A 72,089-nucleotide genomic window follows, 5' to 3' on the forward strand; every position below is an offset into this window, starting at 1 on the left:
TAAGTTCCAAGAGGAGTTGGTGTTTTGTTCTTATCTGTTTAATTCCCAAATTTTTAAATAAAAACAAGAGCTAAAAATAAAAAAAGAAAGAAGATATTGGATGAGCAGTATGAAGAATTTGAAAGGATAAACAGGAAAATAACAGATCTTATGGAAATGAAGCCACAATAACCAAAATTAAAAATTCACTGGAATTATATAATAGCAGTATGAGGAGTCAGAAGAAAGGATTGGTGAACTTGAAGAAATTACCTCCTACAAAAGAACCAATGAAGAAAAGAATGGAAAGAATTGAACAAGGTCTCAGTGAAATAAATGACTGCAAGTGATGTGCAAACATATGTGTCATGGGTTTTCCAGATGAAGAAGAGGAGGGAAAAGGGGAAGAAAGCATATTTGAATAAATAATGGTAGAAAATTTCCCAACTCTATTGAAGGAGGTAGATACCTATGCCCAAGCAGCCCAATGCACGTCCAGCTGAATAAATTGAAAAAGACCAATACCAAGATACCTCCAAATCAGAATGTCAAATGCCAAAGACAAAGAGTTTTCTGAGAGCAGCAAGAGAAAAGCAATGAGTAATATAAAAGGGATACCCAGTAAGATTAAGTGCTGATTTCTCCTTAGAAACCATGGAGGCAATATAACAGTGGTAATGTATAAGATACTGCAAGAGAAAAACTTCAAGCCAAGAATCATATCAACCAAGATTGTCTTTTAAAAATGAAGGTGACTTTAGAATATTCACAGATAATCAGAAACTCAGAGAGTTTGTAACAAAGAGACTGGCTTTGTAGGAAATACTAAAGGGTGTGCTGCAGTCTGAAAAGAAAAGACGGAGAGAGGAGCTTGGAAGAGAGTCTAAAATAATGATTATATCAATAAAAGTAGCTAAAATTGTCAAAGCATGGTGAAAAAAAATATGACAGATAAAACCCAAATATTTAGGATTAACTTAACGAACAATGTAAAACACTTGTATTCAGAAAACTAAATTTGATGTTAAAAGAAATAAAAAAGATGTAAATAATTTGGAAGAACATTCCATGCTCATAGATAGGAAGGCTAAATATCAATAAGATGTCAATTCTAAAAGAAGTTAAAGTCAATTCTACTCAAATTGATATACAGATTCTATGCAATCCCAATAAATTTCACTGGTTTTTAAAATAAATGCTAAACATGATTATCAAATTTATTTGGTAGGATAAGGAGTCCCAAATAGCCAGAAATATCTTAAAAAGGAAAAGCAAAGTTGGAGGCCTCTCACTTCTTATCTTTAAATTTTATTACCTAGCTACAATGATAAAAACAGCATGGTACCAGAATAAAGATGGACAACTGACCAATGAAAGACACACCGATAGTTCAGCAACAGATCCTCACTTCTAATGGTCAAGTGATTTTTGACTAGCCTGTCAATCCCACCTAGCTTTGGCAGAGTAGACCAGTCCATTCAACAAATGGTGCTGAGAGAACTGGATATCCATAGTCAAAAGAAGGAAAGAAGTCCCCTATCTCACACCTTACAAAAATTAACTCAAAATGGATAAAAACCTAAATATAAATGCTTCTAGAAGATAATGTACGAAAATATCATCAGACCTGGTGGGAGATGGTGGATTATTTAAGGAGATAAGAGGAGGACTACCAAGAACTACTGATGCTTAATATATGTAGAAGTTTTAATTAACCATACAGTAAAAGTGTGGAAATTATAACATAGAGTTGATGGCAACACATTATAGTGAGTAATATCTGGTTTATAAATGGGAATGTAGTTTAAAAGTGTTGATTCTGGATATAAATGTCAATTGACAGAAAGTTGGAGAATAATCTAGGGGCTGAATAACACAGTAAACTCAGAGGTGGATTCAGAATTGTGGTTGATGGTATATATGCAAGAGTGTCCTTTGTAAGCTGGAGTAGAAGAGCATCAGTGTTGCAAGGTGGTGGGAATGTGGAGAAGTGTGGGAAAATGCAACTTGTGTGACCGATGGAATGTGGTTAACAATAGTAATATATCCTTGCCTCTATGCCAAAGATGTACTGTGTTGATAATGGGGGAGTATGGAAAAAATGGGGCAAATATACACTGTACCTGGTAATAAGCTGATGATATTATCTCATACTCTGGAACAAATGTTCCATCGTGGTGTGGTGAGTTGCTAGAGTGGTGGTGTATGGGAATTCTGCACATGTGCATAATTGTTTTATAATTTTATTACTTCTGTCATAAAAACATATTTAAAAAATAACAATTGGTTGGGTAAGGGGATAATACAAAAAATGTAAGATAAAAACTATAGGTAATAAGAAGATTTTGACAATATTCTTTCATAATTTGAAAGAATGCCTCAATTTAACAATGCAAGGTGTTTGTGGTGGGTTGATGTATGGGACCCGTATTTGATTTTATGCATGTTTGCTTTGTAAGTCCACAACTTTTACTATATACCTATTGTTTATGTATGTTCCTGCATAAGTGTTATAAAATAGAAATAATAACAATAATAATAATAGGGTGGTTTGTGGGGAAAATAACCAAATGTAAGATACTTTGGTTAGTAGTAATACTGTGAGGATGCTCTTTAATAATTAATTTAAAATGTTTCACAATAATGCAAGGTATTGTTTGTAGGGTGAGGTATGAGAGTCCTGTATGATGTTATGTATTTTTTTGTAAGTTCATAAACATTACTATACACTTATTCTTTATGTATGCTTATGTATGAGTGGTTATACTTCAATAAATTAAAAAATAATTCAGTGTGGACCATCAATCTAATGCAAGCATAAAACTATAAACTTTTCAGATACCACACCAAAAGTATGATGAATGAAAAAAAAAGATGATTAATTGGACTTTATCAAAATTAAAGCATGTTCTGCAAAAGATACTATGAATTTCTAGTGCCTTGGCCACAGGTCCCATTGTGTTCCCTAAGAGACACTATTGTGTAGTGAGAAGAGAAATATTTTGCCTTGGGCTGTTAGGAACAGGAACGACTTGGGCTCTAGATGAAGTTTTCTCAACATTATGAAGCAAGCTAGTAAGATAGGGAATCAATAGATGGGTCTGGAAGCTGGCAGATAGTCCACATGGACTTCAGTAAGCCCCAAGATGGCTCCTGGAACACCCTCACCCCCACAATTCTTCTACCCAGAACAAAAACTTCTTCTGGAAACAAGGAAAAGCCCTGAATATTCACCAAGGACTTTATTATTACGTCCTCACTGGAGGATTGATAGGTGGGCTGGTCAAGCAAAACAGCAAACAACTGGAACCCCTCCACTGCCAGTATCAAGGGGGAGGAGCAATTAATAGTTTATAAAGCCGATTTCAAGGCCTGAGCATGCTCACACCTGCTGACTTGCCTCTGGACCTGTTCCTGCCCTCCGAACACCACTCTTGCCATTTTTCCTCTGCCATGTGGCCACACAAGTAAACCTAGGGATTTATAAATGTAATGGGGAATTGTAGTCTGTAAATCAGCCCTCTTTATACCTTTTCACCCCCATCCTCTCTACCTGTAACCCCTGATCTGTTATTTTCTCCCATTTCTCTTCCTTCCCTACCTGAATAAATTACTGACCTATCTTACCTGACCTGCACTTGAAATTCATTTCTGCAGCATAAGTCAAGAACCTAAATAAAATCCAGTAACAATTATAGTTTCAACCATGTACCTGACATTCTCCCGTGTTCATCTGCTCCCTCGAATCCCTCCCCCGAATTCCATGGACCATCTGACCCATCCTCCCAAACCTAGTCTCCCTGAAGCCTGCAAAGCCCCATCCAAGAGTATCCCTAAGCCCCTGTCTTATCCCTTCACTGCACAACTACTTACCTCCACTTTATCAGATTTCAACAGTGTAGGCATCAGCTCACAACTTCTTCTACCCCCATTTCCTTTAAGCTTATCATCAAGTCTCTAGCTCTCTAAAAGAGTTTGATTTTATTAATTCATATCAGAGGGAACATGTAGGATTTGTCCTTCAATACCTGTTGCTTCATTCAACATTAAAATGAGTAATATTCCACTGTATGTATATACCACATATCGTTTATCCAATCATTTGTTGATGGGCAATAGGGTTGATTCCAACTTTTGGCAATAGTGGATGATGCTGCTATGAGTATTAGTGTGCATATATCAGTTTGTGTCCTTGTTTTCATTTCTTCTGGGTATATACCCAGCAGTGGAATTCTTGGCTCATATACCAAAACCATAGCTAGGACATTGAGGAATCACAAACAGTCCTCCAGAATGACTGGATCATTCTGCATCCCCACCAGCAGTGGATGAGTGTTCCCATGCCTCCACATCCGTTCCAACTCTTGTAGGCTTCTGTTTGTTTTTGTTTTTGTTTTTATAGTCACCAGCCTAATAAGTGTAAGATGGTATCTCATTGTAGATTTGATTTCCATTTCCCCAGTAGCTAGTGATGTTGGGCATTTTTTCATGTGCTTTTTAGTCATTTCTATTTCTTCTTCAGAGAAGTGTCTGTTCAAATTTCTTGCCCATTTTTAAAATGGGTTGTTTGTCTTTATATTTTTGATATACAGGATTTATTTTTATATGCTGGATATGAGTTTCTTATCAGATATATGGATACCAACTATTTTCTCCCACCGAATAGATAGTCTTTCACGTTCTTTTTATGTTTGTCGTTATTTATTTTTAAATGTTACATTCAAAAAATATGGGGTCCCCATATAACCCCACCCCCCGCACCCCACTCTTCCCCCCATAAAAACAACCTCCTCCATCATCATGAGACATTCATTGCATTGGTGAATATATCTCTGAGCACCGCTGCACCTCATGGTCAATGGTCCACACCATAGCCCACACTCTTCAACAGGTTCACACAGTGGGCCATGGAAGGACATACCGTGTCCATTTACTGTCCCTTCAGGACCACCCAGAACAACTCCAGCCCCCAAAAATGCCCACACGTCACATCTCTTCCTCCCACTCCCTACACCCAGCAGCCACCACGGCCACTTTATCCACACCAATGTCACATTTTCTTCAACTACTAATCACATAGTTCATGAATACAATACCAATAAGTCCAATCAAATCCATACTCTATTCCTCCATCCTGTGGACCTTGGAATGGTTGTGTCCACTCCACATCTATATCAAGAAGGAGCTTAGATTCCACATGCATGCTGGATGCAATTCTCCTGCTTTCAGTTGTAGGAACTCTTGGCTCCCTGGTGTGGTGGTTGACCTTCTTCAACTCCATGTTAGCTGAGTGGGGTAAGTCCAATAAACCAGAGTGTAGGAGTTGCAAGTCAGTTGAGGCTCAGGGCCTGGCTATCACATGGTCAGTACAGAGATTCCGGTCCCCTGGGTATACACTAAACCCCAGCACCAACTACAGATCCAGTAAAAGTAACATGAGAGGCTTGTGGAAAAAGATCACATCTGAGTCCAGCTCCATCACACAGAAACACAAACTCCAAAGTAGGGACAACTGACATGTCATTGCATTCCATCTGCCATGACCATAAAACCTGTGGGTCTCTGCAGCCCTCAGAAGAACCAATACCTAATGTTGTATCTACTTTATCTGTCTCTGGGACTCTGCTGAGGTGTGCATAAGGGCAACACCTCTGGAAATCTCCTGGCTCTTTTTGGAGATTCATAGCCATATAAATTCATTTGTCCTTTCCATTTCCCCCTTTTATTCAGGTCAAAACGCATTTTAAACTCCTGGTATTATATGTAGACTGAGATATTCTGCTGTTCTGAGTTGACCCTTTTATTCAAGGTCATTTTCTAGTTACATCATCAACTGCTACTTGGTATTAATCCCTCAGCACCAGGGAGGCCCATCCCCATGAGTCATGTCCCCCGCTGGGGGGAGGCAACACATTTAAATGCTGAGTTTGGATTCGAGACTGGCCACATTTGAGCAACATGGAGGCTCTCAGGAGGTAACTCTTAGGCACCCTGCAGCTCTAGGCCTTGTTCTTATTTCAGGTGCACAGGCTCACAAGCATAGTCATTAGTATCAAGGGCTCATTGTTGGACCTTCTTTCTTTTTCATTCTTGGCCCTTGCACTTGGGGGATTTTTCCTGTTCCTTTAGGGAATGTGATAGAGCTCCCCTGACTAGGAACTCACCACTTCCTCAGTTGTTGCTTTTAATTGTAAGCCCTATGAAAATATCCAAACATTTTTATGTACCCTGGATTTATGCCCTGGAGAAATCCCTGCCAACTATGTGTCCCCTGTCAGTAGTATCCAACACCTGAGTTCCTCCCCTGCCATTGTTGAATCTCTCTGTGATCCAAAACTTCTTGAAAATTAAAGCCTAATATATTGCCAGGTTCCAGTAAGAGCAAAATGGAATACACTGATGAGTTTAAAGGTTAGATGGCGAATATATATTAATTTAGAAAAATTAAGGTAAAAATAAACTGGGGTATCAAAAAATTTAAAAATGCAAAAGCTTTGTTTTTGATGTTTTCCCTTCCATCATTGCAATAAGTGTTTCTGTGTATGCAAATTGGCATGGCAACTACTTACGTCCTTTCCTCGGTGTCTATGTCCTATCATTTTCTTTTATTTTTTCTAATTATTAAGCTTATCTTCACTAGGGTTTTAGATCACAGTAATTCATATATACAATATACAGTATTCCCAAATATACAACATAAAACATTTTCCCTTCCACAGCAATAATTTTTTTTACATATTCATACTATATTTACTGAAACTGATGTACAGATATTGAGACAATAGCTTTCAAAGAAGGTAACATTTGGGTTTCCATTGTGGTTTATATTTTAGACTATACAATTTTCTAAATTTTTAGTTATCTTAAGTTTTACATTATGATTTATATTTTAGCCTATCAGCCCCTATATATTTTTGGTGTAATTTAACATGTCTTATATCCATCCTTGCATACTCTTGTGAAACACTTTTATTGCCCACACAGTTACATTGGTTTCATCTATTCAATACCTCTTTCTCCCTCCTCTTAGGGCCCACAGTGACAGTCAATCATCATTGCTTAAAGGGCCATGTTCAGAGATTCTTGAAACAGTGTTGAGGGCGTGACCTGGTCAACTGCCCTAATGCAATGCGAGCCACCATTTCCTTTTTTTTAATTTTTTAATTCATTTTTTTAAAATATTACGTTCAAAAAATATGAGGTCCCATTCAACTCCACCGCCCCCACCCCACCACTCCCCCCACAGCAACACTCTCTCCCATCATCATGACACATCCATTGCATTTGGTAAGTACATCTCTGGGCATCGCTGCACCCCATGGTCAATGGTCCAAATCAGAGCCCACACTCTCCCACGTTCCATCTAGTGGGCCCTGGGAGGATCTACAGTGTCCGGTAATTGTCCCTGAAGCACCAACCAGGACAACTCCAAGTCCCGAAAACGCCTCCACATCTCATCTCCACCTCCCATTCCCCACACCCAGCAGCCACCATGGTCACTTTTCCCACACAAATGCCACATTTTCTCTGTGGACCTTGGATTGGTTGTGTCCATTGCACATCTATGTCAAGTGGGGGCTTAGATTCCACATGGATACTGGATGCAATCCTCCTGCTTTCAGTTGAAGGCACTCTAGGCTCCATGGTGTGGTGGTTGACCTTCTTCAACTCCATGTTAGCTGAGTGGGGTAAGTCCAACAAATCAGAGTGTAGGAGTTGAAGTCTGTTGGGGCTCAGGGCCTGGCTATTATATTGTCAGTCCAGAGATTCAAATGCCCAAGATATATCTTAAACCCCAGCACCAACTACAATTCCAGTAAAGTAGCATGAAAGTCTTGTGAAAAGAGATCCCATCTGTGTCCAGCTCCATCACGCAAAAACACCAGCTCCAAAGAAGGGTCAACTGAAATGGCAGTGAACCCTATCTGCCATGACCTTAGAACCTGTGGGTCTCTTTAACCCTCAAAATAATCAATACCTGGCATTGTATCTACTCTATCTGTCTCTGAGACTCTGCTCAGGTGTGCATAAGGGCAATCCTTCTGACATCCTGCAGACTCTTTTTTAGAGACTCATAGCCATATAAACTCATTTCTCCTTTCCATTTACCCTTACTTTAGGTCAAACAGCATATTAAACTCCTGTTATTATATGTAGACAGGGATATTCTGCTGGTCCATATTGAACCTTTAATTCAAGGTCATTTTCTAGTTGCATCATCAGCTGGTACTTGGTAATGATCCCTTGGTGCCAGGGAGGCTCATCCCCAGGGGTCATGTCCCACGCTGGGGGGAATGCATTGCATTTACATGCTGAGTTTGGCTTCAAGACTGGCCACATTTGAGTAAAATGAAGACTGTCAGGAGGAAACTCCTAGGCACAGTGCTGCTCTAGGCCTTGTTCTTATTTCAGGAGTATAGGCTCAGAAGCATAGTCATTAGTATCAGGAGCTCACTGTTGGACCCTCATTCCTTCCTGGTCCTTACCGTTGCACCTGGGGGACTGTCGCTGCTCCCCTAGGGACCACAACAGAGCACCCCCAGCCAGGAACCCAGTACCCCCCCAGCTGTTGTTGTTAATTGTTGCCACTATGAGTATATCCAAACATTACCATGCACCCTGGACATATGACCTGTATAACTCCCTGTCAACCATATATCACCTGTCAATAACATCCTATACCAGTATTCCTCCGCTGCCATTGTTGAACCACTCTGTGATCCAAAATTTCCTGAAAAGTGAAGCCCAATATAATGTCAGGATCCCTTACTAGTAAAATGGAATATAACGATGGGTTTAAAGGTTAGATATACGTATTGATTTGGAAAAATTCTACATCCTATCCTTTTCTTTTCTTTTTTCCTAATTATTGAGCTTCTCTTCACAAGAGCCTCAGATCACAGTAACTCATAAATACAATATACAGTACTCCCACACATCCACCACAAAACCTTTTCTCTTTCACAGCGATATTCTTATAACTGATTCATATCATATTTACTTAAACTGATGTACAGACTCTGAGACAATACCTTTCAAACAAGGTGACATCTGTGCTTACATTGTGGTCCATACCCTAGGATATACAGTTTTCTAAATTTTTACTTATCTTATGTTTTACATTATGGTTTACATTATTAGTCTGTCGTCCCCATATGTTTTTGGTGTAATATTACATGTTTTATATCCATCCTTGTGTACTTTCATGAAACTCCTCTCCTACCCCCACATTTACCTTGGTTCCATCCATTCAACATACATTTTCCCCTCGCCTTGGGGCCCACAGCAACAGCCAATCTCCATTTCCTGAGGAGCCACGTCCAGAGATACTTGCAACAGTGTTCAGGGCCTGACTTGCTCAACTGCACTAATGCCCTGGGAGCCATCCTTTCTCTCGAGAGATACAGTTCCCTCTTTTTTTATGGCATTAGTCCTCCCCAGGATATGGGTCTACCCCCACTCTCACTACTTGGGTCTCTATCCAATGATGCAACCCACACTGGCAAAATGAGCATTCAGACAGTCCCCAGGAGTCCGTCCCGTGTCAGACCATCCCCTCTGAGCTTCCTAAACAGGTAACCCTCTTAAGTATATTTTAATACGGTTTTCTCAGCATTTTACTCTCAACCAACACCTGACGCTCTCCTATGTTCGTAAGTTGCCCCTCCCTCCCCCGAATTTTTGGGCACTATTACCCATCCTCCCATCCCCAGCCCCCCTCAAACCCGCAAAGCTCCACCCAAAGGCAATCCCTTGCCCCCATTTTATCTCTTCTTTGTGCTCATACTTACCACCAACTCATCATAGATTCCACCCCGGCAGACGTCGGCTCACATCCTTCCTCCACCCCAGATTTCCTGTAAGGCTATCTTCCAATCTCTAGCTTTCTGAGGCAGCTTGCTTATTTCCTATCATTGAGGTCATGTAGTATTTATCCTTCAATGCCTGGGTTGCTTCACTCAGTGTAAGGTTCTCAAGATTCATCCATGTTATCACGTGTGTTTGTAGTGTATTTGTTCTTAAAGGCAAGTAGTATTCCATTGTATGTATATACCACATTTTATTGATCCACTCATCTGTTGATGGGCATTGGGTTTGATTCCAACTTTTGGCGATAGTGAACAATGCTGCTATGAATATTGGTGTGCATATATCGGTTTGTGTCCTTGTTTTCAGTTCTGCTGGGTATATACCAAGCAGTGGTATTGCTGGGTCACATGGGAAATCTATTATCAGTTTTTGGAGAAACCGCCAAACTGTCCTCCAGAAAGTTTGTATCCTTCAGCATTCCCATCAGCAGTGGATGAGTGTTCCCATTTCTTCACATCCTCTCCAGCATTTGTATTCTTCTGTTTTTTTCATAGCTGCCAATCTTATGGGAGTAAGATGGTATCTCACTGTAGTTTTTATTTGCATTTCCATGATAGCTAGAGATTTGGAGCATTTTTTCATGTGCGTTTAGCCATTTGTATTTCTTCTTTGGAGAAGTGTCTGTTTAAATCTTTTTCCCATTTTTCAAATGGGTTGTTTATATTTTTATTTTCAAGATATAGGAGTTTTTTTTATATGCAAGTTATAAGTCTCTTATCAGATATATGGCTGCTAAATATTTTCTCCCATTGTGTGGGTTCCCTTTTTACTTTATTGACAAACTCCTTTGAAGTGCAGAAGGCTTTAATTTTGAGGAAGTCCCATTTATCTATTAGTTCATTTGCTGCTCGTGCTTTTGGTGTGATAATCATGAAGCCATTTCCTACTACAAGGTCCTGTAGATGTTTCCCTACACTGCTTTCCAAGGTCTTTATGGTCTTGGCTCTTATATTTAGGTCTTTGATCTATCTTGAGTTGATCTTTGTATAATGTGTGAGATGGTAATCCTCTTTCATTCTTCTACATATGGCTATCCAGTTCTCCAGGCACCATTTATTGATTTGGCCATTCTCTCCCAGTTGAGAGGGTTTGGTGGCTTTATCAAATATTATATGGCTATATATGAGGTTCTATATCAGAACTTTCAATTCAATTCCATTGGTCTGTGTGTCTCTCCTTATGCCAATTCCATGCTGTTTTCACTACTGTAGCTTTGTAGTATGTTTTGAAGTCAGGTAGTGTTATTCCTCCAATTTTGTTTTTCTTTTTCAATATGTCTTTGGCTATTCAGGGCCTCTTTCCTTTGCAAATAAATTTCATAGTTAGTTTTTCTAGTTCCTTAAAGAAGGCTGTGTTGATTTTTATTGGGATTGCATTGAATGTGTAGATCAGTTTTGGTAGGATAGACATCTTAATAATATTCAGTCTTCCTATCAATGAACAAGGAATATTCTTCCATTTATTTAGGTCTTCTTTGATTTCCTTGAACAGTCTCGTATACTTCTCAGTGTATAAGTTTTTTACCTCTTTAGTTAAATTTATTCCTAAATATTTGATTATTTTATTTATTATTGTAAATGGTATTTGTTTCTTGATTTCCTCCTGATATTGCTCATTATTGGTGTACAGAAATGCTACTGATTTTTGCGCATTGATCTTATAACCTGCGACTTTACTAAACTCATTTATGAGTTCTAGAAACTTTGCTGTAGATCTCTCAGGGTTTTCTATGTATAGGATCATGGTAAATAATGAAATTTTGACATCTTTCTTTCCAATTTGAATGCCTTTTATATCTGGTACTTACCTCAGTGCTCGAGCAAGTACCTCTAAGACAATGTTAAATAGAAGGGGAGACAATGGGCAGCCTACTCTTTTTCCTGACTTTAGAGGGAAGGATTTTAGGATTTCTCCATTGTAAACAATGTTGGCTGTAGGTTTCTCATATATACTCTTTATTTTATTTTATTTTATTTTATTTACTTTGTAATAATATTACATTAAAAATATATATATATGAGGTCCCATTGAACCCTACCTCCCCCACCCCACCTCTCCCTCCCCTCAGCAACACTCCCTCCCATCATCATGACACAGCCATTGCATTTGGCAAGTATATCTTTGGGCACCCCCGCACCCCATGGTCAATGGTTCACACCATGGCCCACACTCTCCCCCATTCCATCCAGTGAGCCCTGTGAGGATTTACAATTTTATCATGTTCAAAAAATTTCCTTGTATTCCGATCTTTTGGAGTGTTTTTATCAAGAAAGTGTGCTATATTTTCTCAAATACTTTTTCTGCATCTACAGATATAATCATGTTATTTTTTTCCCTTCAATCTGTTTAGATGGTGTATTACATTGATTGATTTCTTATGTTGAACCATCCTTGCATACCTGGAATGAATCCCACTTGGCGTGGTGTATAATTCGTTTAATGTGTTGTTGAATAAGATTAGCATGTTAAGTATTTTGGCATCTAGGTTCATTAGAGAAATTGGTCTGTAATTTTCCTTTCTTGTGGTGTCTTTGTTTGGCTTTGGTACTAGGGTAATGTTGGCATCATAGAAGGAGTTAGGCAATGACCCTTCTGTTTCGAATTTTTGAAAGAGTTTCAGCAGGATTGGTGTTAGTTCTTTTCCAAATATTTTGTAGAAATCACCTGTGAATCCGTCTGGCCCTGGGCTCTTCTTAGTTGGGAGGTTTTTAATGACTGATTCTATCTCTTTACTTGTGATTGGTTTGTTGAGATCATCAATTTCTTCTTTCGTCAATATGGGCTGCTTATGTGTTTCTATAAATTTGTCCATTTCCTCTGAATTGTCATTTTTGTTCAAATATAGTTTTTCAAAGTATCCTCTTATGATAGTCTTTATTTCTGTGGGGTCGTTGGTGATATCTCCTTTCTCATTTCTTATTTTCTGTAATTGCATCTTCTCTCTTTTTTTCTTTGTTAGTCTCGCTAAAGGTTTGTCAAATTTGTTGATCTCAAAAAACCAGCTCTTGGTCTTGTTTATCTTTTCAAGTGCTTTCTTATTTTCTATTTCATTTAGTTCTGCTCTTATCTTTGTTATTTCCTTCCTTCTTCTTCCTGTTGGATTACTTTGTTGTTTTTTTTCTAATTCCTCCAAATCTGCAGTTAGTTCTTCAATTTTTGCTCTTTCTTCTTTTTTGATATATGAATTTATGGCTATAAATTTCCTTCTCAGTACTGCTTTTGCTGCATCCCATAAATTTTGGTATGTTGTGTTATCATTATAATTTGTTTCAAGGTAGTCATTGATTTCTTTTGAGATTTCCTCTTTGACCCACTGTTTTTCTAAGAGTGTGCTGTTTAATTTCCAAATCGTGGTGTGAAATCTGGGCCTCTGACCCTTGCAAATTTCCAGCTTCACTCCACTCTGGTCAGAGATATTATTTTGTATGATTTCGATCTTTCTGAATTCATTAAGCCTTTCTTTGTGGCCTAGCATATGGTCTATCTTGGAGATTGATCCATGTGCACTTGAGAAAAATGTATATCCTCCTGTGTTTGGGTGTAATGATCTATATATGTCTATTAGATCCAGCTCCTCTAATATACTGTTCAAATGTTTTGTTTCTTTAGTGATTCTCTTTTGAGATATTCTGTCCATAGTTGATAGTGGTGCATTAAAATCCCCCACTATAATTGTAGATGCATCTATTCTTTCACTTAGTTTTTCCAAAGTTTACCTCACGTATTTAGAGGCACCCTTTTTTCGAGCATAAATATTTATGATTGTTCGATCTTCTTGACAGATTGTTCCTTTCACTAAAATGTAGTATTTTTTTTTTGTCTCTCACACTTGTTTCACATTTAAAGTCTATTTTATCTGATATTAATATAGCTACTCCTGCCTTTTTTTGGTTATTGTTTGCTTGTATGATTGTTTTCCAGCCATTCACTTTCAACCTCCACGAATCTCTGGATCTAAGATGTGTCTCTTTTAGACAGCACATAGATGGGTCATATTTCCTTATCCAATGTTCCAGTCTGAATCTTTTTTTTTATTGACTTTGTAATAATATTACATTAAAAATATATATATGAGGTCCCATTCAACCCCACCCCCCCAACCCACCTCTCCCACCTGAGCAACACTCGTTCCCATCATAATGACACATCCTTTACATTTGGTAAGTACATCTTTGGGCACCTCTGCACATCATGGTCAATGGTCCACATCATGGCCCATACTCTCCCCCATTCCATCCAGTGGGCCCTGTGAGGATTTACAATGTCCGGTGATTGCCCCTGAAGCACCATCCAGGGCTGCTCCATGTCCCAAAGACGCCTCCACCTCTCATCTCTTCCTGTATTTCCCCATACCCATCAGCCACCATGTCCACTTTTCCCAATCCAATGCCACCTCTTCTATGTGGACATTGGATTGGTTGTGTCCATTGCACCTCTATGTCAAGAGGAGGCTCAATCTTTTGATAGGTGAGTTTAATCTGTTGACATTCAGTGTTATTACTTTCGAGGAATTATTTGTGTTAGCCATATTTTGATTGGACTTGTGATTGTCATATTTTGTTTGCCTTTTTTCCCCTTCTCTTTTTGTCTTTTTTGTTGCTCTTACACTCTCCTCCAACTCTGCCTCTCCTGTTTTTGCCTTTCTTCCTGCAGAACTCTCTTTAGAATTTCTTGAAGGGGAGGTTTCTTGTTGGCATACTCTTTCAGTTTCTGTTTATCTGCAAATATTACTCTTTCAGTTTCTGTTTATCTGCGAATATTTAGAACTCTCCATCATTTTTGAATGCTAGGTTAGCTGGATAGAGTATTCTCGGTTGGAAATTTTTTTCCTTTAGTACCTTAACTATATCATACCACTGCCTTCTTTGCTCCATGGTTTCAGATGAGAAATCAGCACTTAATCTTATGGAGCTTCCCTTGTATGTGATGGTTTTCTTTTCCCTTGCTGCTTTTAGAATTTTCTCTTTATCTTGAGCGTTGGATAATTTGACAGGTATATGTCTTGTAGTGGGCCTGTTGGGGTTTATGACCAGTGGGGTGCGCTGTGCTTCTTGGATATTTACATCTGTCTCTTTCAGTAGATTTGGGAAGTTTTCAGCCATTATTTCCTGCAACACTCCTTCTGACCCCTTTCCCTTCTCTTCTCCTTCTGGAATGCCTATAATACGTATGTTTGAGCGTTTTGCATTATCATTCAGGTCCCTAATCCTAGCTGGATTTTTTCTATCTTTTTATCGTCCAATTCTACTATCTGTTTGATTTCTGATGTACTGTCTTCCACATCACTAATCTCTGCTCTGCCTCTTCTAGTCTGCTGAAATTTGCTGCAAGTGTATTTTTGATTTCTTGAACTGTGCTGTTCATTCCCTCATATCTGTTATCTTTTTGCGTATGTCTGCAATTTCCCCTCCAAGTGTTGTCTTCATGCTGTGAAACTCTTCCTTGACTTCATTAAATTTGTCTGTGATATATGTTCTGAGATTTTTAATTACTTGTGCGAAGTTTTGCTCCCCTTACTGATTTTTAGTTTGTTCATTGAATTCAGCTATGTTTTCCTGATTACTGGTTTGGTTTGTAGATTTTTGTTGTTGTCTGGTTATCATTTTATCTTGATGGATTTAATCAGTTCCTAAGCTTCTTTGTCTAGTCTTGGGGATTAATTAGCTGTTGTCTTTGCGTAAGTGTTATATCTTCTCTTTGCCACTTTGTTCTTCTTATTCTAATTTCTTATTGCTGGTTGAGTTCACTTTAAAGGAAAGTATTAGGGCCAGGGAAAGGCAATTGTGTAAGCAAGGAAAAATGTAAAGTAGTATTGGTGATAAATGTTAAAAGAGCAATAATATGAGATCTGGGAGGATGGATATTAGATTCATGTAAGTTGTGTAGAGTTATACCAGTAGATAGAGTACCTATAATGAGGGAGTCGACTGAATATGGGAGGAATATGATATGAATTAAAAAGCTAGTATTTTCGTGAGAGAGGGAAAGAGAAAAGACAAGTAATAGTTTCAAGAGTGGATAACAGGCAGAAAACAAAACAAAGGTATTAGAAATTAAGACTTAGACACTTTGTGGATCAAAGAAAGGGAGGTGGAATATAGGAGAGACAGTAGATGATGGAGGATATCAAGATGTAGGGGAAAGGAGCTAGTGGAGGTAGCCAAAATCAATTCACACAGAAATGAGGCAGTGGAGGCTGAGGAAACCCAGCAAATGTGAGGTGTTCCCTGCAGCACCTATTGTATAATTAAGATAAAATAAAATAAGAAGAAAATGAGGGACAAGAGAGAGAGAAAAAACAGAAAAAAATAAAAAGAGAAGAAAGGAAGAAAGAAAAAGGGGGTGGGTAAAGGGCGGGGAACAGGTTGGGAAAAGAAAAAAAAGATATACACCAACTGCAACAACAACAACAACAAAGAAAAGAAAAAGATAGGATGTAGAAATTTTTCCAAATCAATATGTACTCTAGATCTAACCTTTAAACTATTCACTATATTCCATTTTACTAGTAAGGGAAACTGGCATTATGTTGGGATTCACTTTACAGGAAGTTTTGGATCACAGAGTGGTTCAACAATGGCAGCAGAGGAATACTGATATGGGATGTTACTGACAGGCTATATATGGTTGACAGGGAGTTATACAGGGCATATGTCCAGGGTACATGGTAATGTTTAGATATACTCATAGTGGAAACAATTAAAAACATCAGCTGGGGGGGTACTGGGTTCCTGGCCGGGGGGTCTCTGTCATGGGCCCTGGGGGAGCAGCGCCAGTCCCCCAGGTGCAACGGTAAGAACCAGGAAGGAATGAGGGCCCAACAGTGGGCTCCTGATACTAATGGCTATGCTTGTGAGCCTATACACCTGCAATAAGAACAAGGCCTAGAGTAGCATTGTGCCTGGGAATTTCCTCCTGACAGCCTTCATGTTACTCAAACGTGGCCACTCTCAAAGCCAATCTCAGCATGTAGATGCAGTGCATTCCCCCCAACGTGGAACATGACACCCGGGGATGAGCCTCCCTGGCACTGAGGGATCATACCACATACCAGTTGAAGATGCAACTAGAAAATGACCTTGAATTAAAGGTTCAATGCGGATCAGCAGAATATTTCTGTCTACATATAATAACATGACTTCAAAATGCTGTTTGACCTAATGTAAGAGGGAAATGGAAAGGAGAAATGAGTTTATAAGGCTACGAGTCTCTAAAAAAGAGTCTGGAGGTTGTCAGAAGGAATGCCCTTATGCACAACTGAGCAGAGTCTAAGAGACAGATAAAGTAGATACAACCCCAGGTATTGGTTCTTTTGAGGGTTAAAGAGACTCACGGGTTCTATGGTCATGGCAGATGGGGTTCACTGCCATGGCAGATGGCCCTTCTTTGGAGCTGGTGTTTCTGTGTGATGGAACTGGACTCAGAGGGGATCTCTTTTCACAAGACTTGCATGCTACTTTACTGGAATTGTAGTTGGTGCTGGGGTTTAAGATATATTTAGGGGATATGAATCTCTGGACTGACAATATGATACCCAGGCCCAGAGCCTCAACAGACGTCAGCTCCTACACTCTGATTTATTGGACTTACCCCACTCAGCTAACATGGAGTTGAAGAAGGTCAACCACCACACCATGAAGCCTAGAGTGTCTACAACTGAAAGCAGGAGGAGTGCATCCAGTATCCATGTGGAATCTAAGCCCCCACTTGACATAGATGTGCAATGGACACAACCAATCCAATGTCCACAGAGAAAATGTGGCATGGGAGTGGGAAGGGTGGCCATGGTGGCTGCTGGGTGTGGGGAATGGGAGGAAGAGATAAGACAGGGAGGCATTTTCAGGGCATGGAATTGTCCTGGGTGGTGCTTCACGGTCAATTATGGGACATTGTAGATCCCCCCAGGGCCCACTGGATGGAACGTGGGAGAATGTGGACTATGATGTGGACCATTGACTATGGGGTGCAGTGATGCTCAGAGATTTACTTACCAGGTGCAATGGATGTGTCATGATGATGGGAGAGAGTGTTGCTGTGGGAGGAGTGGGGGGTGGGGGCGGTGGTGTTGAATGGGACCTCATATTTTTTTAATGTGGGGTTGATTGGGACCTCGTATTTTTTTAATGTAATTTGTAAAAATAAATAATTTTAATAAAAAAAGAAAAAAAACTAAAAATAAAAGCAAGAATCATGAAAAAAAATAAAAAAAATAAATAAATAATTTTTAAAAAAACAAAAAAACAAAAATCAACTCAATATGGATCAAAGATCTAAATATAAGAGTCAATACCATAAACACTTTGGAAAGCAGTGTAGGGAAGCATATACAAGACCTTGTACTAGGAAATGGCTTCATGACCTTCACACTAAAAGCACGAGCAGCGAAGGAACAAATAGATAAATGGGACTTCCTCAAAATTAAAGCATTGTGCACCTCAAAGGAGTTTGTCAAGAAACTGAAACGAGAGTATACACAATGGGAGAAAATATTTGGTAACCATATATCGGATAGGAGACTTATAACCTGCATATATAAAGAACTCCTATACCTTGAAAATAAAAAGACAACCCATTTAAAAAAATGGGAAAAAGATTTAAACAGCACTTCTCCAAAGAAGAAATACAAATGGCTAAAACACACATGAAAAAATGCTCCAAATCTCTATCTATCAGGGAAATGCAAATCAAAACTACAATGAGATACCATCTTACTCCCATAAGATTGGCAGCTATGAAAAAAACAGAAGACTACAAATGCTGGACAGGATGTGGAGGATTGGGAACACTCATCCACTGCTGGTGAGAATGCAGAAGGATCCAGCCTTGCTGGATGACAGTTTGGTGGTTTCTCAAAAAATTAGCCATAGATTTGCCATATGACCCAGCAATTCCGCTGCTGGGTATATACCCAGCAGAACTGAAAACAAGGACACAAACCGATATATGTACACCAATGTTCATAGCAGCATTGTTCACTATTGCCAGAAGTTGGAATCAACCCAAATGCACATCAACAGATGAATGAATAAATAAAATTGGTATATACATACAGTGGAATACTACTCGGCTTTAAGACGAATACAATGCAAAAGCACGTGATAACATGGATGAATCTTGAGAACATTATGTTGAGTGAAGCAACCCAGGCATTGAAGGACAAATACTTCATGACCTCAATGATATGAAATAAGTAAACCAAGCTGCCTCAGAGAGCTAGAGACTGGATGATAGGCTTATAGGAAATTGGTGGGTAGAGGAAGGATGTAAGCTGACACCTACTTGGGTGAAATCTATGATAAGCTGGAGTTAAGTATTTGTACAAGGAAGAGATAAAATGGGGGCATAGGGTTACCTTTGGGTGGGGCTTTGTGGGCCTGAATGGGGCTAGGTATGGGAGGATGGATAATATTGCCCAAGAAATTGGGGGGAGGGTGGAGCTACATACGAACATAGGAAATTGTCAGGTATTTGGTTGAGAGTATAATGCTGAGAAAACTTTTTCAAAAATATAATATGGAAGTTTACCTGTTTAAGATGCTTAAAGGGGATAATCTGATGGAGGCAAGCTCCTAGGGAATATGTGAATGCTCATTTTGTCAAAGTGGGTTATATCATTGGATAGAGACCCATATAATGAGAGTGAAGGCATACCCTCATCCAGGGGAGGAATGATGCCCTCAAATAGAGGGTATTGTATCTCTTAAGAGAAATGGTGGCTCCCAGTGCATTAGAGCAGTTGAGCATGTCAAGCCCTCAACACTGTTGCAAGTATCTGAACATGGCCCTTCAAGCAATGAAGAGTGACTGTCACTGTGGACCCTAAGGGGAGGGGGAAAGAGGTATTGAATAGACGGAACCAACGTAACTGTGTGGGCAATAGAAGTGTTCCACAAGAGTGTGTAAGGATGGATATAAGACATGTCAAATTACACCAAAAATATATGGGGGCTGATAGGCTAAAATGTAAATCATAATGTAAAACATAAGATAACTGAAAATTTAGAAAGTCATATAGTCTAAAATATAAACCACAATGTAAACACAAATGTTACCTGTTTGAAAGCTATTGTCTCAATATCTGTTCATCGGTTTCAGTAAATATAGTATGAATATGTAAAAAGATTATTGCTGTGGAAGAGAAAAGGTTTTATGGTGGATATGTGGGAGTACTGTATATTGTATGTATGAACTATTGTGATCTAAAACTCTTGTGAAGATAAGCTTAATAATTAGAAAAAAGAAAAGAAATAGGACATAGACACTTAGGAAAAGAAGTAATTAGTTGCCTTGCCAATTTGCATACAGGGCAACACTTATTGCAGAGATGGAAGGCAAAACATCAAAAACAAAGCTTTTCTGCTTTTTAATTTCTTGATACCCTAAATAATTTTTACCTTAATTTTTCCAAATTAATATGTATTCTATATCTAACCTTTAAACTCATCGCTATATTCTATTTTACTATTAATGAAACCTGGCAATATATTGGGCTTCACTTTTCAGGAGGTTTTGGATCACAGAGAGATTCGACAATGGCAGGGGAGGAATACTGGCATGGAATGTTATTGACAGGGGACACATGTTTGGCAGGGATTTTTCCAGGGCATATATCCAGGGTTCATAAAAATGTTTGGAGATTTTCATAGTGGATACAATTAAAAACAACAACTGAGTGAGTGTTGAGTTCCTAGCCAGGGGAGCTCTAGCATGGTCCCTAAAGGAACAGCAACAATCCCCCAAGTGCAACGGCAAAGACCAAAAAAGAATGAAGGTCCAACAATGAGCCATTGATACTAATGACTACACTTGTGAACCTGTACACCTGAAATAAGAACAAGGCCTAGAGCTGTAGGGTGCCTAAGAGTTCCCTCCTGAGAACCTCCATGTTGTTCAAATGTGGCCAGTCTCGAAGCCAAATCAGCATATAAATGCGTTGCCATCCCCCCAGCATGGGACGTGACTCATGTGATGAGCCTCCCTGGTGCTGAGGGATTACTACCAAGTACCAGCTGATGATGTAACTAGAAAATGACCTTGAATAAAAGGGTCAACTCGGTCCAGCAGAATATCTCAAACTACATAAAATACAAGGAGTTAAAAATGCTTTTTTACCTAAATCGAGGGGGAAATGGAAAGGACAAATGAGTTTATTGGCTCTCAGTCTCCAAAAAGAGCCAGGAGGCTATCAGAGGGATTGCCCTTATGCCCAGCTGAGCAGAGTCCCAGAACCAGATAACGTATTTACAACCCCGGGTATTGGTTCTTCTGAGGGCTACAGAGACCCACAGGTTCTATGGTCATGGCAGATGGAGTTCAGTGCCGTGTCAGTTGGCCCTACTTTGGCGTTTGTGTTGCTGTGTGATGGAGCTGGACTCAGTGGTGATCTTTGTTCACAAGCTTCTCCTGTTACTTTTACCAGAACTGTATTTGGTGCTAGGGTTTAATGTATACCCAAGGGACCTGAATCTCTGGACTGACCATGTGCTAGCCAGGCCCTGAGCCTCAACAGACTTCAGCTCCAACACTCTGGTTTATTGAACTTACCCCACTCAGCTAACATGGAGTTTAAGAAGGTCAACCACCACACCAGGGAGCCAAGAGTGCCTACAACTGAAAGCAGGAGGATTGCATCCAGCATCCATGTGGAATCTAATCCCCCTCTTGATATAGATGTGGAGTGAACACAACCACTCCACATCTATATCACAAAGTCAACAGGATTGAGGAATAGAGTATGGATTAGAGTGGACTTACTGATTATCTGTTCATGAACTACTGTGATTAGTTATCGAAGAAAATGTGGCATTGGTGTGGATAAAGTGGCCATGGTGGCTGCTGGGTGTAGGGAATTGGAGGAAGAGATGAGATGTGGAGGCATTTTTGGGACTTGAATTTGTCCTGGGAGATGCTGTAGGGACTGTTACTGGACATTGTATGTCCTCCCATGGTCCACTGTTTGGAATGTGGTAGAGTGTGGACTATGATGTGGACTATTGACCATGAGGTGCAGCGTTGCTGTGAAATGTATTCACCAAAAGCAATGAATGTCTCATGATGATGGAGGAGATTGTTGTTATGGGGGGAGGAAAGGGGTGAGGGTGGTGGTGGGTTTATTGGGACCTCATATTTTTTTAATGTAATATTTAAAAAATAAATAAAGACAAAAAAATTTCCATGCAATCACAAACCAATGAAAACTGAAATAGCTTTATTAGTATCAGATGAATTAAACTTCAAGGCAGAGGCATTATTAGTGATGAAGAGTAACATTTTATAATCAAGTTAATTTCCAAGTTAGATAAAACATATCTAAATTTTCATGTACCTAATTACATAGCCATAAAGTATATAAAGTAAAAATTGCCAGAACTACAAAAACAAATAGACAAACCACTAACATAGTGATAGATTTTATTACACCTTTTTTAATAGCTGATTTAACAAGCAGGTTGGAAAAAAAATGAAAATCAGTAGGAATTAAAATATTTGAAAAACAAGACTAAAAACCTTGCTCAAACTAACAGCAAAAGGACAATAAGTCAACAATTGCTTACTATACATTTTTTTCAAGTACATATGAAACACATAGCAAAATCGAACACTTGGGCTTAGGGATATTTCAAGGTGTGCATGTATATATATATATGAATATTATATCCTAATAAAAATGTGTATTTAAAAAACTAACTGCATCCCAGTCTTGTTAGAGAGAGTGGAATAAGCATGGCTGTGTGCTGGTACAGGGTGAATCTCCATATCCAAGTTAGCCTTACATGGACTTTTACTCAAACTTTGTTTTGATCTCCACACATCATCATACTGCCTTCCAGAGTCCCAGATGTCTCAAATTCATGAAACTTTCTGAGTTAGTAGAATTATACTTGTTGTCTTGTGCACTCCTACTGTACTCAGTAAAGTTCCATCTCTCTTTGTTCTGCAATATCACTTACCATTCACCCATATGCTAGCCATATTCCTGTTTTAAAATTTTCTTCTCTGTCATTTTTATCTCACACATTTTAGTTTCCCCGTGTTTATAGTTGTATTATTATTAACAACTTAGATAAATGCATGTGTTCATGTTTGATTTTCATTTTTTGCTCCTTTTCTCTCTTCTGTCAGATTTTATCTTTGCAAATTATTTTCCTTGTCTTGGAGATATAAATTATACTTCTATTCTTATAGGTAAAACTTTAACATATAGAGTTTATAAAGCTCAGTTTTTGAAAATGTCTTTTAGGGAAAAGGACTTGGCCCAGTGATTAGGGCATCTGTCTATCACATGGGAGGTCCGCGGTTCAAACCCTGGGCCTCCTTGACCCGTGTGGAGCTGGCCCATGCGCAGTGCTGATGCACTCAAAGAGTGCCGTGCCACGCAAGGGTGTCCCCCGCGTAGGGGTGTCCCCCGCGTAGGGGAGTCCCATGCGCAAGGAGTGTGCCCGTAAGGACAGCTGCCCAGCGTGAAAAGAAAGTGCAGCCTGCCCAGGAATGGCGCCGCCCACACTTCCCATGCCACTGACGACAACAGAAGTGGACAAAGAAACAAGACGCAGCAAATAGACACAGAGAACAGACAACCAGGGGAGGGGGGGAATTAAATAAATAAATAAATCTTTAAAAAAAAAAGTCTTCTATCCTCTTCATATGAAGAAATTAGCATGCTTTAGTTTACTATTTAATTCCTATTCTGCAATTTTTCATATCAACAATAATTGATTATACACCCACTGTAGTAGTTTGATATTGGTTATGAATTTCAAAAATAATTATTGGATTATATTTGTCAAATGGTTTGTTCCTCTGGGCATATTAGATTATATTGGATTCAGAGATTTCAATTTTATTTGATTAAATAATGATTGAGGCTTTGATTGGGCCATGTCGGTAGGACATTGATTCCCCACCCCCTTGGTGAATGGGCACTCACAGAGAAACCTCACTGCAGAGAAGGCTGTTTGGAGTTTTGATCCCAGATCTGGGAGGAAAGTGCATGGAGAAGCAGATATGTGAGGAATAAGAGAAGGTTCAATTGGACACAGCAGAGGCTGCAGGAAGAGGGACAAGTGGTATGCCTGATACTCAAGATAAGGCCTTGTGGAAAGAGCAAAGGAGCTGAGCCTGGAGAAAAATAAACACCAGGAAGAGAGGAACTAGCTCCAGGAAGAGAGGAACCTAGGAATCCTGAACCCTTGCAGGTGTTGGCAGCCATCTTGCTCCAACAGATGGCAACAGATTTTGGTGAGGGAAGTAATTTATACCTGCCTGGTAACTGTGGACTTTCACCCCTAATAAATATACTTTATAAAAGCCAAAAAAAAAAAAGAAACAAAAAACTTTGAACAGTATATTAGAGGAGCTGGACCTAATAAATATATATACAGAATATTACACCTAAATACAGCAGGATATACATTTTTCTCAAGTACACATGGATCATTATTCAAGACAGACCATATACTAGGCCACAAAGAAAGTATCAGTGAATTGACAAAGACCAAAGAAAATAATTTCTCTGACAACAGTGGAGTGAAGCTGGAAATCTGCAAGGGCCAGAGACCCAGATTCTGCACCAATATATGGAAATTAAACAGCACATGCTTAGGAAAACAGTGGGTCAAGGAGGAAATCGCAAAAGAAATTAATAACTACCTTGAAACTAATGAAAATGATAACCCAACATACCAAAACTTATGGGATGTGGCAAAAGCACTACTGAGAGGGAAATGTATAGCCATAAATTCATACATCAAAAAAGAAGAAAGAGGAAAAATTGAAGAACTATCTGCACATTTGAAGGAATTAGTAAAAAAAGAACAAAGTAACCCCACAGGAAGAAGAAAGAAAGAAAGAACAAAGATAACAGCAGAACCAAATGAAATAGAAAATAAGAAAGCACTTGAAAAGATAAAGAAAACCAAGAGCTGGATCTTTGAGAAGATCAATAAAATTGACAAACCCTTAGCTAGACTAGCAAAGAAAAAAAGAGAGGAGATGCAAACACACAAAATAAGAAATGAGAAAGGAGATAACACCACTGACCCCATAGAAATAAAGACTATCATCAGAGGATATGTTGATAAACTATATTCCAACAAGGACAATTTAGAGGAAATGGACAAATTCCTAGAAATACATAAGCAGCCTATATTGATGAAAGAAGAAATTAATGATCTCAAAAACCCATCACAAGTAAAGAGATAGAATCAGTCATTAAAAACCTCCCAACTAAGAAGAGCCCAGGGCCAGACGGCTTCACAGGTGAATTCTAAAAAGCATTCTGGCAACAAACTAATGCCACTCTTGCTGAAAATCTTTCAAAAAATCAAAACAGAAGGAACATTGCCTAACTCATTCTATGATGCCAACATCACCCTAGTACTAAAGCCAAACAAAGACACGACAAGAAAGGAAAATTACAGACCAATTTCTCTAATGAACCTAGACTTAAATATCCTCAACAAAATACTTGCTAATCGTACTCAACAACACACTAAACGAATTATAAACCATGACCAAGTTGAATTCATTCTGGGTATGGTTCAGCATAAGAAAATCAATCACTGCAGTACACCATATAGACAGATTTAAGGAAAAAAATTACATGATCATATTTATAGATCCAGAAAAAGCATCTGACAAAATACAACACACTTTCTTGAAAGAAACACTGCAAAAGATAGGAGTAGAAGGAAATTTTCTAAGCATGATACAGGGTATATATAAAAAACCCACAGCAAACATCATTTACAATGGAGAAGTCCTAAAATCTTACACTCTAAGATCAGGAACAAGACAAGGATGTCCACTATCACCTCATATATTTAATATTGACTTTGAAGTACTTGCTCAAGCACTGAGGCAAGAACCAGACATTAAAACATCAAATTGGAAAGGAAGAAGTCAAAATTTCATTATTTGCTGATGACATGTTCCTGTACATAGAAAACCCTGAGAAGCCTACAACAAAGATTCTAGAACTCATAAATGAGTTCAGTAAAGTCGAAGGTTATAAGATCAATGTGCAAAAATCAGTAGCATATCTGTACACCAATAATGAGCAATCACAGGAGGAAATCAAGACACAAATACCATTTACAATAGTAAATAAAAAAATCAAATACCTAGGAATAAATTTAACTAAAGAGGTAAAAGACATATACACAGATAAATACACAACACTGTTCAAGGAAATCCAAGAAGACCTAAATAAATGGAAGAATATTCCCTGTTTATGGATAGGAAGATTAAATATTATTAAGATGTCTATCCTACCCAAATTGATCTACAGATTCAATGCAATCCCAACAAAAATCAACACAGCATTCTTTAATGAACTAGAGAAACTAACTATAAAATTTATTTGGAAGGGAAAGAGGCCCCTAATAACCAAAGACATATTGAATGAGAAAAATGAAATTGAAGGAATCACACTACCTGACTTCAAAACATACTACAAAGCTACAGTAGTGAAAAAGGCATGGTATTGTCACAAGGAAAGACACACTGACCATTGGAACATAATTGAGAGTTCTGAAATAGATCCTCATATATACAGCCATATGGTATTTGACAAGGCCACCAAAACCTCTCAACTGGGAGAGAATGGCCTCTTCAACAGATGGTGCCTTGAGAACTGGATATCCATATTTAAAAGAATGAAAGAGGATTTCCAACTCACTCCTTACACAAAAATCAATTCAAGATGGATCAAAGACCTAAGTATAAGAGCAAAGGCCATAAAGACCTTGGAAAGCAATGTAGGGAATCATCTACAGAACGTTGTAATAGAAAATGGCTTCATGAATTTCACACCAAAAGTAACCATATATCTAATAGTTGACATATCTTGCATATATAAATAATTCCTGTATCTTAAAAATATAAAGACAAACAGCCCATTTTTAAAATAGGGGGAAAAAAATGTGAAGACACTTCTCCAAAGAAGATATACAAATGGCTAAAAACACATGAAAAATGCTCAAAATTACTAGCTATTAGGTAAATGCAAATCAAAACAACAATGAGATATCATGTTACTCCCATAAGACTGGCAACTATGAATAAAACAGAACACTATAATTGTTGAAGAGGATGTGTAGAAATGGGAACACTCATCCACTGCTGGTGGGAATGCAGAGGGATTCAGCCATTCTGGAGCACAGTTTGGTGGTTTCTCAAAAAATGAGCTATAGGTTAACCATATGACCCAGAAATTCCACTGCTGTGTATATGCTCAGAAGAACTGAAAACAAGGACACAAACTGATATATGCACGCCAATATTCATAGCAGCCTTGTTCACTATTGCCAAAAGTTGGAATCAACCCAAATGCCCATCAACAGATGAATGGATAAATAATATATCATGTATACATACAATGGAATGCTCCTCAACTATAAGAACAAATACAGTACAAACACATGTGATAACATGGATGAATGTTCAGAACATTATGTTGAGTGAAGCAACCCAGGCATTGAAGGACAAATACTACACGACCACTCTGATGTGAAATAAGTAAACCAAGCTGTGTCAGAGAGCTAGAGACTTGATGATAAACTTAAAGGAATTTGGAGGATAGGGAAAAGTTGCGAGCTGACACATACTTGGGTGAAATCTATAAGGCGGAGTTAAATATATGTTCAGGGAAGGGATAAAATGGCATAGGGATATCTTTGTTTTGGGGCTTTGTGGGCTTGAGGGGTGCTAGGGATCAGAGGATGGGTCAGATGGCCTAAGAAATTGGGGGGAGCAGGGAGGAAACATTTGAACCTAGGAGCTTGTCATGTATGTGGTTGAAATTATAATGCAGAGAAATCTCTTTAGGAAATATAATACGGAATTTTACCTATTAACGATGCTAAACAGGGTCATGACACAAGGCAATCTTCTAGGGAATGTGTGAGTGCTCATTTTGGCATAATGAGTTATATCATTGGGTGGAGACCCATACAATGAGAGTGAAGGTATACCATCACCCTGGGGAGGACTGATGTTCTCAAACAGAGGGACTTGTCTCTCGAGAGAGAATTGGTGGCTCCCAATGGGTTAAGGCAGTTGATTAAGTCAAGCCCTCAACATTGATGCAAGTATCTCTGAATATGGTCCTTCAAGTAATGAAGATTGATTGTTGTGGTGGGCCCTGAGATGAGGGGAAAAGAGATGTTGAATACATGGAATCAGTGTAAATGTGGGACAATAGAAGTGTTCCACCAGATCATGCAATGATGGATATAGGACATGTTAAATTACACCAAAAATATATAAAAGTCTATAGGCTAAACTGTAAACCATAATGTATAATATAACTAAAAATTTAGAAAATTGTATAGTCTAAAGTATAAACCATCATGTAAACCCAAATATTTGAAAGCTATGTTTCAGTATCTGTACATCATCTGCAACAAATATAATATGAACATGTAAAAAGATCATTGCTGGAGAAGTGACAAAGTTTTTGATGTTGGATATGTGGGAGTACCCTATATTGTGTATGTGAAATACTGTGATGTAAATCTTTTGTGAAGACAAAATAATAATAAAAAGAAAGAAGAAATTATGTAGACACTGAGAAAGAAATGAAAGAAATTGCCTTGCCACTGTACATACAGGGTAACATCTATTACAGCAAAGAAAGGCGAAACATCAAAAACAAATCTTTTCCATTTTTTCATTTTTTGATTCCCCAATTAATTTTTCTTTATTTACTTTTCTAAGTTAGTGTGTATTCTATATCTCACCTTTAAACTCATCACGATGTTACATTTTACTATTAATGGAACTTGGCATTATATTATGCTTCATTGGTAAAGAAGTTTTGGACCACAGAGAGGTTCAACTATGGAAGGGGAGGAACAATGTTCTGGGGTGTTACTGATGGGAGGTACATGGTTGGGAGCGGTTCTCCAGGTCATGTATACAGGGTACATAGGAGTGCTGAGTTCCTAGGCAGTGTAGCTCTATCACATTCCCCAATGGAACAGCAAAAATCCCCCAAGTGCAATGGCAAAGACCAATAAAGAAGGATGGTCCAAAAATGAGTCCTTGATACTGATGACTATGCTTATAAGCCTGTGTGCCTGAACTGAAGGGTACCTAAGAGTTACCTCCTCAGAGCCTCCATGTTGTTCAAATGTGGTCACTCTCTAAGACAAACTCAGCATGCAAATCCATTACATTCCCCCCAGTGTGTGACATGAATCCACGGGATGAACTTTCCTGGTGCTGAGGGATTACTTCCAAGCACCAGCTGATGATGAAACTAGAAAAAGACCTTGAATGAAAGGGTCAACTCAGACAAGAAGAATATCTCAGCCTACATATAACATTAAGTGTTAAAAATCGCTTTTTGACCTTGAATAAAAGGGGGAAATGGAAAGACAAATGAGTTTACGTAGCTATGAGTCTCCAAGAAAGAGTCATGAGGACATAAGAGCAGTCACACTGATGCACACTTCAGAGGGTCCCAGAGACAGCAAAAATAGATACAAGCCCAGGCACTGGTTCTCGTGAGGGCTATAGAGACCCACAGGATCTATGGTCATGGCAGATGGCTCTGGAGTTCAGTACCATGTCAGTTGGCCCTACTTTGAAGTTTGTGTTACTGAGTGTGTTGGAGTTGTACTGTGATGTGACAGTTCTACATATAAACCTTCTGTCACTGTTATTGGACCTGTGGTTGGTGCTGGGATTTGGGTATACTCAAGAGACCTAAATCTCTGGACTGTGTGACAGCCAGGCCCTGAGCCTCAGAAAACTTGCAGCTCCTACCATTTGGTTTATTGTACTTATCCTGACCAGGAAACAGGTAGTTGAAGAAGGTCAACCACCAAACCAGGGAGTCAAGTGTTCCTGAAAATGCAAGCAAGAAAATTGCAACCATCATCCATGTGGAATTTTAACCCCCTCTTGGTATATAGGTGGAGTGGACATAACCATCCCAGGGTCCACAGTATGGAAGAATAGAGTATAGATTAGAGTAGAATTACTAATATTCTACTATGGAACTATTCTGACTAGTAATGGAAGAAGTTGTAGCATCGATGTGGAAAAAGTGGCCATGATAGCTGCTAAGTGTAAGGAGAGGGAAGAAGATATATGATGTGGGGGCATTTTCAGGACTTGGAGTTGTCCTGGTAGTACTGCATGGACAGATGCTAAACATTGTATGTCTTGCCATGGCCCACTAAGTGGACTGGGGGAGAGTGTAAACTGCAATGTAAACCATTATCCATGTAATGCAGCAGTGCTCCAGAATATATTCACCAAATGCAAAGAATTTCCACGATGAAGAAAGAGGGTCTTGATGTGGGAGGATGGGGTGAGGGGGTGGGGGTATATAGGGACTTCTTAAGTTTTCTGAGTGTAAAATTTTAAAAAATAGAGAAAAATTTAAAATCTTAATTTTAATTTTTAAAAAATGGTCAATTTTTACATCGTCAAAATTAAGCCATTTGGTGAGTGGATGTAACTTAGTATTTGAGTGCCTACATCACATGTGTGGGGTGAATTCAATCCTAAGTATCTCCTTAAAAAATTTAAAGTTTTTGTTCATGAGAGGACATTATTAAGGAAATGAAAAGATAATTTACAAAACTGTAGAAAATACTTGCAAATCATGTATCTGAGAAACATCCAAAATAGAAAAAGAACTTTTGAAACTAAATGACAAAAATTATAACAAACCAATTTTAAAATGGACAAGCTACTAGGATCAACCTTTATAAAGAGGATTTCATGAACTATTGTGATTAGTAATTGAAGAAAACGTAGCATTGATGTGGAGAAAGTGGCCATGGTAGCTGCTGAGGGTAGGGAGTGGGAAGAAGAGATGTGATGTGGGAGCATTTTCAGGTCTTGGAGTTGTCCTGGGTGGTACTGCAGGGACAGTTACTGGACATTGTATGTCCTCCCATGGCCCACTGGTTGCACTGGGGGAGAGTGTAAACCATAATGTAGACCATTGACCATGTGGTACTAGCAGTGCTCAGAGATGTATTCACCAAGTGCAATGAATGTCCCATGATGATGGAGGAGGTTGTTATGGAAGGAGTGGGGTGAGGGGGGTGGGGGCATATGGGGACCTCATATTTTTTTAACATTATGTAACATAATGTAACATTAAAAAAATAAAGGAAGACAAAAAATTTAAAAAATAAGCTTATGAAAAAATAGTCAACATTATTATCTATTAGAGAAAACCCTACCCAAACTACAATAAGATACCACTTCACACCCTCATGGATGATTTTTAAAAAAATGAAAATAACAAGTATTGGAAAAGATATGGAGAAATTGAAACACTTGTGCATTGTTGGTGGGAATGTAATATGGTACAGCCACTGTGCAAATTGGGATGACTCTCCCTCAAAAATTTAAAAAGAAAATTAACATATTACCCAACAATTCTACTGTTAGGTATATATTCAGAGAAATTGAAAACCGGAAGTCAAACAGGTTCCTTACACCCATGTTCATAGCAGCATTATTCACAGCAGAAAAAAATTGGAAATTATGCACATGCCCATCAACTGGTGAATGGAGAGAAAAACTGTGGTACAAAAATAAATAAATATTATTTGTCCATACAAATAAATGAAATTCTGAGACATGCTACAACTTGAAAACAATATTCTTACCAAAACAAGAAAGGACAAATACTGAATGATTCCACAGATAGGGAATATAGAGAAATAGAAAATTAATAGAGACTAAAAGTAGATGTTAACAAAGAATGGAAAATGTGGAAAAGGGTGTATAAGTCTGCCAAAAGGGTGCTGATGCAAAGTACCAGAAATCTGTTGGCCTTTTTTTTTTATTAACTGATAATTTTTAATTTTATTATTTATTTATTTATTTTAATGTTACTTTCAAAAAAAATGTCCCCATACACCAACCCACCCTCACCCCAATCCTCCCATAACAAAAACTTGCTCCATCGTCATGGGACATGCATTGCACTTGGGGAATACATCTCTGAGCACTGCTGCACCACATGATCAATGGTACACATTATAGTTTACACTCTCCCCCAGTCCACCCAGTGGGCCATGGGAGGACATACAATGTCCAGCAACTCTCCCTGCAGTATCACAGAGGACAACTCAAAGTCCTGAAAATGTCCCCACATCACATCCCTTACCCTACCCTCAGCAGCTACCATAGCCACACTCTCCACATCAATGCTACATTTTCTTCCATTACTAATCACAATAGTTGATGAATAGAATATCAGTAAGTCCACTCTAATCTATATTCCATTCCTCCATCCTGTCGACCCTGGAATTGGTATGGTCACTCCATATCGGTATCAAGAGGGGGCTTAGATTCCACATTGGTGATGGATGCAATTCTCCTGATTTCTGTTGTAGGCACTCTTGGCTCCCTGTTGTAGTGGTTGACCTTCATCACCTCCATATTAGCAGAATGGGGTAAGTCCAATAAACCAGAGTGAAACAGATGCAAGTCTTTTGAGGCTCAGGCCCTGGCTATCACATGGACAGTCCAGAGATTCAGGTACCCTGAGTATACACTAAACACCAGAGAAAACCAGAGGTTCAGTAAGAGTAACAGGAGAGGCTTGTGAACAAAGTTCACTTCTGAGTCCAGCTCCATCACACTCAGGAACACAAACTCCAAAGTAGGGACAACTGACATGGCATTGAACTCCATCTGCCATGACCTTAGAACCTGTGGGTCTCTGTAGCCCTCGGAAGAATCAATACCTGGGGTTGTATTTACTTTATCTGTCTCTGGGACTCTGCTGAGGTATGTATAAGGGCAACCCCTCTAATGACCTCCAAGCTCTTTTTTGGAGACTCATAGCCATATAAACTCATTTGTCCTTTCCATTTCCCTCTTTTATTCTAGGCCAAAAAGCCTGAGATATTCTGCTGGTCTGAGATGACCCTTTTATTCAAGGTCATTTTCTAGTTACATCATCAGCTGGCACTTGGTAGTAATCTCTCAGTGCCAAGGAAGTTCATCCCTGGGAGTCATGTCCCACATTGGGGGGAAGGCATTGCATTTACATGCTGAGTTTGGCTTTGATACTGGCCACATTTGAGCAACACAGAGGCTCGCAGGAGTTAATTCTTATGCACCCTGCAGCTCTAGGTCTTGTTCTTATTTCAGGCACACAGGCTCACAAGCATGGTGAGTAGTATCAAGGGTTCATTGTTGGACCATCTTTCTTTTTTGGTCTTTACCTTTGCACTTGGGGGATTGTTGCTGTTCCATTAAGAAATGTGATAGACCTCCCCTGGCTAGAAACTCAGCACTCCCTCAGGTGTCATTTTTAACTCTAACCACTATGAAAATATCCAAACAGTTTTATGTACCCTGGATATATGCCCTGGAGAACTCCCGGCCAACCATGTGACCCTGTCAATAGCATCCCACACCAGTATTCCTCCCTTGCCATTGTTTAACTTCCCTGTGATCCAAAATGAAGCCTAAATTATTGCCAGGTTCCATTAACAGTAAAATGGAATATAGTGATGAGTTTAAAGGTTGGATATAGAATACATGCTAATTTAGAAAAATTAAGTTAAGAAAATATTGGGGTATCAAAAATTAAAGTGCAAAACCTTTGTTTTTGATGTTTTGCCTTACATAACTGCAATAAGTGTAGCCCTGTATGAACATTGGAAAGGCAACTCCTTCCATCTCCTCCTCAGTGTCTACATCCATTCTTTGTGTCTTTTTTTCCCTAATTTTAAGATTCTCTTCACAAAAGTTTTAGATCACAGTAATTAATATATACAATATAAGGTACTCCCACATATCCAACATAAGACGCTTTGTCCCTTCCCCAGCAATAAACTCTTTACATGTTCATACTCTATTTGCTGCAACTGATGTACAGATATTGAGACAATAGTTTTCCAACAAGGTTACACTTGGGTATATATTGTCATTTATATTTTAGACTATACAATTTTCTAGATTTTTAGTTATCTTATGTTTTACATTATGATTTACATATTAGTATATAGACCCCTATACATTTTTGGTGTAATTTAACATGTTCTATATCCATCCATGCATAATCTTGTGGAACACTTCCATTACTCCACATTTACATTGATTCCATCTATTCAAAACCTCTTTTCCCCTCCCCTCAGGGCCCACAGTGACAATCTTCATTGCTTGAAGGGGCACGTTCAGAGATACTTGCAACAATGTTGAGGGCTAGACATGCTCTAGTAACCTAATGCATTGGGAGCCACCGTTTCTCTCGAGAGATACAATAGTCTCTCGTTGAAACCATCAGCCCTCCCAGGATGTGGGTATACATTCACTCTCATTGCATGGGTCTCCATCCAATGATATAACCCACTATCACAAATGAGCACTCAAACACTCCCTAGAAGTCTGTCCTGTGTCAGATGCTCCCTTTTAAGCATCTTAAAGGCATAACCTTCCTTATTGTATTTTTGAAAAAGTTTTCTCAGCATTATAATCTAAACCACATACCTGATAATCTGTTATATTCATATGTACCCCCACCCTCCCCCAAGTTTATTTTACTACCCATCCTCCCATGCCTAGCTTCCCTCAAGCCCGCAAAGCCCGACCCAAAGGTATCCCTATATCTCCATTTTATCCCTTCCCAGTACAAATACTTACCACAGCTTATCATAGATTTCACCCAGGTAGGTTTCAGCTAGCAACCTTCCTCTACCACCCAAATTCTTTCAGGCCTATCATCTGGTCTCTAGCTCTCTGAGGCACCATGGTTAACTTATTTCATATCATTAAGGTCATGTAGTATTTGTCCTTCAATGTCTGGGTTGCTTCATTAAACATAAATTCTTCAAGATTAACCCATATTATCACATGTGTTTATAGTGTGTTCATTCTTAAAGCTGAGTAGTATTCCATTGTATGTATATACATTTTATTTATCCATTCATCTGTTGATGAGCATTTGGGTTGATTCCATCTTATGCCAATAGTGAACAACGCTGCTATGAACTTTGGTGTGCATATATCGTTTTTTTTGTCCTTGTTCTTAGATCTACTGGGTATATAATCAGCAGTAGAATTGCTGGGTCATATGGCAAATATATAGCTAGTTTGTGGAGAACCGGCTACACTGTACTCCAGAATGATTGAATCCTTCTGCATTCCCACCAGCAGTGTATGAGAGTTCCCATTCCTCCACATCCCCTTGAGCATTTGGTGTCATCTGTTTTTTCATAGCTGCCAATCTTATGGGAGTAAGATGGTATCTCATTGTAGTTTTGATTTGCATTTCCCAAATAGCTAGAGATTTGGAGCATTTTTTCATGTGTTTTTTGGCCATTTGTATTTCTTCTTTGGAGAAGTGTCTGCTTAAATTTTTTTCCCATTTTTAAAATGGGTTGTTTGTCTTTTTAATTTCAAGATATAAGAGTTCTTTATACATGCAGGCTATAAGTCTCCTCTCAGATATATGGTTACCAAATATTTTCTCCCACTGTGTAGGCTCTCTTTTCACTTTATTGACAAACACTTTTGAGGTACAGAAGGCTTTATTTTTGAGGAAGTCCCATTTATCTATTTGTTCTTTGTCTCCTCGTGCTTATGGTGTGAAGTTCATAAAGCCATTTCCTATTACAAAGTCCTGTAGATGATTCCCTACGTTGCTTTCCAAAGGATTTATGCTCTTGGGTCTTATACTTAGGAATTGATCCTTCCTGAGTTTATTTTTTATAAGGTGTGAGTTGGTAATCCTCTTTCATTCTTTTATATATGGATACCCAGTTCTCCAGGCACCATTTTTGAAGAGGCCATTATCTCCCAGTTGAGAGGGTTTGGTGACTTTATTGAATATTATATGACTGTATATATGAGGATCTATATCAGAAATCTCAATTTGGCTCATAGGTCTGTGTGTCTCTCCTTGTGCCAATACCGTGCTGTTTTCACTACTGTAGCTTTGTAGTATGTTTTGAAGTCAAGTAGTGTGATACTTCCAATTTCTTTTTTCTCATTCATTATTTCTTTGGCTATTCGGTGCCTCTTTCCTTTCCAAATAAATTTCATAGCTAATTTTTCCAGTTCTTTAAGAATGCCTTGTTGATTTTTAGTGGCATTGCATTGAATGTGTACATCAGTTTTGGTAGGATAGACATCTTAATAATATTTATTCTTCCTATCCATGAACAGGGAATATTCTTTCATTTATTTAGGTCTTCTTTGATTTCCTTGAAGAGTGTTTTGTAGTTCTGTGTGTATAAGTCTTTTACCTCTTTAGTTAAATTTATTCCTAAGTATTTAATTTTTTAATTTACTATTGTAAATGGTATTTGTTTCTTGATTTCCTCTTGAGCTTGCTCATTATTGTTGTACAGAAAATGCTACTGATTTTTGCACAATGATGTTATAACATGTGACTTTACTGAACTCATTTATGAGTTCTAGAAGCATTCTTGTAGACCTTTCAGGTTTTTCTATGTATAGGATCATGTCATCTGCAAATAATGAAATATTGACCTCTTCCTTTCGAATCTGAATGCCTTTTATATCTTGTTCATGCCTCAGTACCCGAGCACATACTTCTAAGACAATGTTAAATAGAACAGGTGATAGTGGACATCCTTGTTTTGTTCCTGATCTTAGAGGGAAAGATTTTAGGATTTTACCATGGTAAACAATGTTGCCTGTGGGTTTTTCATATATACCCTTTATGGTGCTCAGAAAATTTCCTTTTATTCTGACCTTTTGCAGTGTTTTTTATCAAAAAGTGTGCTGTATTTTGTCAAATGCTTTTTCTGCAGCTATAGATATGCTCATGTGATTTTTGCCCTTCAGTCTTTTATATGATATATTACCTTGATTGATTTTCTTATCTTGAACCATCCTTGCATACCCAGAAGGATTCCCACTTGGTCATGGTGTATAATTCATTTTATGTGTTGTTGAATATGATTAACAAGGGTTTTGTTGAGGGTTTTTGCATCAAGGTTCATTAGAATACTTGGTCTATAATTTTTCTTTCTTGCAGTGTCTTTCTTTGGCTTTGGTACTAGGGTAATGTTGGCATAGAATGAGTTAAGTGATATTCCTTTTGTTTCAATTTTTTGGAAGAGTTCCAGCAAGATTGGCGTTAGTTCGCTCTGGAATGGTTTTTATTTTTATTTTTTAAGATTTATTTATTTATTTGTTTGTTTGTTTATTTATTTATTTACTTCCCCTTCCCCCGCCCCCACCCCAGTTGTCTGTTCTCTGTGTCTCTTTGCTGCATCCTCTTTGTCCACTTCTGTTTTTGTCAGTGGCACAGAAATCTGTGTTTCTTTTTGTTGTGTCATCTTGTTGTGTCAGCTCTCCACCTGTGCAGCACCATTCCTGGGCAGGCTGCCCTTATGGGGCGCACTCCTTGTGCGTGGGGCTCCCCTATGCGGAGGACACTGCTGCGTGGCAGGGTACTCCTTGCGCGCATCAGCACTGCACATGGGCCAGCTCCACACGGGTCAAGGAGGAATAGGGTTTGAACCGTGGACCTCCCATGTGGTAGACAGATGCCCTAACCACTGGGCCAAGTCCCACCACCTGGAATGGTTTTTAGAATTCACATGTGAAGCCGTCTGGCCCAGGGCTCTTTTCTGTTGAGAGGTTTTTAGTGACTGGTTCTATCTCTTTACTTGTGATTGGTTTGTTGAGATCATCAACTTCTTCTTTCGTCAATGTAGGCAGCTTATATATTTCTAGAAATTTGTCCATTTCCTCTAAATTGTCATTTTTGTTGGAATACATTTTTTCAAAGTATCCTCTTATGATACTCTATTTCTGTGGGATCACTGGTGATATCTCCTTTCTCATTTTTTATTTTGAGTATTTGCATCTTCTCTCTTTTTTTCTTTGTTAGTCTACCTAAGGGTTTGTCAATTATATTGATCTTCTCAAAGAAACAGCTCTTGGTTTTGTTTATCTTTTCAAGTGTTTATTTTCTATTTGATTTAGTTCTTCTCTTATCTTTGTTATGTCTTTCTTTCTCTGCATTTGGGGTTCCTTTTTTGTTTTTTTTACTAATTCCTCCAAATGTGCAGTTAGTTCTTCAGTTTTAGCTCTTTCTTCTTTTTTGATGTATGAATTTTTAGCTGTAAATTTCCCTCTCAGTACAGCTTTCGCTGCATCCCATAAGTTTGGTATATTGTGTTATTTTTATTAGTTTCAAGGTAGTTATTAATTTCTTTTGAGATTTCCTCCTTGACCCACTGTTTTTCTAGGAGTGTACTGTTTAATTTTCATATCATGGTGTGAAATCTGGGCCTCTGGCGCTTGAAGATTTCCAGCTTCACTCCACTGTTGTCAGAGAAATAATTTTGTATGATTTCAATCTTTCTGAAATCATTGAGACTTTCTTTGTGGCCAACCATATTGTCTATCTTGGAGAACGATCCATATGCACTTGAGAAAAATGTATATCCTGCTGTATTCAGGTGTAATGTTCCATATATGTCTATTTGGTCTAACACCTCTAATATACTGTTCAAAGTTATTGTTTCTTTATTGATTCTCTTTTGAGATGTTCTGTCCAAAGTTGATAGTGGTGCATTAAAGTCCCAAACTACAATTGTAGAGGCATCTATTCTCTAACTTAATTTTTCCAGTGTTTGTCTCACATATTTGGAGGCGCCCTTGTTAGGAGCATAAATGTTTATGATGGTTCATTTTTCTTGAAAAATTATCACTTTCACTAATATGCAGTGTCCATCTTTGTCTCTCACAATTGTTTTGCATTAAAGTCTATTTTGTCTGATATTAATACAGCTCCGCCTGCCCTTTATTAGTTATTGTTTGCTTGTAAGATTTCTTCCAGCCATTCACATTCAACCTCCTTGAATCTCTGGGTCTAAGATGTGTTTCTGTAGACAACATATAGATGTGATATATTTCCTTATCCAATCTGACTCTAAATCTTTTGACAGGTGAGTTTAATTCATTGACATTCAGTGTTATTACTTTCAAGGAATTATTTGTTTGTCATATTTCCTTTGGACTTCTGTTTGTCATATTTTGTTAGTTTTCTTCTTCTCTTTTTGTCTTTTTAGTTGTTCTTATGCTCTCCTCCAGCTCTGCCTCTCCTGTTTTTTTCTTTCTTCCTACAAAACTCCCTTTAGTATTTCTTGAAGGGCAGGGTTAATGTTGGCATACTCTTTTAGTTTCTGTTTATCTGTAAATATTTTGAACTCTCCATCATTTTTTAATGCTAATTTAGCTGGATAGAGTATTCTTGGTTGGAAATATTTTCCTTTAGTATCTTGATTATGTCATACCAATGCCTTCTTGCCTCCATTGTTTCAGATGAGAAATCAGCACTTAATATTATGCAGCCTCCTTTGTATGTGATGGTTCTCTTTTCTCTTGCTGCTTGTAGAATGTTCTCATTGACTTGAGCATTGGATAATTTTACAAATATATATCTTGGCATAGGCCTGTTGGGATTTACGGTGTTTGGGGTGTGTTGTGTTTCCAGGACATGTACATCCATCTCCCTCAGTAGATTTGGATGCTTTTCAGCCATTATTTCCTCCAAAACCCCTTCTTTTCCTTTGTCATTCTCTTCTCCTTCTGGGATGCCTATAATGCATATGTTTGCTCATTTTGCATTGTCATTCTGGTCCCTAAGTCCCAGCTAGATTTTTTCTCTTTTTATCAATCAGTTCTACTATCTGTTTGATTTCAGATGTAGTGTCCTCCACATCACTAATTCTCTCCTCTGCCTCTTCTAATCTGTTGTTATTTACTGAGAGTGTATTTTCGATTTCTTGAATTGTACTGTTCATCCTGATTATATCCATTATTTTTGTGCATGATTTCAATTTCTTCTGTATTCTCTCCAAGTGTATTCTTCATATTCTTAATCTCTTCCTTTACTTCATCAAACTGGTTGCTAATATATGTTTTCAGAGCTTTAATTACTTGTCCAATTTTCTGCTCTTCTTCCTGGTTTTTAGTTTGTTCATTGCTTTGGACCGTGTTTTCTTGATTATTGGTTTGGTTTGCACTTTTTTGTTACTTTCTGGTCATCATTTTACCTTGATGGGTCTTTTTTCTTATTTATTTTCTTTTAAATGTTACATTCAATAAATATGATGTCCCCATGTACCCCCCAGCCCACCACACCAGCTCCCCCACATCAACAAACTCTTCCTTCATTGTGACACATCCACTGCACCCAGTGAATACATTGTGGAGAACTGCTGCAGCACATGGACAGTGGTCCAACTTGTATTCCACACTCTCCCCCAGTCCACCCAGTGAACCATGACAGGACACACAACGTCCAACATCCATTCCTGAAGGACCACATAGTACAACTCCAAATCCAAAAATGCCACCACACCATGTCTCTTCTTCCCTCTACTGACCATCATCAGCCACCTAGTCCCCCTGTCCACATCACTACTACAATTTCTTCCCTTACTAATCACAAACATTCCCCAGCAGAACACCATTAAGTCCACTCTAATCCATACTCTAATCCTCCATCTTGAGGACCTGGGATGGCTATGTCCAATCCCTCTATACATAAAGATGGGGTTTAGATTCCACATGGATAATGGATTCAATTCTCTTTCTTACAGATGTAGGAACTCTTTTGTTTTTCTTTATTTCTTTAATGTTACATTCAAAAAAATATGAAATCCCCGTATACCCACCAACCCCTCATCCTACTCCTCCCCCCATAACAACCTCCATCATTATCATGAGACATTCAGTACATTTGGTGAATACATCTCTGAGCACGGCTGCACCTCATGATCAATGGTCCACATCATAGTTTACACTCTCCCGCAATTCACCCAGTGGGCCATGGGAGGACATACAATGTCTGGTAACTGTTCCTGCAGCACTGCCCAGAACAACTCCAACCCTCAAAAATGCCCCAACATCACATCTCTTCCTCCCACTCCCTACCCCCAGCATCCACCATGGCCACTTTCTCCACACCAATGCCACAATTTCTTTGAATACTAATCACAATAGTTCATGAGTAGAATATCAGCAAGTCCACTCTAATCCACACTCTATTGCTCCTTTCTGTGGACCTTAGAATGGTTGTGTCAGCCCCACATCTATATCAAGAGGGGGCTTAGATTCCACATGGATGCTAGATGCAATTCTCCTGCTTTCAGTTGTAGGCACTTTTGGCTACCTGGTGTAGTGGTTGACCTTCTTCAACTCCATGTTAGCTGAGTGGGGTAAGTCCAAAAAACCAGAGTGTAGGGGTTACAATTCTGTTGAGGCTCAGGGCCTTACTATCACATGGTCAGTCCAGAGATTCAGGTCCCCTGGGTATACATTAAACCCCAGCACCAAATACAGTTCCGATAAAAGTAAAAGGAGAGACTTGTGAACAAAGATCACATCTGAGTCCAGCTCCATCACACAGAAACACAAACTCCAAAGTAGGGCCAACTGACATGGCACTGAACTCCATCTGCCATGATCATAGAACCTGTGGGTTTCTGTAGCCCTCAGAAGAACCAATACCTGGGGTTGTATCTACTTTATCTGTCTCTGGGACTCTGCTGAGGTATGCATAAGGGCAACCCCTCTGATCACCTGCAGGCTCTTTTTGGAGACTCATAGCCATATAAATTCATTTTCCTTTCCATTTCCCCATTTTATTCAGGTCGAAAAATCATTTTTAACTCCTGGTATTATATGTAGATTGAGATGTTCTGCTGGTCCGAGTTGACCCTTTTATTCAAGGTCATTTTCTAGTTACATCATCAGCTGGTACTTGGTAGTAATCCCTTGGCACCAGAGAGGCTCTTCCCTGGGAGTCATGTCCCACGCTGGGGGGAAGACAACACATTTACCTGCTGAGTTTCTCTTTGAGACAAGCCACATTTGAGCAACATGAAGGCTCTCAGAAGGTAACTCAGGCACCCTGCAGCTCTAGGCATTGTTCTTATTTCAGGTGCACAAGCTCACAAGCATAGTCATTAGTACCAAGGGCTCATTGTTGGACCTTCCTTCTTTTTTGGTCTTTGCCCTTGCTCTTCGGGGATTGTTCCTGTTCCTTTAGGGACTGTGATAGAGCTCCCCTGGCTAGAAACTCAGAATTGTTTTTAATTCTAACCACTATGAAAATATCCAAACTTTTTTATGTTCCCTGGATATATGCCCTGCAGAACTCCCTTTCATCCATGTGTCCCCTGTCACTAACATCCCACACCAGTATTCCTCCCCTGCCATTGTTTTTTTATTTATTTTTTTAATATTATATTCAAAAAATATGAGGTTCCCATATACCCCCCACCCACTTCACCCCACTCCTCCCCCCATAACAATCTCCTCCATCATCATGAGACATTTATTGCATTTGGTGAATACATCTCTGAGCACTGCTGCACCTCATGGTCAATGGTCCACATCATAGCCTGCACTCTCTGACAGTCCACCCAGTTGTCTATGGAAGGATATACAATGTCTGGTAACTGTCCCTGCAGCACCTACCCAGGAAAACTCCAAGTCCTGAACATGCCCCCACATCTCATCTCTTCCTCCCACTCCCTACCCCCAGCAGCCACCATGGCCACTTTCTCCACACCAAGAATAGAGAATAGAAGAGTTGGAGGACATTGTGTACCTGTATGTGCTTAGGATGGGGCTAGAGGCAACGAGGAGTTGGGGAAACAAGAAATGCCGGGTTTCAGAGGTTGGGGAGCACAAGCTTCTGGAAAACCAGGCAGCCAAATTGGGATTCAGTGCTCTAGGCAAAGTGGAGTCCACAGACACGGATGCCTATAGGGGAGCATGTTGAAGTCCATGTCTGAGGGAGGGTCTCTAGCACAGAGCTTTCCCAGCAGGGCCCAGAGGGGCCCTAGACTTCTGTGGTGGGGTGCCAGGGCCCACTGCACCAAAGAGCAAGAAGTGTTGGTTGGGCCTCCAGTCTTCCCTTCAACCACAAGGCCCTGCCTGACTCAAGCCCATGAGTTGGGTTTCTGTGGAAGGCTTCAGTTGGAATAAGAGGACCATGTCTAAAATGTTGACAGCCACTCTCTAGTATGGGATGCTTCACGGTGCCTCAGCTTCCAGGTACCTGGCTCCAAGATTGCCCCAGGCACCTTGCTGTTTGCCACCAGAAACATAATTCCTGGGAGACACCAGCTCCTAAAACAGAAACAATAGGCTAGAGGAGATAAGTGTCAGTTGAATGCAAGCCCAACCTTGGACAAAGGATGCCAATAGTAGTCTTAATAGTGACCTGAGATAACAGATGTCGGCTTGAAAATTCACTATGTGTAACTGTATACATAATATCAGCCATATACTACATATGCATATGAGCATAGTGTATACATTCACAGTCTGACTGGTGTTGAGTACATTCTCCATTTAATATCTCCCCTGGATTTATTAAAATTTGTGTGATTTTAGTTTCCAATGTGCATGCAGGAGAGGAGATGACAGCCTACAACAAGTAGGCCACTTAGCCTCACAATACTCACTTGATTTTCATGAAATCTATGGCCTCAAGTGACCTTGACTGGTGCAATCTAACTAAATGTCCAGCCCATGTCCCTCTCCTGATCATCAGACCCTTGTTTCATACCCACTGGAAAAGCACCACCTGGACAGCTGACAGAATTTCACTACCTGTAGAGCCGACAATGACCTCATCCTCCACACCCTTCATCAGCTCTACCCTTAACTCACATCACTACCAATTAGTCCTCATTTATCCTCAGTCTCAGCAAAGAGGAAGAGCTTCTACCTACTCATCCAGTCTTCAGAACTCAGAATCATTAAAGACTCTTCCCTGGACCTTTCACACTGAGCCTAACTTCCTAAAGCTCTCTCAAATCTGTCTCCTCCTCACTTCCTCCTACCTGTACTCTGAATTAAGAGCCTTGTCATTCCTTTTGTTTGGTTTCATTAGTGGTTTATGTTGAGTGTATTTAATAAATGTATGCTGGTTATATAAATGAATGAATGAATGACTCAGTCTCAGAGGGTCACATTTGCTCTTTCCAGCCATATAGCCTGCCCCCGCCATGGTAAAACCCCACTGACAATGTCATTCTGGAAATCTCCTCCCCAGACCAAATACCATCTTGGATTTGGAGATGTTCACAACAGGAAGGTCCATGCTTCTTCCTGCATTGGACCCTCCACATCCCAGCCACCCGCAGGCAGATTAATAAGGAAGTGCACCCTCTCCAGGGGTTTTTCATCTTCCTTGCAAATGGCAGCACCTCAGGCCAAGCCTCTATCTCCTACAGCATCTGTTGACAACATAGGTCAGCCATCATAGTCACAGGACACTTGTGCCAAGAGCTCAGAAGCCATGGGAGGAAGCTTAAGCTGGAAACACCATCTGGATCATTTTTCAAGACATATCCACACCAAAACCTTTGTTGTCAGAGTCCTGAGGTAATTAGTATCATGGCTCCCCCATATGATTTCCCCGTCTCGCAGTGTCACTGTCACCTTCCAACACCAGTCAGTATTCCTGGCCTGTCTCAATTGGCAGTCATCTGCCACCTACCCCAGGCTCTCACATAGCCCCAAACATTGTGGAGGGGGCCCACTTACCCAGGTACAAAAATATCAGCCTCCAGCAGGCATCAAGAGAGCTTCCAGCCCTGGGACACTGGCAAGAGGCCACCAGACCACTAGAGTATTCAAGAGATGTAGCTCACCCAGATTTATACAGGGGAGCCAGCAATACTCCTCCTGACAGGTGATAGGGAGGACTGTAAGATAAGGAGGGGTGTCTACCATGATTTTAATCTGTTCTTCTCATAGATGATGCTGCAACTTCCAGCTGGTGATGATGGTGTAGAGATTTCCCAAGCCCACTCATGTAAGTTGTCCTATAACCTCCATTCAGATTACCCCCTTCTCTCCTCCTGCTCCCTTCTCCATCCTGCCCTGACCACTGGGTTACAGCCCTGTCTGCCAGCCTGCCTGGGTCTCTCTGGACTTGGTCTTGCATGTGCTCTCTCTCATGGACTCTGGCACTTGCTCTCCCCACCCCTAGCAGGTTGGGAGTGTCCTGTCTGGCCCGATTCCCTTGCTCCTACTTATTCTGACTGAATCCTTGTTTCTCAAAGTAAAGGGAAAGTGCCTTGTTGACATTTCAGAATCTTAAATCATTCACAGATGGTTCCTGTTACTCGCAATATCATTGCATTAATACAGTTTTGTATGGGTGGAGGATGAAAGTTAATGTTCATTTAACCTAATTAGTACATGGAGAGACCAAATAACACTGAAACAATATTTTTCTTCCTTAATTCTCATCAAAATGTGAAAGACTGGTAAAATAAAATATTTGTAAGAGTGTGGGATGTTCACAAACAATAATTTGTGGGGACACAGACTGATACAGCATTTTGGGGGTAATATTGTAGGAAGATTTTTAAAAATTAAACTATTCAACTCTTTCCACTTCCACCCAGTGTCCACTTTAATATATATTACTCATCAGAAAACATGCATATTTGTCCAAGAATTCATGTTCATAGATATTGGTTTCAGTTCTGTTAACTATAGCAAAATTTGGGAAACAACTTTTGTATCCATGAGGAGCGGACTGGTTAATTTGGCATGTGCACACTTTACAATTCTATAGAGCCGATTTATTTATTTTTTAAGTTTTTTTCTTTATTTTTTAATGTTACATTCAAAAAATATGAGGTCCCCATATACACCCCCTCACCCCACTACTCTCGTAACAACAACCTCCTCCATAATCATGGGACTTTCATTGAACTTGGTTAATACATCTCTGAGCACTGCTGCATCACATGGTCAATGGTCCACATTATAGTCTACACTCTCCCACAGTCCACCCAATGGGCCATGGGAGGACATACAGTATCTGGTAACTGTCCCTGCAGTACCAGCCAGGACAGTTCCAAGTCTGGAAAATGCCCTCACGTCACGACTCTCCTTCGCACTCCTTAACCTCAGAAACTACCATGGCCACTTTCTCCAAATCAATGCTACATTTTCTTTGATTACTAATCACAATAGTTCATGAATAGAGTATCAGTAAGGCCACTCTAATCCGTAATCTATTCCCCCATTCTGTGGACACTGGAATGGTTGTGTCCACTCCACATCTATATCAAGAGTGGGCTTAGATTCCACATGGATGCTGGATGCAATCCTCCTGCTTTCAGCTGTAGACACTCTTGGCTCCCTGGTTTGGTGGTTGACCTTCTTCACCTCCATGTTAGCTGAGTGGGGTAAGTCCAATAAACCAGAGTGTAGGATCTGAAGTCTGTTGAGGCTCAGGGCCTGGTTATCACATGGACAGTCCAGAGATTCAGGTCCCGTGGCTATACACTAAACCCCAGCGCCAAGCACAGGTCCAGTAAGAGTAACAGGAGAGGTTTGTGAACAAAGATCACCACTGAGTCCAGCTCCATCACACAGAAACACAAACTCCAAAGTAGGGCCACCTGACATGGCACTGAACTCCATCTGCCATGACCATAGAACCTGTGGGTCTCTGTAGCCCTCAGAAGAACCATTACCCGGGCTTGTATCTACTTTAGCTCTCTCTGGGACTCTGCTCAGGTGTCATAAATGTGACCCCTCTGATAACTTCCTGGCTCTCTTTTGGAGACTCATAGCCATATAAACTCATTTGTCCTTTCCATTTCCCCCTTTGATTCAGATCAAAAAGCATTTTTAACTCTTGGTATTATAGAAAGATTGAGATATTCTGCTGGTCCGAGTTGACCTTTTAATTCAATGTCATTTTATAGTTACATCATCAGCTGGTACTTGGTAGTAATCCCTTGGGGCCAGGGAGGCTCATCCCTGGGAGTCATGTCTCACGTTGGGGGGAAGGCAATGCATTTACATGCTGAGTTTGGCTTCGAGATTAGCCACATTTGAGCAACATGGAGGCTCTTAGGAGATAACTCTTAGGCACCGTGCAGCTCTAAGCCTTGTTCTTATTTCAGGCACGCAGGCTCTTAAGCATAGTCATTAGTATCAAGGGCTCACTCTTGGACCTTCCTTCTTTTTTGGTCTTTGCTGTTGCACTTGGGGGATTGTTGCTGCTTCATTAGGGAATGTGATAGAGCACCCTGGCTAGGAATTCAGCACTCCCTCAGTTATTTCTAACTGTAACCACAGTGAAAATTTCCAAACATGGTTATTTACACTGGATACATGCCCTGGAGAACTCCCTGCCAACCATGTGTCCCCTGTCAATAACATCCCATACCAGTATTCCTCCCCTGCCATTGTTGAAACTCTCTGTGGTCCAAAACTTCTTTAAAAATGAAGCCCAATATATTGCCAGGTTCCCTTAATAGTAAAATAGAATATAGTGATGAGTTTAAAGGTTAGATATAGAATACATATTAATTTAGAAAAATTAAGGTAAAATATATTGGGGTATCAAAAATTTTTAAAAATGTAAAAGCTTTGTTTTTGCTGTCCATCACTGCAACAATTGTTGCCCTGTATGTAAAATTGGCAAGGCAACTTCTTCCATCTTTTCTTAGTGTCTACATCCTTTCTTTTTCTTTTTTCTTTTCCTAATTATTAAGCTTGTCTTCATAAAAGTTTTAGATCATGGTAATTCATATATACAATATATGGTACTCCCAGATATCCAATATAAACCCTTTTCCCTTTCACAGCAATAATCTTCATACATGTTCATACTATATTTACTGAAACTGATGTATAGATTTTGAGACAATAGCTTTCAAACAAGGTAACACTTGGGTTTACATTTTGGTTTGTATTTTAGACTATACAATTTTCTAAATTTTTAGTTATCTTATGTTTTACATTATGATTTACATTTTAGCCTATCAGCCCCTATATATTTTTGGTGTAATTTAACATGTCTTATATCCATCCTTGCGTAATCCTCTGGAACACTTCTATTGCCTACACAGTTACATTGGTTCCATCTATTCAATACCTTTCTCCACCTCCCCTTAGGGCCCACAGTGACAGTCAGTCTTCACTGATTGAAGGGCCATGTTCAGAGATACTTGCAACAGTGTTGAGGGCTTGACATGCTCAACTGCCCTAATGCACCGGGAGCCACCATTTCTCTCAAGAGATACAATTTCCTCTGAGAACATCAGTCCTCCCCAGGATGAGGGTATGCCTTCACTCTCATTATATGGATCTCTATCCAAATATATAACCCACTTTGGCAAAATGAGCATTCACATACTCCCTAGGGGCCTGTTCTACATCGGATTATCCCCTTTAAGCATCTTCAACAGGTAACCTTCCTTATTATATTTTTGAAAAAGTTTTCTCAGCATTATACTCTCAACCAAATACCTGACAGTCTCCTATGTTCATATGTTACTCTACCCTCCCCCCAATTTCTTGGGCATTAATATAAAGAATCAAGGACCTAAACAAAGAGCTAAAACCATAAAATTCTTAGAAGATAACATAGGGGAACAGCTACATGATTTTGGATTTTGCAATGAAGTCTTAGATATGGCACCAAAAGCACTATCAATAAAACAAAATGGCCTATTTTTATTTCTTCCAAATTAAAAGCTTCTGTGCATGAGAAGGCATGCACAAAGAAAGTGAAAAGATAACTTAATAACTGTAGAAAAGAATTGCTAATCAAGTATCTGAGAATGGCTTAATATCCAGAATATATAAAGAGCTTTGAGAACTAAATGACAAAAAGTCAAAAATCCCAATTGGAAAATGGACAAACTACTAGGACAGACATTTATACAAAGAGTATTTACAGATGCCCAACAAGCATATGAAAATATAGCTACATTATGATGCATTAGAGACAAAACAATCAAAACCAAAGTAAGGTTCCACTTCACACCATCAAGGATGACTTTTTTAAGAAACAAAAATAAGAAGTATTGTAGAGGAAGTGGAAGCTATAGGTTGGAGGGCTAATTTCTTTCTCAGTCTTGTCTCTTGAGCTGTAACCCATCAGGCGAATGGCTCATCTCTCTCCAGGTCTATAGCTCTCTGAACCTTCTCCTTACTTTCACATGTCAGGACAGAAATGACCAACTTTTCTTCTCTTCTGTGTCTATGGAACTCTTTTCCTTCTTTTGCCTTCTTCCCTGTGTCTTCTTGAGTGTTTGTGTATATAGCCCACTCAGAGGGTGGGGATTCAACCCTGATGTATATACCCTACTGATGCTGTCATATCAAAAGCATTTAATGGTAGGAGAGATATGACGTGGGAGCATTTTCAAGATTTGAAATTGTCCTGGGTGGTGCTGCAGGGACGAATGCTGAACGTTGTGTGTCCTGCCATGGCCCACTGGTGGACTAGTGGGGAGTGTGGACTACAATGTGGACCACCATCCATGTGGTGTAGCATTGCTCCAGAATGTATTCGCCAGGTGCAGTGGATGTGCCATGATGATGGAAGAGGTTGTTGATGTGTGAGGGGTGGGGTGGGGGGCATATGGGGACCTCATTTTTTTAATGTAACATTTAAAAGAAAATAAAGAACATGAAATATGCATAGATGTTTCTTGAAGTGACTATAAAAATTACATAGTTTCAGGTAAAAGAATTTCAGATAAACAGAGTAGTGTACCATATGTCATTGATGGAGAACAGAGTACTGAAAGACATTAATTATTCTAAAATTATGTGCAGTTTTAGTGCAATACTTATAGGTGTTAAAATGACAACCAAGTTTGGGATGCTGGCTTCTACTCCCAAAATCAACCTTTGAAAACTATAGAATGGAGAATGGAAAAAAATATACTAACAACAAAATCAATACAGAACACAGGAACCCCTGGAGAGAATGAAGACTATGTTGAACTGGCTCTTGTGTTCAGAAACAGGACATTTGGAACTGCAGCAAAGTTAGGGGAGGTTCAATAGCCTTTTTTTTTTTTTTTAGATTTAATTTTAAAATTACAAAAAGTCCCCTCTCCTGCCCTGCATTTTTTTCTTTTCTTTTCTTTTCTTTGCTGTCTGCATCTTTTTGCTGTGTGACCTTCTGTATCTATTTCATTTTTGGCCTCTCTTCTCATCTTTCTCATCTAGGATTCAGAGGGATTCAATCCTGGGGATTGCTGATGTGGACAGATGTATCCTGGCAATTGCACCACCTCAGTTCCTGGTCTCTTCAGTGCTTAACTTTGATTCACCCCTTTGTCTCTCTTTTGTTGCATCATCATCTTGGTGTGTGACTCACTTGTGCAGGCACTGGTTAACTGCATGGACACTGGCTCACCTCATGGGCAATCACATGGGCACTTCACTCACCACATGGGCACTCACAGAAGCACTCAGCTCACCAAATGGACGCTGGCTCACCATGCAGGCACAATTTCCTTTTTTTTGCCAGGAGGTCACAGGGATAAAACCAGGGTCCTCCCATATGGTAGGAGGAGGCCTTATCACTTGAACCACATCCACTTCCCTCAATAGACTTTTAATCTTCTGCCCCTGCTTCACAGCAGAAAGCTGAGGCAGGACCTCAGAACACAGAAGGCCAAGGGAGTGATACCAGAAAGGCAGGAAATATAGGGTTAATTGAGGCAGTATGATTGGATAGAGTGTGCCAATAACCACCTGAAACCACTTAATTACTTTAATGGGTGTAGAAGTTTGATATTATTTATGAATTCCAAAATAGATACTGAATTATGTTTGTGAACAGGTATATTCCTCTGGGCATGTTAGATTGTATTGGATTCAGAAGTTTCACTATTAATTGATTAAATTATGATTAGGGCTATGATTGGCCCATGTTAGTATGACAACGAGTCTCTGCCCCCTTGGTGGGAGGGAACTCAGAGAAAACAACATGACAAAGGAATTAGTTGGAGTTTAATTCTGGACCCCTTGGAAGTAAATACATAAAGAAGCAGATACATAAAGAAAGAGAGTTTTGGAGATTTGGACCCAAAGGGTATCAGGAATGAAAGAAAGAGAAAAAGAGAGAGTGAAACAAAGAGAGAAAGAGAGAGCTGGGATCAGGGGGTCTGTGAGTAATGACTCCTCAGACAACTTTATTTTCTACATGTGACATTATATATACTCAAACTATCGAGATAACAAGCAGTGTAATTACACATTAACAAGACTCGTAAATTAAAGAACTTATCTCAAAGCACAAAGATTTAGTATTCCTTTAAAACTACAAAGTGTGTTTGCTCGTATTTCTCCCTGCCCCAGATGGCTCTATCCTGCTGACTCGAAAGGCTTAATTACTGCATTCTTATTGTAAAAGCATACCCATGGAAGCAGCACGTCTACCTTTGCAAGACCACCATGCCTCAGTTTCCAACATTTCCCCCTTTTTGTTTTAGTTGAGGTGACCGTGCCTGTCTTAGATTGCCCACCTTTTGAGAGTCTTACCCATCATTGACTACCAGCCAAGCTCTTTGACTTGGGGAAATTATTGAAGTGCTTTGCTAGAACCAGATTATTTGCATGTCCCATGGCTGTTACACTTGCAATTTTCTTCAAAAGCACTGTCTGGCACAGATGAAAATCATGAACAACAGAACAAATATGATTAGCCCTATTCCTAAAGTTGACAGGAAATGCTGTGATTTCCACCAATTAACTGGGTTAAATTTTGTAATATGTGAAATAATATCTGAGAAAATATCCTTATCATTGGCCACATGAATTTGATTTTGAGACATTTTTAATATTTTTCTTTGTAATTCAATTATTTCCAAAGAGATATTACTTTTATGGCCTAATAAATGATTCTCAATTTTTTCCCATTCTATATCAGATGAATTATAAGCAAGAGGAGTAATTTAAAAGTTGCTTTCATTCCAATCACAGTTCAATCCCCTTAAGTTTAAATTATACAATTGATCTCCAATATGCAAAGTAGCCAATTCTAAATCATTAACTCAATTATTTAAAGCTACCACAGCAGTAGCAGCAGCTGTAATGATTTTAATCAGTCCCAAAATGCTTATAATAAGCAGTCCAATAAAGCGTCTAGTCCATTTTAAGAATTCTTGTACCATATGTAGCAATAACTGACTTTCAGGCGATGACTGCCAAATCTGCATTATTCTCACAGGTATCCAGATGCCTTTTCTTCTTCTGTCCATTGCTATTGTTTCCCCATCCTGCAACACACTTTCTGATAGACATGTGTACAAGGAAGGCACCATCTTCATAAAACAATGAGTCATTCTTAATAGTTATCTTACCAGTTATGAAAACAAATGGATCTTTAACACATGCTTTAAGATGATATGTTTCATTAAGGGTCAAATACTGTTTTGTCTTATTTATATTTCTCAACTATTCATAAGTAGGTGTAATCCCAAGAAATATTTTCTACAAATTCTTTTGTAGGTTATGACTATGAGTGTCATTAGCCCAAGGGCCGGTATCCATTTTCCTTTGTAATGTTAACATTTCTTGCCACAATAGCATAAGGAGAGGGCACACAGGCCCAAAGTCCATAGGCAGACACAGCTGCAAGTTCATAGTTCCAGGATTTGTAAAGTTAATGTGATGCATGGCAGCAATTGCCACAGGTTTCAGTGAAGTATTTTAACCTCCATCCATAGTTCCACTTTTCCCCGTTTTTGTTTTAGTAAAGTAATGACTACAGTTTGGGTGAATTTTTTTTGTATTATTCCCTGGAGAATTTGAATTGTGCATCTGAGAGCTTATTCCTCTCAAGAGCAGAAGGGATTTGATGTCACAGTCATTGGAGTAAGCATGAAGGAAGTTAAGGGGGATGTCTGAGCTGTTGGCAAGTAACAGGCAGCCACAGCTGCTGGGCTAGGCATCAGAAGGTTTGGTACTCATGATGTTTGTTTTTTTAGTGGAGCATCTTTGCCTTTTCTCAGGTTTTAGTGGGAGGGACCTGGATCTTCACAAAGGCATCTGCATTAACAGTTCTAAAAGGGATGTTAGTGGGGTGGGCAGGGACATGACAGACAGTCACCTGTTATACTACTAGCAGTATCCCAGATGTTTTTTCATAGATCTGAGGGTGATTTACAACAGTTCATTATTTCTGTCTTGCTTTTATCATTTGCAATCCATCCCTGGATAGGGGTGGCAGTCTTCAGAGTGACCAGACACTATTGGGTTAAATCTTTTACTTTTAGCAGGACCTCCTATGCTGCACACAATTGCTTTTTTATATTGTACTTTTGGCCTTCTTCCAGAATTGTGATTAAGACCAAGGGGTACTTGTTTAGATTTGCCTTTGCCACAAACTCCACCCAAAGCCAATATTGCTGCTTGCCACATCCAATTCATAGGCTAAGTTAATTTCCACAATTTACTTTTCTTTTATAATTATTTAAAGCAGCTTGCTGGAGGTTTTCTTACTTCTGTGAAGGACTTTTCTCAATTAATACATACAATGGTTTTAATATTTGAGCTAAATGAGGAATGAAATATTTTTAGTATTTTAACAATATTACAAATTATATTAACATGAGAAAACATTGTACTTTATTAATTACAGCAGAAAGTATAGTTTTATCTTACCCAACTAAACAACATTTAAGAATTTGATAGAACAGCAAGGACTTTGCATCTTGTTCCAATTGTTTGCCTAGTTTAGGCTCTTAAGATAAGATATTATTGTGTCTGATGTTTCTTTTAATTCTGAAAAAAAGGATTACTGGTTAACATTATCAGTAGGTTTTCAGCCACAGATTTTTTGTACACAGCCAGATTATTATTACCATGCCAGGAGAGATGGTTGGGCTATGCACATAGCCCTGAAAAGCACTGCAAATGTCCATTGTTGGGTTTTCCACAGATAGGAGAATGCAGGCTGGCTTGACCTGTCTAAGGAGACACTAAAGAAAGTCTTAGCAAGTTTTAAAACAAAGTGATAGCGACACAGCTGGACATTAACTTCTTGCAACAAACTGGCAGTATTTGGGACTGCTGCATACTACAGTGTTGTTATTTTAATTTATAATAAGGGGTTGTTTCTGTGACACATACCTTTTTATAATAATTAAAACCATAATTAACCACATTGTACTTCTGTTTAATATTATGCTGAAATATTGGTAAATTCATACACTGTTAATTATTCATAGGAACCTTTTACTCATACAACTTTAATTAACAGAGGGTTAAAGAAAAAAACACCTGTTAATTTTATAACACTTTTAAACACCTACCATTCGACTTATATAACATATTAAATGAACTTAGCTATTACTTTAATTTTTCTTTCAAGGTAAAAGAACAAATCTCTTGTAATTTGTTTGGAATGAAAGGCTGCTTTTCAGGATTTGATTTTCAGACAGCAGGTTTGAACGTTATGTTCCTTTAAAAGGGATAGGACCTTTCCTTCTTGGAACACCGAGGAAATGATGAGGTTAAAGCACAAGTAGCTATTTTGATAAAACAGACCTTTTTTGTATACTGATTATCCAGGATAAAAACTTTTACTAAAACAAACTAACAACTTGAGAGACTTTGAGAAGGAACAAAATTTTTACTTTGCATTAGTATACTACTTGATACTAAACCTTTTAAAATTTTATAGATAAACTCATCAATTATTATTTAACTTTAATCATAAAAATTTCTTTTCCACAAACCTTCTACACTTTCAGTATTTATCTAGGTTTTGTCCCACAGTCTACTCTTTCCCAATAATCAATCATTTTATCTTAGGACAAAATCATCTCCTGTTTCCTTAATAACAAAAACACATTCCATACATTCCACGGAGGTAAGTTACCAGGCAAACTTCTTACAATGTATAATTATCAACACTAAAACTTGTTAAAATAATGAAATTTTCTTCACTTTAAATACTTTGTAGCATGCAGTACCAGAAACAGTCCCCTAGAAGCAAGTTGGTAGGGGAGGTTGGCTGATGACATGTTTTCCTGTTATAAAATTACCTTTTATTATTATTATTATTATTAATTCAGGTTTGTTTAATAATGATGTTTTGGAATTAGCCATTTAAACACTGTAATTTAAGCAATGCTTTATTAAACTCCTTATAATTATTTATAACCATATAGACTATAATTATATTATTTTAAGACAAATTTTCCCTTTACAGAACACATTTCCTTACTTAAAGTTACCACAATATCTTCTACAACTTGCTACATGCATTTAAGTTCCAAGAGTTTATGAAAATTAGCCATTCTACTTTAGGACAAAACACACCTTTTAGAAAAAACTTACTAAACTTCAGTCAGCATTCCCACAAGCTTTTAACCTTCTTTAATATTTATTTAAGTTTTACATCCTTCATTTTATCCTGTGAAGAAAAATAAACTATTCATTTCAATCTAGGCAAGAACAACGTTTTATGAAAAGACTTATAGTAATTTTTTTATTCAAGACTTACAATTTTTATCTTATTAACCATTTAAACTTAAGTATTAATATAAGCACTTATTTAATTTTTGGCCATTTGAATAGAGCTCTTTTAAAAATTTTTATTAATTTATATTACCATCTGGAGGTATCAAAATATACACTGGCATTGAATGAACAGACAAACACAAAACAATTACAACACATTAACAGAAACATACAGTTTACAATTAACTCATAATTCTTACTTTCTTACTTTTTTGGTATAGCTGTTTTTAAGTTCTCCATTATTTTACATCATAGATTTTACTGTATTTAATATCTCTTCTGGAACCCATGTTGCCTGTAACATGCAAGCTTTTACTTGAAAACATTTTTATTAGTTATCAGCAATCAGTTAAGATAACTTGAGCTGCATAAATGTAGTTAAGCTCTTATTTAGCAGTTTAGACAGACTATTAACATACATTTTTGGATTACTACTCTGTAAGACTATACTGAGACTTGAAGTCCAGGAGTAAACTACAGATTTAAAACTGAAAATTCCTTTTTAACCTTGATAAAAATTTTGTACTAATTTTATTATCTTGGCTAAATAGGCCCAATCAGAGTTAGCATGGAAACAAAACAGAACACCAATGTTGCCAAATTTTTCTCTTTTTCAAGTGGCTTAACTCTATTAACTCCCACTAGCCCACAGCTACATTGTCATGTGGACAGCAGGGGGTTTGCAGAGTTGCTGCCAGAATAGTTTCCTTATCTTAGTTAACACTTTAACAGAGAGTTTTCTTAAAAGCCTGATTTCACTAACAAGGACTTTATTTAGTATTTTTGTCCATTTTAAGTCTTTCAGTAGTTTAAAAGGTTTTGGCTCAGGATGAAACTCGAAACCCCCTTGCAGATTATTTGTATCTGGTGATATCACATGTAATGTTACGGGGAAAGCAAATAATAATTAACATAAGGCAAAGCACTGGCAACATCTGAAAACATTTCTAACTTAGGCTTAATAACAGAAGGCAATTCAGTAGGTGCAGAGGGTTGACTGGATACATAGAAGGTATTTCATTAGGACACTTCACTGAGCTTTTGTTGATGAAAGGGTTAATATCAGAATGAGGGAAAACACCTGACGGTTCCCCAATCACCTCAAGCTCCTGTTCTTGTTCCAATTTACTTTCTTTCATTTCAAATTTACTTATGGGCTTAGAAAATATAGTAATTTCATCTTTCTCTCCTTCTTCAGACTGTAAAGGATCTAAAGCTGTGGCTACTTGGTGGCATAAGGCCCATACTGATAATGGAATGAATTCCCTTTTTTTATATGCTCTTTGTAAAGCTTTCATTACACATCTCCACTGTTTCAAATTTAAAACATTACATCCCTGAGGCTGAAGCAAGCAACAATGCTTTCATATTAAACCTAACAATTCTAGTAATTCATAGCTTTTTACAGGCATCCCATTAACTTTCAGTAAAGTTCCTAACACTTGTGAATATGCTTCCACATGTCCCATTTGATTACCAATTACCCTGATGACTTCGTGGAAATGTTACTTACTTAACTCGAGTCACTCTGCTTTGGACATCACACACGACCCTTGATGAGGTCTTTTTTTTTTAATTAATTTTCTTTATGTTTTTAATTCATTTTTTTAATATTACATTCAAAAAATATGAGGTCCCCATATACCCCCATCCCCCTCACCTCACTACTCCCCCCATAGCAACATTCTCCTCCATCATCATGACACATTCATTGCATTTGGTGAATACATCTCTGAGCATTGCTGCACCTCATGGTCAATGGTCCACATCATAGCCCACACTCTCCCACGGTCCATCCAGAAGGCCATGGGAGGATCTACAATGTCCGGTAATTGTTCCTGCAGCACCACCCAGGACAACTCCAAGTCCTGAAAACGCCTCCACATCTCATCTCTTCCTCCCATTCCCCACACCCAGCAGCCGCCATGACCACTTTCTCCACACCAATGCCACATTTTCTTCAATTACTAACCACAATAGTTCATGAATAGAATATCAGTAAGTCCACTCTAATCCATACTCTATTCCTCCATCTGCAGCAGTCCCCGAATTATCTGTAGTACGCAGCACCCCCAGCAGGCTGCTTCGAGGGCTTGCAGGGTGGGAGGTGTCCTGATGTCGACTTGGCGAGACAGTGACAGAAGAGACTCTTGTGAGAGGGGGAATTTTGGGTTTCTGACACAGAGGTCAGAGTTGCAGGTGTGATCCCTCCCCATAGGGATGGCGCCCAGTTGTGGGGATCCCTGAAGGCTGTGTTGCACTGCAATGCTCCCAGGCTCCCTGTTAACTGGATTCATGGTTCCCAGGTCTGTGTCTCCTCAATGAGGTCTTTTCTGCAGTTCCTGATACTGATTTGGAAGACTTACTAACTTCTTCAGGCCCCATATTGGGCACCAGATGTTGGAGATTTGGACCCAAAGGGTATCAGGAATGAAAGAAAGAGAAAAAGAGAGAGTGAAACAAAGAGAGAAAGAAAGAGAGGGAGCTGGGATCAGGGAGTCTGCGAGTAATGACTCCTCAGACAACTTTATTTTCTACATGTGACAACTATATTTTCTACATTATATATACTCAAAATATTGAGATAACAAGCACTGTAACTACACATTAACAAGAATCATAAATTAAAGAACTTATCTCAAAGTACAAAGATTTAGTATTCCTTTCAAACTACAAAGTGCATTTGCTCGCATTTCTCCCTGCCCCGGACAGCACTATCTGCTGACTCGAAAGGCATAATTGCTGCATTCTTATGTTAAAAGTGTACCCATGGAAACAGCACATCTCCCTTTGCAAGACCACCATGCCTCACTTTCCAACAGAGAGAATGCTCCATGAGACACAGCAGAGGCCCTGGGAAGAGACACGAGCTGTTCACCTGAGAATTTACAGCTGGCTTTACAGAGAGAATAGAGCAGCTGAGCCCGGAGAGAAAGGAGCCCCAGGGGGAGACTAGAATTGTCCCAGCCTATGGCTGAGATTGGAAGAAGCTGGGACCACAGATGCTTGAGAGGAAGAGGAAGCCTAAACCCTTGCAGACATCAGCAGACATTTTGCTCTAACATGTGGCAAGACATTTGTGAGGGAATTAGTTTATGCTTTATGGCCTGGTAACTGTAAGTTTCTACAGCAAATAAATATCCTTTATAAAAGCCAACTGATTTCTGGTATTTTGCATTAGCATCTTTTTAGCTGACTAATACAGTGAGTATTGGGGATTGACTTATAATCCCTACAAAAGGCATATTCAGGCACCAACCCAAGGCCCTGTGGGTGTAGAGTGATTTGTAAATAGGACCTTTGAAGGTGTTATTAGTTACACTGTGCCCAAATGAATGAAGGTGGGCTTTAATCCAGCATGGCTTATATGTAGAGGAAATTGGATGCACAAAGAGAAGCCATGGGGAGCAGCCAGAAGCTGGAAGTCAATAAAATTAAGAGGGGAAAGAAGACATTGCCATGTATATTGCCCGGTGACAGAAAAGCCAGGAATAACAAAGATTGCCAGCCACCGAGAAGATACCAACCCTGGGAGAAAGCCATCCTTCTAGCCTCTGAAACCATGAGCCAATAAATTACTGTTGTTAAGTCAACCTCTTCTATGGTATTTGTTTGAGCAGCCAAGAAACTAATACAATTTGTCAGGGCTTCCTTTCTAAATATTATCATTTTAACAGAAAATAAAGAATGCAATGGAAGTAGAATAGTATCAGACTGAATCATGCATACTAAGGGTAGCTATTCTTTCCTGAAATTATATGTATAGTCAATGGAATATTAGATAGTTTCAGGCCCTCCCTAAGTCATGAGACTCAGTCTTTTCAGTTAAACATAAATCTTTTTTTCAGGTAGTTTATTTTTTAATTTTTAAATTTTTTGTCTTATATATTTTTTAATGTTACATTCAAAAAATATGAGGTCCCAATATATCCCCCACCTCCTTCACCCCATTCTTCCCCCCACAGCAACAACCTCCATCCATCATCATGAGACATTCATTGGATTTGGTGAATACATCTTTGAGCACTGATGCACCTCATGATCAATGGTCCACATCATAGCCCACATTCTCCCAAAGTCCACCCAGTGGGCCATGGGAGGACTTACAATGTCTGGTAACTGTCCCTGCAGCACCACCCAGGACAACTTCAACCCCTGAAAATGCACCCACATCACCTCCCGTCCTCCAACTCCCCACCCCCAGCAGCCACCATGGCTACTTTCTGCACTCTGAAGCCACATTTTCTTTGATTACTAATCACAATAGTTCATGAAAAGAATATAAGTAAGTCCATTCTAATCCATACACTATTCCTCCAACCTGTGGACCTTAGAAAGCTTATGTCCACCCCACATCTATATCAAGAGGGGGCTTAGATTCCACATGGATGCTGGATGCAATTCTCCTGCTTTCAGATGAAGGCAATCTTGGCTCTCTGGTGTGGTGGTTGACCTTCTTCACCCCCATGTTAGCTGAGTGGGGTAAGTTCAATAAACCTGAGTGTAGGACTTGCGAGTCTTTTGAGGCTCAGGGACTGTCTATCATATGGTCAGTAGAGAGATTCAGGTCCCCTGGGTATACATTATCCCAGCACCAACTACAGTTCCAGTAAAAGTAATAGGAGAGGCTTGTATACAAAGATCACATCTGAGTCCAGCTCCATCAAACAAAAACACAAACTCCAAAGTAGGGCCAACTGACATGACGCTGAACTCCATCTGCCATGACCATAGAACCTGTGGGTCTCTGTAGCCCTCAGAAAAACCAGTACCTAGTTGTATCTGCTTTATCTGTCTCTGGGACTCGGTTCAGGTGTGCATAAGAGCAACACCTCTGATAACCTCCTGGCTCTTATGGAGACACATAGCCCTATAAACTCATTTGTCCTTTCGATTTCCCACTTTTATTCAGGTTAAAAAGCATTTTTAACTCCTGGTATTATATGAAGATTGAGATATTCTGCTGGTCCGAGTTGACCGTTTAGTTCAATGTCATTTTATAGTTACATCATCAGCTGGTACTTGGTAGTAATCCCTCGGGGCCAGGGAGGTTCATCACTGGGAGTCACATCCCATGCTGGGGGGAAGGCAACGCATTTACATGCTGAGTTTGTCTTCGAGACAAGTCACATTTGAGCAACATGAAGGCTCTCGGAAGGTAACTCTTAGGCACCCTGCAGCTCTAGGCATTGTTCTTATTTCAGGTGCACAGGCTCACAAGCATAGTCATTAGTACCAAGGGCTCATTGTTGGACCTTCCTTCTTTTTTGGTCTTTGCCCTTGCACTTGGGGGATTGTTCCTGTTCCTTTAGGGACTCTGATAGAGCTCCCCTGCCTAGAAACTCAGCACTCCCTCAGGTGTTGTTTTTAATTCTAACCACTATGAAAATATCCAAACTTTTTTATGTACCCTGGATATATGCCCTGCAGAACTCCCTGCCAACCATGTGTCCCATGTCAATACCATGCCACAGCAGTATTCCTCCGCTGCCATAGTTGAAACTTTCTGTAATCCAAAACATCTTCAAAAGTGAAGCCCAATATATTGCCAGGTTCCATTAATAGTAAAATGGAATAGAGTGATGAGTTTAAAGGTTAGATATAGAATACATATTAATTTTTTAAAATTAAGTTAAAAATAAATTGGGGTATCAAAAAAATAAAAAATGCAAAAGATTTTTTTTCATGTTTTGCCTTCCATCACTGCCATAAGTGTTGTCTTTCCATCTTTTCCTCAGTGTCTACATCCTTTTCCTTTTTTTTCTACTTATTAAGCTTATCTTCCCAAAAGTTTTAGATCACAGTAATTCATATACACAATATACAGTACTCCCACATATCAACCATAAAAAACTTTTCCCTTCGACAACAATAATCTTTTTACTTATTCATACTATATTTACTGAAACTGACATACAGATATTGAGACAATAGCTTTCAAACAAGGTAACATTTGGGTTTACATTGTGGTTTATATTTTAGACTATACAATTTTCTAAGTTTTTAGTTATCTTATGTTTTACATTATGATTTGCATTTTAACCTATCAGCCCCCATATATTTTTGGTGTAATATTACATGTCTTATATACATCCTTGCATACTCTTGTGGAAAAATTTTATTGCCCACACAGTTACATTGGTTCCATCTATTCAATACCTCTTTCCTCCCCCCCTTAGGGTCCACAGTGACAGTCAATCTTCATTGCTTGAAGGGCCATGTTCAGAGATACTGCAACAGTGTTGAGGGCTTGACATGCTCAACTGCCCTAATGCACTGGGAGCCACCAATTCTCTCAAGAGATACAATTTCCTCTGTTTGAGGGCATCAGTCCTCCCCTTGATGTGGATATACCGTCACTCTCATTATATGGATCTCTATCCAATGATATAACAGACTATGCCAAAATGAGCATTCACATTTTCCCTAGGAGCCTGTCCTGTGACAGATTATCCCCTTTAAGCATCTTAAACAGGTAACCTTCCTTATTACATTTTTGAGAAAGTTTTCAAGCATTATACTCTCAACCTAATACTGACAATCTCCTGTGTTCGTTTGTTGCCCCACCCTCCCCCCAATTCCTTGGGCAATATTACACATCCTCCCATCCCTAGCACCCGTCAAGTTCACAAGCCCCACCCAAAGGTAACCCTATGCCCCCATTTTATCCATTTCTTGTAAAAATACTTACCTCCAACTTATGATAGATTTCTCCCATGTAGGTGTCAGGTTATATCCTTCCTCTACCCTCCAATTTTCTTTAAGCCTATCATCGAGTCTCTAGCTCTCTGAGGCAGCTTGGTTTACTTGTTTCATGTCATTGAGGTCATGTAGTATTTGTCCTTCAATGCCTGGGTTGCTTCACTCAACAAAAGGTTCTCAAGATTCATCCAGGTTATCATGCGTGTTTGTAGTGTTTTCATTCTTAAAGCTGAGTAGTATTCCATTGTATGTACATACCACATTTTACATATCCATTCATCTGTTGATGGCCATTTAGGTTGATTCCAAATTTTAGCAATGGTGAACAATGCTGCTATGAACATTGGTGTGCATATATCGGTTTGTGTCCTTGTTTTCAGTTCTACTGGGTATATACCCAGCAATGGAATTGCTGGGTCACATGGCAAATCTTTAACTAGTTTTTTGAGAAACCGCCATCTGCCCTCCAGAATGGCTGGATCCATTGGCATTCCCACCAGCAGTGGATAAGTGTTCCTATTCCTCCACATTCTCTCCAGCATTTGTGGACTTCTGTTTTTTTCATAGCTGCCAATCTTATGGGAGTAAGATGGTGTCTCTTTGTAGTTTTGATTTGCATTTCCCTTATAGATAGAGATTCAGAGCATTTTTCCATGTGCTTTTTATCCATTTGTATTTCTTCTTTGGAGAAGTGTCTGTTTAAATCTTTTTCCCATTTTTTAAATGGGTTGTTTGTTTTTTTATTTTCCAGATATAGGAGTTCTTTATATATATTCAGGTTATAAGACACCTATCAGATATATGATTACCAAATATTTTCTACCATTGTGTAAGCTCCCTTTTCACTTCCTTGACAAACTCCTTTGAAATGGAGAAGGCTTTAATTTTGAGGAGGTTCCATTTATCTATTTGTTCTTTTGCTGCTCTTGCTTTTGCTGTGAAGGTGATGTGACCATTTCCTATTACAAGGTCTTGTATATGCTTCCCTACCCTGCTTTTCAAAGTCTTTATGGTCTTGGCTTTTACATTTAGGTGTTTGACCCATTTTGAGTTGATTTTTGTATAAGGTGAGAGATGGTAATCCTCTTTCATTCTTTTACATATGGATATCCAGTTCTCCAGGCACCATTTGTTGAATAGGCCATTCTCTCCCAGTTGAGAGGGTTTGATGGCTTTATCGAATATTATATGACTATATATATGAGGATCTATATCAGAACTCTCAATTCGGTTCCATTGGTCTGTGTGTCTCTCCTTGTGTCAGTACCATACTGTTTTCACTACTGTAGCTTTGTAGTATGTTTTGAAGTCAGGTAGTGTGATTCCTCCAATTTCGTTTTTCTTTTTCAATATGTCTTTGGCTATTCGGGGCCTCTTCCCTTTACAAATAAAATCCAAAGCTAGTTTTTCTAGTTCCTTAAAGAAGGCTGTTCTGATTTTTATTGGGATTGCATTGAATGTGTACATCAGTTATGGCAGGATAGACACCTTAATAATATTTAGTCTTTCTATCCATGAAAAGGGAATATCCTTCCATTTATTTAGATCTTCTTTGATTTCCTTGAACAGTCTTTTATAGTTCTCAGTGTATAAGTGTTTCACATCTTTAGTTAAATTTATTCCTAGATACTTGATTTTTTTATTTAGCATTGTAAATGGTATTTGTTTTTTGATTTCCTCCTGAGCTTGCTCACTATTTGTGTACAGAAATGCTACTGATTTTTGTGCACTGATCTTATAACCTGCGACTTTATTAAACTCATTTGAGTTCTAGAACCTTTGTTGTAACCTCTCAGGTTTTTCTATGTATATGATCATGCCATCTGCAAATAATGAAATTTTGACTTCTTCCTTTCCAATTTGAATGCCTTTTATATCTGGTTCTTGCCTCAGTGCTTGAGCAAGTACTTCTAAGACAATATTAAATAGAAGAGGTGAAAGTGGGCATCCTTGTCTTGTTCCTCATCTTAGAGGGAAGGATTTTTGGATTTCACCATTGTAAACAATGTTGGCTATGTGCTTTTTAATATACTCTTTATCATGTTCAGAAAATTTCCTTGTATTCTGATCTTTTGCAGTATTTTTATCAAGAAAAAGTGCTGTGTTTTGTCAAATGCTTTTTCTGCATCTATAGATATAATCATGTGATTTTTTCCCTCAATCTGTTTATATGTTGTATTACATTGATTGCCTTTCTTATGTTGATCCATCCTTGCATACCCAGAATGAATCCCACTTCATTATGGTGTATAATTCATTTAATGTGTTGTTGAATAAGGTTAGCAAGTATTTTGTTGAGGATTTTTGCATCTAGGTTCATTAGAGAAACTGGTCTGTCATTTGCCTTTCAGGTGGAGTCTTTGTTGGGCTTTGGTACTAGGCTAATGTTGGCATCACTGAATGATTTAGGCAATGTTCCTTCTGTTTCGAATTTTTGGAAGAGTTTCAGCAGGATTGCTGTTAGTTCTTTATGGAATATTTTGTAGAATTCACCTGTGAAGCCATCTGGCCCTGGGCTCTTCTTAGTTGTGAGGTTTTTATTGACTGATTCTATCTCTTTACTTGTGATTGGTTTCTTGAGATCATCAATTTCTTCTTTCATCAATATAGGCTGTTTATGTTATACTAGGAATTTGTCTGTATCCCCTGATTTGTCATTTTTGTTGCAATATATTTCTTCAAAGTATCCTCTTATGATAGTCTTTATTTCTGTGGGGTCAGTGGTGATATCTCCTTTTTCATTTCTTATTTTGTGTATTTGCATCTTCTCTCTTTTTTTTCTTTGTTAGTCTAGCTAAGGGTTTGTCAATTTTACTGATCTTCTCAAAGATCCAGCTCTTGGTTTTCTTTACCTTTTCAAGTGCTTTCTTATTTTCTATTTCATTTAGTTCTGCTCTTATCTTTGTTCTTTCTTTCTTTTTTCCTCCTGTGGGGTTACTTTGCTTTTTTTTTACTAATTCCTCCAAATGTGCAGATAGTTCTTCAATTTTTGCCCTTTCTTCTTTTTTGATGTATGAATTTATGGCTATAAATTTCCCTCTCAGTAGTGCTTTTGCTGCATCCCGTAAATTTTGTTATGTTGTGTTATCATTTTCATTAGTTTCAAAGTAGTTTTTAATTACTTCTGAGATTTCCTCTTTGAACCACTGTTTTCCTAAGAGTGTGCTGTTTAATTTCCATATCTTGGTGTGAAATCTGGCCCTCTGGCCCTTGCAGATTTCCAGTATCACTTTACTGTGGTTAGAGATATTATTTTGTATGATTTTGAACTTTCTGAATTCATTGAGCCTTTCTTTGTGGCCTAGCATATGGTCTATCTTGGAGAATGATCCATGTGCACTTGAGAAAAATGTATATCCTGCTATATTCAGGTGAAATGATCTGTATATGTCTTTAAGGTCCAGCTCCTCTAATATATTGTTCAAAGTTTTGCTTCTTTATTGATTCTCTTTTGAGATGTTCTGGCCAATGTTGATAGTCGTGTATTAAATTCTCCCACTATAATTGTAGAGGCATCTATTCTTTCACTTAGTTTTTCCAGTGTTTGCCTCATGTATTTGAAGGCGCCCTTGTTAGGAGCATAAATATTTATGATTGTTTGGTCTTCTTGAAAGATTATCCCTTTCACTAATATGTACTATCCTACCTTGTCTCTCACAATTGATTCACATTTAAAGTCTATTTTGTCTGATATTAATATAGCTACTCCTGCCTTTTTTAGTTATTGTTTGCTTGTAAGATTGTTTTCCAGCCATTCACTTTCAACCTCCATGAATCCCTGGGTCTAAGATGTATTTCTTGTAGACAGCATATAGATGGGTCATATTTCCTCATCCAATCTCCCAGTCTGAATCTTTTGACAAGTGAGTTTAATCTGTTGACATTCAGTGTTATTACTTTCAAGAAATTATTTGTATTAGCCATATTTTGACTCAACTTGTGTTTGTCATATTTTGTTTCCTTTTTTTTCCCTTCTATTTTTGTCTTTTTTGTTGCTCTTACACTCTCCTCCAACGCTGCCTGTCCTGTTTTTTCCTTTCTTCCTGCAGAACTCCCTTTAGTATTTCTTGAAGGGCATGGTTCTTATTGGCATACTCTTTCAACTTCTCTTTATCTGTGAATATTTTGAATTCTCCATCATTTTAGAATACAAGTTTAGCTGGGTAGAGTATTCTTGGTTGGACATTTCTTTCTTTAATACCTTGATTATATCATACCACTTCCTTCATGCCTCCATGGTTTCAGATGAGAAATCAGCACTTAATCTTATGGAGCCTCCCTTATATGTGATGGTTTTCTTTTCTCTTGCTGCTTTTAGAATTTTCTTTTTGTCTTGAGCATTGGATAATTTGACAAGTATATGTCTTCTCTTTGTCACTTTGTTCTTCTTACTGTATTTTCTTGTTGCTGGCTAAGTTCACGTTGAAGGAAAATATTAGGGTCAGGGAAAGCAAAAGGAGTAAGAAAAGAAAATGTGTAAAGTAGTATTGGTATTAAATGTTAACAGTGCAACAATGTGAGGTCCAGGAGAATGGATATTAGACTCATGTAAGTTGTGTAGAGTTATAGCAGTAAATAGAGTACCTATAATGAGAGAGTCAACTGAATATGGGGAGGAATATAGTATGAATTAAAATGCCAGTGTTTTCATGAGAGAGGGAAAGAGAAAAGAAAGACAATAATATCAAGAGTGGATAAAAGACAGAAAACAGAAAAAAGGTATTAGAAATTAAAATTCAGACAATTTGGGGGCCAAAGAAAGGGAGGTGCAATGTAATAGAAACAGTAGATGATTGATGATGGAAAGATGTGGGGGAAAGGGAGTAGTGTTGGTGGCTAAAATCAAAAAACACAGAAAAGAGGAAATGGAGGATGAGGAAACATAGCAAGTGTGAAGCTCCCTGCAGCACCTATATATAAAGAAAAGAAAAGAAGAAGAAGAAGAGAGAAAAGAAAAAAGAGAAGAGAAAAAGGGGGTGGGCAAAGAAAGGGGTGGGAAACAAGCAAGAAAAATAAAAGAGAAAAAAAACCTAAATAAATGAAAAAGGACCTTGGGGGATAAAGTGGGAGAAAAGACCAGGAGACAATGCAATATTAGCAACCAAAACAAAAAAAAAGCAAAACACAAAAGCCTAGGGCTAGGGTAATCAAGGACCTCAGATGGACCTCAGGGCACGGTGGATTCAGGGATGGGAACTCTGTAATATTGCAGACTCAAGGTGTGTGAGTCTCTGGAGCATGAGCCATCAGGGTTTAGGGACACAGACCTGGGAACCACGCATCTGGTTAACAGAGGGCCTGGGAGCACCATAGCATAACACAGCCTTCAGGGATCCCCGTACCTGGGTGCCAGCCCTAGGGGGAGGGGTCCTGCCCACACCCTCTGACTTCTGTGTCAGAAACAAAAAATTCCACCTCTCACAAGGATCTCTTCTCTCACTGTCTCACCAAATCGACATCGAGACACCTCCTGCCCTGCAAGCCTCCAAAACAGCCCACTCAGGCTTTGGGAGTGCCACTGAACAACAAAGTTTTCAGGGACCACCATGGACTGGCCACCAGCCCAAGGGGGAGGGGTTCCACCTACAACTTCTGATCTCTGTGTCAGAAACTGAAAGTTCAACCTCTTGCAAGAATCTCTTCTATCACTGTCTCACCAAATCAACATCCAGACACTTCCTGCCCTGCAAGCCCCCGAAACAGCCTGCTCAGGGTTTGGGAACACTCCACACAACAAAGATCCCAGGGATCACCAAGGCCCAGCCGCCAGCCCGAGGGGGAGGGGCTCCACCCAGAACCTCTGACCTCTGTGACAGAAACCCAAAATTCCACCACTCGCAAGAATCTCCTCCTTCACTGTCTCACCAAATTGACTTCCAGACACCTCCCATACTGCAAGCTCTTGAAACAGCCTACTCAGGGCTTGGGAACTCCCCAGCACAACATAGCCTTCAGGAATCCCAGTCACCAGGCCCTCCACTGACTTTTGGCTTCTGGTTGCTCCCCATGGTTTCTCTCTGTGTCTGATTTTCACTCTATTTATAAAGGATTCCAGTAATCTGAACTAAAGCCCAACCTGATTCAGTTGGGACACACCTTAACTAAAGTAAGCATCTTGAAGAGATAGGTCCATCCCTGCCAGAATGTGGACCAACACAAAGTCCAAACAGTGGTACAAAATTCATTCTACGTTAGTTAAGATGTCAATTCCCCCCAAGTTGATCAAGAGATTCAATTAATTACAAATTCCCATAAATCATTTTATAGGCATTGACAGATTCTAAAATTTATGTATAAAGAGAAGAAACTAGAAGAGTCAAACTGTATCTGAAAACGATAAATGTCAGAGGACTCACATTGCCCAATGTAAAGTCTTATTATAAGGCCCAAATAATCAAGAGAGTGTAGTTGTGGGGAAAGGATAAGCACATCTATCAAGCCAACAGCATACAGAGTCCAGCTATGACCTGTGCTAATATAGTCAACTGATTTTTCCTTCCAATGGTCCAAGGAAGTTCAGTTGAAAAAGGGAAGTCTTTTCAACAAATAATGCTGGCACATTAGTCATCCATTTACAAGACAATGAACCTCAAAGGTGTACTTTGCACCTTTAATAAAAGTAATTCAGGGACAACCATCAAGATGATGGGAGAGTAAGGAGCTCCTAGAGTCAGTTAGTGCTACAGGGCAGTTAGTAATTACCCAGAGCTCTCTAAAGCACCTGTTTGTTGTTTCCAGGAGACCAGAAGAGCATCTTGCAGCATCCTTGAAAGAATGGGAGGAGGAGACTGCCCATCTGCAGAGAAAATGACTGAGTAGAGCCCTCCACATTCCACAGGGTAGTGCTCATCCTCCACTGGCAGCACAAGTTGCCTTAGGAGATATTCCATGGCTGGAATGGGAAGCTCCACTTCCCAAAAATGGGGGAGGAAGAGATGGTTGGTCCACAACTTCACCTACTGATTAGTAACTTCAGCAGGCTGGAGTATAATTGTAAGCACAGATACAGTTTGAAATAATCCAAGTCAGAAGAGGTTGGTAGCTGTCATTTGAGCTCCACCCCTGGCACAAGGGGAAGCAGGGTGAGCTGAAAATCACAGTGCTGGTATGGATCCTGCTTCTGTCCATCGAGATTGCTTTGCAGGCTAGTCGAATCCCCCACCCCATCTCTGGCAGGGAGGAAGCTTGTGGACCCTGCACAAGCCTCTCCAAGTTACTGCAGATGCATTCGGCTGGCCAGAGTCAGAAGCTTACCAGGAAAACTGCAGTCATTTCAGACCTGGACAGCATAGATTGCTGCCCAAATGTGCATCTCCATGCCAATCCAAGGCAGGGGGGAAAGGATCATGAATTTTCTTTAGTCTCTCGGAGCAACTACAGTCTAGGCCTGCATGACTTAGGTTATTACACACAACTAAGACTCTGTCACTATCCTAGAGAAAGGAGAATGTTGGGAGAAGCTTCATCTTTCCCTGGGGTAATGAGGACAGCTTGAGCCTCCTCCACTGTCAGCACCAACTACATCCTGGGCTCCTACTACACAACCAGTAAGGGAGAAAGGGCAAGAAAGCTCTAAACTAAAGAGGAAAATTGCACCAAGAATAAATATATCAAGTAAACCAGATGCCAAGACACCAACAACAAAATTACAGTCCTTACCAAGAAACAAGAATATATGGCCCAGTTAAAGGGACAAGAAAAACCTCTAGAAAACATAATGGAGTTGAGACAACTAATCATAGATGTTCAAACAAATTTCCTTTAAAAATTCAATGAGATGGCTAAAAAGATTAAGGACATTAAGAAGATATTGGCTAAGTATGAAGAAGAATTTGGAAGCATACATAGAAAAATAGCAGGTCTTATGGGAATGAAAGGTGCAATAACCAAATTTAAAAATACAGTGGAATCATATAATAGCAGATTTAAGGAGGCAGAAGAAAGGATTGGTGAGCTTGAAGAAATGGCCTCTGAAAGCAAACATACAAAAGAAGAGATGAAGAAAAGAATGGAAAGAATTGCATAAGGTCTCGGGAAACTAAATGACAGCAAGAGATGTGCAAACATACGTGTCATGGGTGTCCCAGAAAGAGAAGAGAAGGGAAAAGGGGAAGAAATAATGATAGAAAATTTCCCATCTTTAATGAAGGACATAGATATCTATGCCCAAGTAGCACAGTGCACTTCCCTCTGAAAAATCAAAAAAGACCAACTCTGAGACTAATCATCATGCAAAATGCCAAAGACAAAGAATTTTCTGAGAGCAGCAAGAGAAATGCAATGCATAAAATATAAGGTATAGTGAATAAGGTTAAGTGCTAATATCTCTTTAGAAACCATGGAGGCAAGAAGACAGTGGTATGCTATATTTAAGATCCTGCAAGAAAAAAACATCAAAATAAGAATCATATCCATGAAGATTGTCTTTCAAAAAGTGGAGCAGTTTTAGAATATTCACAGATAACCAGAAACAGAGAGTTTTTAACCAAGAGACTGGCTTTCCTGGGAATACTAAAAGCTATGCTACAGCCTGAAAAGAAAATACAGGAGACAGGGGCTTGGAAGAGAGTCTAGAAATAAAGATTATATCAAGAAAACTAAAAGTATCAAAAGAGTGGTGGAAATAAAATATGATGGCTGCAACACAAATATTTAGGAAGAAATTTAACCAACTATGGAGAGCACTTGTATTCAGAAGACTAAATTCATTGTTAAAAAAAAATTTTAAAGACCTAAACAATTGGAAAAACATTCCATTCTCACAGATTGGAAGACTAAATATCATTAACATGCCAATTCTAAAAAACAAAAGAAAGTCAATTCTCAAATTGCTATACAAATTTTATACAATTCCAATAAAAATGTCAAAAGCATATTTAAAATAAATGGTAAACATGATTATCAAAATTATTTGGAAGGGTATGGGGTCCCAAATAGCCAGAAACCTCTTAAAAAGGAGAGGCAAAATTGGAAGACTCTCACTTCTGGACTTTATAAAGTATTACATAGCTACAGTGATGAAAAAGCAGCATGGTACTGGCATAAAGAGAGGAAGGTGGCCATCCTGAGAGAAGACTGAGGGACTACCCACCCCAAGACAGAGGGACTCTTAGAATCCAGCTCTGCCCCTGCTTTCAGTCCTGGGTGTCCAGAAATATGGATGTTGGATGCGGCTCCTCTGACTTCTGCCTAGGGAAGGGATTCTGAGGCAGGAGGGGCCATATTCTGAGGGGTGAGACCTCAGGTGGGCAGGGGGAGGGGCCTCAGGCCCTTCAACTCTGTATCTGCCAAGTGCAATAAAGCAAAACAGAGTCAAACAAGCTATGTCTGTAAGAGAAAGCAACGGGCAAGAGCCAGGAGCCGGAAGTCAACAGAATCCAGAAAAGAAAGTTGAGGACATCACCATGTGATGGGAATTTCAAGGATTGCTGGGCAGCCAGATGCTACCCACCCAGGAAGAAGCCAGCCTTCCAGCCTCTGAAACCACAAGCCAATAAATTCCTGTGGCCAAACCATCCAGGTGTGCATTCGTCCTAGTAGGGCAGGAAAGGTAAAGCTGCCCAATGATGCTGCATATTCTCTGAGATCTTGATTATTTTTTAAATTCCCAGAGGAGAGGTTGGTGGAGACTGGGTTGAAAATAATAATAGAAAGAACTGCCATGTAGTGAAGATCCAATCTATGCCAGGCTTTGTCAGAGGGGCTGTCCATGTTAAGTGCACCACACCAGTCTGATAAGACGGAGCTTAGCAAACCCATTTTACAGATGAAGAAGCTATGGCTTATAGCACTGGGTCATTTGATTAATATCACAGGGCTAGCTGTGAAGTGTCAAGGCTGGACTCAATCCCTGCTTTGAGTTCAGTTAGAGCCCAAGTTGTTCCTGCCAGCCCCAAGCAAAGCATTTCTCTTCTCACTACTCCATAGTGTCTCTCAGGGGACACAAAGGGCCCTGTTTGCCAAGAGACTAAAAGCAGACCTAGGGAAACCGATTTGGCCCAGTGGTTAGGGCATCCGTCTACCACATGGGAGGTCCGCGGTTCAAACCCCGGGCCTCCTTGACCCATGTGGAGCTGACCCACGTGCAGTGCTGATGCACGCAAGGAGTGCTGTGCCACGCAGGGGTGTCCCCTGTGAAGGGGAGCCCCATGCGCAAGGAGAGCACCCCATAAGGAGAGCCGCCCAGCGCGAAAGAAAGTGCAGCCTGCCCAGGAATGGTGCCGCCCACACTTCCTGTG

Source organism: Dasypus novemcinctus, chromosome X (genome assembly GCF_030445035.2).
Source record: "Dasypus novemcinctus isolate mDasNov1 chromosome X, mDasNov1.1.hap2, whole genome shotgun sequence".
Taxonomy (NCBI): domain Eukaryota; kingdom Metazoa; phylum Chordata; class Mammalia; order Cingulata; family Dasypodidae; genus Dasypus; species Dasypus novemcinctus.